The sequence below is a fragment of the Prunus dulcis genome, chromosome 5 (genome assembly GCF_902201215.1).
Source record: "Prunus dulcis chromosome 5, ALMONDv2, whole genome shotgun sequence".
NCBI classification, from domain to species: domain Eukaryota; kingdom Viridiplantae; phylum Streptophyta; class Magnoliopsida; order Rosales; family Rosaceae; genus Prunus; species Prunus dulcis.
The window spans coordinates 1,396,804-1,466,773 of NC_047654.1; the positions used below are offsets into that span (position 1 = coordinate 1,396,804).

A 69,970-nucleotide genomic window follows, 5' to 3' on the forward strand; every position below is an offset into this window, starting at 1 on the left:
TTCTAGCCAAAAGACGATTTTGCCCTCGCATATTTTAATGGGAGAAATTTTGACTTTTTGATCGGAAAAGAATTTGAGAATTCCGTTTACGCCGTTGCGTAGAGCACGGCGAAACGAGTCCGTAGACACGGAGTAGACCCGAATCGGAGTTCTAACGAAGAAAATACGATCAAAATATCACGAAGGGCAGGTAATGGTAAGATTATGCCTTCTCTCTCCTCTCCCCTGTCATTTCTCTCTCCTCTCTCCCGATTGCACAGCCCCACGACCTCCTCCCCTTCCAGCCGCCCTAGCAGCCGCCACCCAGCGAACCGATCTCCGGCACCAGTACCAATCGGACCGCCGCTCGCCCGCCGACCTTTCCCGACCGACCCCAGCCACGGGCACGCCGGATTCTGGCCGGAATCGGCCATTCTTGCCGACTGTCGAGTTCAAACTTCCAGTTTGAATTTCTCTCTCGTTTCGCCACCAAATCTTTCGAGTGATGTATGGATTTTCACCTATTTTTCATGCTCTAACTGATGGTTGGCTGGGCTTTGATCGATTTCATCTCTAGATCACTCGATTTTCAACTTGAAAATTCGGCCGAACTTCGGCCGCCGTGATCGGCCATTTCCAGCCACTTTTTGGGGGTGGTCCAAGAACAAAAGTGACTCCAAATGGGGTGTTTTACCTAGGGTAGGAGTTTGGAGTCTTGGTTCCGAGATTTTTTTGGCCACCCGAAATCGCTTTGGACACCCAAAGCTGCATGCGCGTGCTGGAGCGCGTGGGCGAGGGTAGTGATGTAATTCTGTGCAGTTTTGTGACCCTCATGTCGTCACGAGCGTGTGGGATTTCGCGGATCCCGATTCGGAGTCCGTTTGATCCCCGAACGGATTTTCCATATCGCGCGATCCGTGGGTACAGTGTCGTTAAATAATCGGATCGCGCTGAATTTCAGATATGTCGGTCTACATGATGTCAGGATCGTGTAGGATTCGACGGATTGCGAATCGGAGTCCCGGATACTCCGGAATCGCGAACCCTGGGGCTAGGGTTTGGATTTTAAGCGATAATGCGAGTTTGGCCAATCCGACCGTCCGTTTTGGACCAAACTCGCAGAACATGTTTCCCTCTCTGTAAGGAACCTTCAGGGAAGCCCAGATTGGCCATCGGAGGTCGTGGACCCACGGGGTCCCGGGTCGGCCGATCAGGCAGTTTATCACTTAGTTGAGCGTCGGACCTTCCCAAAACTGGTCCAAGTGTCTGAAAGGGCTAACGAGGGCATAAGAGTAACTTGGAAGAAGATGCACGTATTTCTAAGAGACGGGGGCAGGGGGTTTAGTTGAAATTCTTTTTAGTCAGCAGTCTATTAATTTAATCTTTATGGGTAATCAGGCACCAAGAGCTCGACAGAATTGCAAAAGAGACTTCGAAGGGTCAAAGTAGCTTGGACCATCTGTGAGTGGACTTTCTTTCATGAATTATTTTATATAAATGAGTTATATAGAGGTTTTCCATAAATAAGATTTTATAGGTGATTTTATATTTATTTTATATAAAAGAGTTTTATAAACGAGTTTACTTGACTAAGTTCCTTATTTTGGCCTTGAGTAAGGTTTATTGTGTTTCCGAGCATGATTAATACAGAAATAGTTCTATAAGTCATGTGCTACTTACTTTTACATACTTATGAGTTATAGAAAACAGATTTTGAGGCCTATGACAGAAGAAATAGCAGCACAACTTGAGATTTCAGTTGTTGTTCAGATTTTATTTAACAATTTTTATAGTGGGGGTTATTATGATTGATAAACTGTTTTCAAGAATTCTTATGTTTGGTCCACTCACATCTTCAGACTGTTTTCACCCCCAGGCCGTAGAAGTACGCGGGATCCACCACGTGGCCAATTATAGCTTCCGCACCAAGGTAGAGTTTTGTAGAAAATCCTTGAAACCTTGAAAATTTTAGAGTATGCTCTGATATCTAGTATTTTTTTTTGGAAAAAAAATGGAGCTGAGATCTGTTACTTGAGATGTTCTGGCTGTTGGGATGGTTTTACTGATTGTTTAACAGGTGGAAAATTTTGGGATTGGTCAAAATACAGGGGGGAATCTGCCGAATTTTCGGCAGAAGTCTAAGGGAATTTTAAAGAGAACTTGAAGTAAGAAGGGTAAAAATGTCATTTGTGCCCGACATTCGCCAGGTGTCGGACACGCACAGGACTTGGCTCGAATTCCAAAGTGGAAATTGGGTCGGGTCCTGTCATTAAGTGCTGGAAAACAGATTTGGAGACTAGGGCATTCGATTCACCATAACAATTCAATTCTGGATTTTCAAAGATTGATTCTAGCTAAAGTATGATTAAGCCATAGTGTCTGGTCCTAACCTTGTATTCATAATTCCCTAATTTGATCATTTTTTGTCTAACCTAAAATTAAGCATTAGGAATCCATTAAGCAAAGAAGAACATTTTAAACAACCAAGCATGTATCTAATCCTTGTTGTCGAATGTCCATACATACTCTTCCTGTTCATAGTTCAATTAGAATTAAAGCACGGTGTCTACTCTTAATTCAAACTAAGATACACCAATCTGAATGGTAGCTAGGCATTCCGATTAGCATATAGGCAAGTAGGCGTAATGAATAAGAAAATGATTCTTGAATCAAACTTGAAACTTGAAATTTATAAACTCAGAATATTCATGTTAGGTTACATCGAAGCCATAGTTATGGATTTAGCTGCTCATAATGGGAATAAAACTTAAACCGAAATGAGAAAACATAATGAATGCAATAAGAGGAGAAAAACCTTTTTTCTAAAGTTCTTGTGGTGTCCAAGGCTTCTCCAAGTGCTTCTCCACGTCTAATGCTTCTCCAAGAGCTTCCTCACGTCTACAAGGATGTATGACAGCTAAGGAGGTGATTTGGGATGAGTTTGGGTGAGTGGTGATGGCAGAGAAAGAGGAAATTCGTAGGGAATGGAAGGAAGGTTGCTGGAGCTGTTTTGGTGATTTGAGGCTGTTTAAAGTGTTGGGTTGATTTCTGGGGTGTTTGGGGTTGTGGAAATGTTTGAGGATGATTTCTGAATATGTTTAGGGAATGATGGGAGTGTCGAGGATGGGTGGAATGAATTGTGGGGTTGTGAATCCCAGGATTTTGCACACCTTGAATGTGGAATTGAATTGGTATTTATAGGGAGAGGGAAGTGAGAAATCAGAATTGAATATGGCTAATGCCTACTGCACTTGCAATTGAAAATCAAATTCTTTTCTTGTATGGCTGCTGCAATTCACCAACTAATCCCACCAGAAACCATGGCTCATGCATAGCTCATCATGACCAAGCAACAATTAGGTCATCCTCCTATCAGCATGATGTGTATTTTGATGGGCTCACGGATTGGGCTTGGCTTAATCAATTGATGACCTTGAGCTATCCATCTTGAAGTTCCGAATGTTTTCTTTCCAACCACATGTGATTTGGCCCAATCCAAGCTCGGATGAAAAAGATAAGTCCAAAATGAATTTGTAACTCAGTCTTCAGTTTTTATACATTGTTTTCACCATTTTTATACTTAGAGCTCAATGAACTAAATGACAAACACAAAATAGGTTAAAAGCACAAGTTTAACTAAAAAAACATAACCAAATCATAAGGCAGAAGGGTATAAAATGATATACAATTGTGAACTGAACCGATCAATTTGTTACTTTTAGATTATTACACCCAAATGACTTGGTCATGCCCTATGAAATTGAAAAGTGAAGTGAATTTGTACTTTTAGAAATTTCATAAAGGGGTTACTGTTCAGTTTAAGACTCAGATACAAGTGCTCCACAGTAATAATGAAGGTGAATATGTGAACTCCAAATTGTGCAAATACTTCAATCATCATGGCATCATTCATTAGACTAAGTGCCCATATACCTCGCAACAGAAAGGAGTCACCAATAGGAAAAATTGGCACCGCCTTGAAGTTGTCCGTGCATCTCTACTTGAAGCTAATTTGCCATTATCCTGTTGGGGAGAAGCACTTTGCTCTGCAGCTTATTTGATCAACCGTGTTCCGTCCCAAGCAGTTAACTTCTAGACATCCTTCCATATGTTGAAGGCTCTCACCACCAGCCCTCCCATTCCAAATCTTCCACCTTGCGTGTTTGGGTGTGTTGTTTTTGTCCACCTTCACAAGCATCAGCAAAGTAAGTTTGATCCATGTGCCTTGAAATGTGTTTTTGTGGGTTATGCATCATATCAAAAAATGTATCATTGCTATCATCTACCTACTCAAAAAATGTATGTCACCGTGGATGTTGTGTTTCATGAGAATGATATGTTCTTCTCATCGATGTCCTCATTTCAGGGGGAGCACCAGAAGGAAATGCAAACTCTTGATTATAGCAACAAACAAGTGGTTATTATCATTCACATGAAACTTGTAGATGTGAATGACTTGGATTTAACCGGTGATAATTTGGACATAACAGATGATCTACATTCACAAGAAAATGAAGACAAGATGGACAGTCCTACAACGTCACCGACTATTGCAGAACTTCTGTCCTTGCCACCGCCTATGTCTGATTCTGATATCCATAACTAGAGGTGTCAAACAGGATGGGCGAGCCCAGCACGGCACAAGCCCAATCCATTAAAATTGGGTACAACATGGCACAAGAACAAATATTAGTGAGCACAGCACGAAAGTTTGGGTCTTACCGAGATCAAAAAATTAGGTCCAATGGACCGAGCTGGCCCATAGCCCAACATGGGCCGTGCTTGGCCCGAGCTTGCTTCAAGCTCGGCCCACTTAACCTTCTTTTTCTTTCTTCTTCTTTTTTTTTTTGTTGGTTATTTCAAAACCCATAACTTTTATTAATTACTATATTTAGGAAATGTTTAACACCCATAACTCCAAGTTAAACATATTATGATAACTCCATGCTATATAATACATATTTCCTATTTGCTGTGATATGAGACTTTGGTGTGCATAGAAATATAGCATGGCTTGTGTTTTATATAGTAGTAGAGATGATGTGATTTGATTGGAGGGAAAGAGATTGGAAGGTTCAATTTGCTAGTTGCGCCTAATTAGATACTAAAAGAGATTGGAAGGTTCGATTTAAAGGAAAAACTATATGTAATGCATGCATGTTTTGATGGGTTTGGATATGCCTAGAGACATATATGTTTGGTTGCTGAGGAAACAAGTGGTAGTTTTTTACATTCTAAAGCCTCCTTCTTTCGAATGATTTTTATTCTCTTTTACATTGTTGGTGTGCAGGTTTCTGAATTGATGAGCAGCAAAGGTCTGTACTTATACTTTACATTTGATTTGATTTGATTTTTTTTTTTTTTTTTAAAGAAAAAATATCATCCAATCCATTTCACTGAAGAGAATATATCAAATACAAAAATACAATTTTTGTGCCACGACAACTAACATAAGTTGGAACAAAATCAAGTAAAAAAAAAATTCAAATTAAATGGGCTGGTGCTTGGGCCCGAGTATGGCCTGAGCATGAGAACGGGCACAACCCGAGTTTGACCCGACCCGTTTCAATGTAGACTTGGGTTTTGGGCCATGTTGGGATAAATGGTTTACTAAATAGGCCAGCATGGTACGTTGCAATAAATTAAATGTGTCGGCCCAGCACAGCACGAATACCTTAAAGGCACGAATTAAAATGGGCCAACTGAGCCTGTTTGACACCTCTAACCATAACCATTCGTTCTCTTTCACTTATTCCCGTAACAACGAACCACCCAGGAGTCGATTCCCGAACCGTATTAATAGAGGTATCCAGAAACCCACTTATGAGGGCAACCCAAATTGCAATGTCAAATATCCTATGAATAATTATATGTCTACCCATCGGTTGTATAAATCAAATAAGTCATTTACATATCAATTATCTACTGTATCTATTCCTAACAGTGTCCAGGAAGCATTAGCTTACCCTCGTTGGTAGATAGCGATGAACGAAGAGATGAAGTCCCTGAAGAAGAATGCTACCTGTGAGATAATTGATTTGCCAGCTGGCAAGAAACCTGTGGGTGTAATGGGTTTATACTGTAAAGTACAAGGTAGATGGTACCGTTGATCGGTTCAAGGGGAGGTTGGTAGCAAAAGGGTACACTCATATATAAGGAATTGATTACACGAAGGCTTTCATGCCAGTAGCTAATATCAACATGGTTCTAGTATTGTTTTCCTTAGCTGCAAAGTTGGAATGGCCCCTACAACAATTTGATGTGAAAAATATGTTTTTGCAGGGAGACATGACAGAAGAAGTTTACATTGATCTTCCACCTAGGTGAAACGTTTCAGAAAAATATTGTCGAAAAGTATGTAAATTGAGAGAATCCATGTATGGTTTAAAGCAATCTTCATGAGTATGGTTTGGCAGGTTTGCTTTAATTATTTTATTTTAATTATACAGGTATGGAATGGTACTTTAAGAGAAAGAGTTTAAATCCTCCTTCAAATAATCCAGGTAGTTCAAATCCTCCTTCAAATAATCCAGGTAGTTCACATCCTCCCTTGAATAATTCAGGTAGTCCAAATAATCCAGGTAGTTCACACCATTGCATAACAAAATGAAGAATCAGTAGTTGTGATAGCTTGGTTGTTTACATTGAGAAATATATCGTGTATTAGCAATGAAATTATAATGCGACGTTTTCATGATATGAAACCTCATCGACAACTATTGTAGGTTAATTATAATATTATTTTTTTCAATTAATTATGAATAACATTAGTATTGTTTAAATTATAAGGATATTTAGTTGTCTTTTTTTTTCCCCTGTTGTTGAGCTTTTAGCCTTTAAAAATTGCACCTTTGCTGAAAAATTCTTAGATCCGTCAGTGCCTCTCCCCAACTTGATCTGCCATAAACTCGTGTGTACAACTCCCAGATAAAATTGCTCTTCATCATAATAAGATTGAATTGATAAGAGTTATCAGGGCAGAGTAGAGAGCAACATGTGTGGGTGTGGCAAAACGTTGCATTGCATAGGATAGGAGGAGGACAGAGAGAGAAGAAAAAGGTTATTTGTTTGGGCACAAAAACAAAAGGAAGGGGGCCACGAAAGGCGCCGGTGATTAGGGGCTTTGTCTTGGAGCCTCTTGATCTCTCCTCTCATTCCCATTATTATGGGAATGATTATTGCCTTTGGGGTTCCTTTGGAGCACATTGGCTTTGTTTTTGGTGCATGTTGGGTATTGTCACAAGTGGATGCTTCCATTCCATTTGGTCCCCATTTTGCTTTCTGAACCCCGCGCCCTGCCCTTGTCTTTGCCTTTCGACCTCTGAAAATAATCACATTCTATTCATACCCAACAAAAATAAAGCCTGGAAAAAAGTGCAAAAATCCAATGGCTCCTTCCCTTCCCACCACTACCTCTTTGTTATTATTTTCTTAGCTATGTTGACTTGGGAAGCACAGAATATTGGACTGTGGCACACACAACACAACTTCTTTGTTTTGGTGCGTCTTTGTTGGGATGGAATACAATATTATATATATATATATATATATATATATATTGGAATTAACCTTGTTCAATGTACCCTTTACCAATGGAGTTTGTTTCTTTAAATATTGCTTTGTGCTCTTAGCTTGAGTTAGGAAATTAGGTGACTTGGGTTTTTAAGGTCTAGAGCGGGGGGGAGGGGTTTTATTATTATTTATGTTTCTGCATAATTTTTCGTAAATTCTAACTTTCTTTTTCATATGTATGAGAGCCTTAATATTTGATTGTTTGCATGCAATTTAGTTAGGGCCGCTCCACCCTAAAGGGCAAGGACAAGACAAAAGTAAGTCAAAGTTTGTCATTATTCACGTCAATGACAAAGGCAATAATTCACGTTAATCTATTTTTTAGTTTTTATACTTAAATCACTAATTTTGATAAGTTTTTGGGAGAAGATTTTCGATTAACACGTATCACTATTTATTATAAAATTCTCACCTAAAATTTTAGATAACATTTTCGGATAAAATTTTCTAATTAAATTTTCAGATAAGATTTTCAGTTGCCACGTGTCCATATTTATTATAAAATTCACATCTCACTCATCATACAATTGAAATACCTACACACTCATCATACAATTGAAATACCCTCGGTCCTCATAGTCTAACACAATCGAGTACAAGGACGACTCAATCATTGGCGGAGACGGTTCAACCGGATCATGACATGGAGGAGTATTTTCCTTCGGATGACGTAATAGTCCATTTTTCCGATACGAAACGCATCACTAAAACCAACTGCTGGCATTGTTAACTTGAGAAGCCATGTGTAATGGTTTTCCTCTTTTTTGTTTTGCCTTGAATAATCTGTTAAAAAATGAAATTGAAAATGCCAAAAATATATTATTTTTTTAAAATGACATTAAATTGAATAAAACGGATTTTTTTTTACCTGGTCGCCAAGATTTTGACCTCTTCGAACGTTTGTCCACGACCCTCCGACTTCAATGGAAGAGGTCATTTGTATTTTTGCACAAATGGAATTTTGTAGTAAAAAATTTGGTGTGGAAAGTGAATAATATTGGTAGGTATTTATAGAAAAAAATTTCCATAATTGTTTGATATTTTTTACAAATTCTTTTGATATTTTTTTAAGCTAAAAATTGGATAGTTTTTGGATTGGATGAGATTTTTTAATCAAAGGCTCCAGGAGAAGACACGTGACTTGTAGCCGTTGGTTTCTATGGACGTCAACATTGATGTCAGGGTGACATCACGTAATGGTAGGGTTTAGGCTTGCGCTGGAGGTGGCCTTAATTTACCACCAAATCATTCTTGCAATTTATTAATTATATTTTGCTAATTTCAAATTGCATCGGCAAGTTCATCACATAATGGTAGAAGAAATTTGAAACAGAGTACTTGATAGAAAAAAAAAAAAACACAGAGAATGACCAATGAACTAAACCGGTTACTAGAGCTTCAATCGTGTCTACACTTTACAATACACAAAATAATGGCACAATTGATTCACATAATGCAATTAGAAACTACTTATATAACTTAGATTACACGACTGTAAAACATAACCCAATCAGTAGAAACTCCAAAACTCTCGAGCAACAAGAACAAAATTTGATCAAGGAGGACAAAATGCCACAATCATCGGTTAATATGTAGCAAAAGGTAGACAATAGTTCTTATGGCACAGATCACTATGCATGATCCAGCAGCCTACACAGCTCAAAAGAACCTTTCCCAGTTCAACCATCTTCAATGCTTGCGTTTTTTATGCGTTGTGTCCGCAGTTTTCTTTGACCTGGAAATCAAAAAATATAGAACCAGTCATCTCAACGGATATTCTCAAGTGCACAAGAATAGACAAATTAAACATAAAAATAGTACTTAATTAAACAATGTTCCAGCTGATAGTATTCCAACAGTGAATAAACTAATTACATCCTAATATCTGTAGAAAAACACTTTTTCCTGACCTTCTCAACTAGCAGCTTACATTCCATTCAAATTCCATTGAAAACATTGATTTCTTACATTTATGAAAACGTCAGTAACAGCACTCCAGGAGAATTCAATGACACAAGTTAAACTTCAGCCTGTGTTTTAAGATATTTGCTATTGTGCAGCTGATTTCAGTCTACATTTTGCAAGCAGTACAATACAACACACACGCAAGGAAAACTTTGATTTCCTACTCACCAGGTAAACCAGGAGGAACCCTTTTAAACTGATATTCAAATCTCAACAAAGTACTTTTTTTTAAATAAGTGGCTGTTGGATTTCTACTTTACTGAGAATAAATTTGTTTGTTCATCAATGAGTGACTATGTTTGTGTCTATGAGCCTGCTTGCATGTGTGCATTTAACACTCATCAATGAGTAGGAATATGTGTGCGTGTTTGTATGCAGTTAAATCAAGAAACAAAATCATTTGCTCAAAATGGTTGATCAGAAGATCAACAAACAAAACAGTATTTGTCAAAATGTTAAATCTTATATGCATAATGGAAGCATGATTAGTAACTTTATTAATCTGGATATTAGCAAAGTAAGAAAAGAAAAGATAAAAAATAATAATAATAAAGAAAGGCTAGTCTTGTCAGGTTTTGCCATAGACTTTGAGACACCAGCACACCTCCGACCATGCATTGGCTCTTCAAGCCCAAATATCAAGAGAACACTGCTAAATTTTGAGTACATGCTGACTAGCATTCTTATCCAAAGGCATCACATATGTGTAGTATACTAATCGACTAACCTTGCTTTCGGATCTGAAGACATCAAATCGTTAACAGCATGAACAATCATTTTCTTGACCTGTTTCAAGAGGAGCAGAAGAATAAGTCTTTTGTAATTTGTCTCACATAATACAATTCTTGTGTGCATATCATAATAGCCTATATCTGTACCATCCAGGACTGAAATGATCACCTAATTAGGTCTCTAGATAATACTCAAAGAAGAACCCATCAGTATGCGTGTGTGGTGTGTGTGTGTGTGTGTGTATCAACTAAAACGGAGATAGAATTCAAACAAAACCTTAAATTAACACAAAATCGTTCAACAAAATGATGACAAAAATATAAAATGAAAAAGAAGCTCATTTTAGGCATAAGTTCGAACAATCATACTAACCCACCAAATCAAGAAAAAGACCCAAGCAACTCAAGACATTAGAATAAGCGATATATCAGTTGGTCAGGTTACCCATCTAATGTATTTAACATTTATCAGAACATGCTGATATAACAACATTGACATCCTATTTTAAAGATAAAGAAATCTACATACCTCTAACTTGTCCTCTTTAGCCCTATGATTTTGTGGAAGTTTTCGGAACTCTTCTGTCATGCGGAAGCATTCGCTGACATTTTCAGGTGAAACGAAGTCCATTGCAACTTTGATGCATGACTGAAAAAAATAAACAAATAAATACATTGGACTCTGGAAACCAAAACAAACGAATTTCATATTTCACAAACAGAGCAGGAAAAGTTTTACATTGAAGATTAAAAAATATATATATATATCCTTTTAAATGCATGTTCAGTAAAAGATTAATAAGAGTTACGATAGAAAGCCTATGAAAAAAGATTAGGACATAACAAATTTCAACAGATACGTGGTCTCCCTTTTTCCCCAATTATACATGGAAAAATAAGTCATTACACTTGAAATTGCTAACAAAATCAATTCCAGGAAGGGATCTCTAAATAATTCATCAAAAAAGGCCACGTACTGTATGGTAACTATACATTGATGCTTTTACTTTACATGAAAATTATTCTATAAAAGAATGCACTTAATAGAAGGCAAAGGTATGACAGACAAATTTCAGACACTAAATACCAGCAGATCTGGTTTGATATAAACTTTGAAAAAACAAAACAAAAAGGTAGAGCATCAAGTACATGCAAAAGTAAACCTGAATATCATTTAACAAGTTACCTTCAAGTTTCTTACTTGATGCGGACAACCCGCAGGAATAAAGACAGCATCCCCAAGTTTTTGGACAAACGTCCATGGTTCAATTCCTATTAGAACGCACAAAAGCATAAGATATATAATTTGAATCCAATTACTCATAAGTATTTAATGAACTAACCATATTCTTCCTTGAGCTTCTTTTTATGCTCCAGAGTCAGATAAAAGGTCTGATCATGTATGGGATGAATAACCTACACCATCAAAAAAACCACACTATATGATGAAAAATTAGATAAAAACAAAAAATATATGCATATACATACGTCAATAACTTTCCTATCTGAAACACTAAATCAGATGGGCTACAATTTTGCAAGTGGAAGCAAGATTTCACGCACTACCAAATTGCCAGTGCATCTTTTACTGAATCCCATTAAATAGCCCCATCAAATTTGGTGAGTCAGCCAATTAACCTTATATTTTCATAAGAAGAAACTTTCATTTGAAAGAAAATAATAGTATACAAGTCAGAGGACAATAAATGACCATAAGAAGAAACTTTCATAAAAGAAAAACTGGCTGGAGATGCACTGAAAGATCCAAAAGCCAATGTATAATGACCATAAAAGAAGGAAAACAATCAATAGAAAGCAAAAAATTCCATTTACAGGTGAACGACCTATTATTGAAAACTCTAAGCCACACCAAGATGTCATGGCACACAAGTGCGTAAGTGCACATCATGAAATCCATCAATGACTTGAGTTTATATTCAGTCGTCTATCAAATTATTCATACATTTCTGCAGTAATCCAACCCAAATAAATTTTGCCTAAATCAATACATACTAAGCACAAAAAGAAAATAATTCACTTCCTTGAGCACCAACCAATGAACCTTCCCCAACCAAAAAATGCAGAAATATGGATAATTCAAAACAAATATATTGATTATGTAATAGGCCTAAACCATTACTATTGCAGCAATATCTCCAAGAGATAAAAATTATCTAGCTTTAGAATTGTTACTAAGCAATTTACCTGCTGCAATGGACAACAGTGTGTGTGCCTGAATTCCTTAGAGTGCTTCCTGAGGTATTCTTCCAGCTTAGGAACATCCTGCCTCCGGAAAATGTCCCACAAAGCACCACCTTCTGCTTCATTTGACCCTTCCAACTTATTCCCAGTATTTATTGAATGCTCACTATTTTCACCACTTTCATCATGATCTAATTTTTCCTCTACACTCTTTTCAGACTCGGATCCCTTTGAAACACTCTTTTCAGAGTCAGATCCCTTTGAAAAGTTTCCATCATGCCCAACATTTGATTTATCCAACTCTTGAACCAATGTACCACTTTTTTTATTACCAACTTCAAGACAAAATTCTTTATCATTTGCATCCCTGGAACATGATCCACTGCCAGGATTACCACTATCCATAAAGTCATCTTGAGTCTGACAATCCCCAAAAAATTCTCTTTGGTCTTGCTCCATATGCTTTTTCTTCAACTTTTCTATAGTAGCAAGTTGCTCAGGAGTAAGGGTCACTTCAGTAGTATGTGTCAAAACATTGACCTGAAACAAATTAGTCAGGACAAAATATGCTGAAAGTTAGAATATGAAAAGGAGGGGGGGTGGTAAAGACATGAAGTATAAATGAAACAAATTCAAATGATTCTCCTCTGTCACTTGCATCAATTATGCAGTAATTCTAAACCAAAAGGACAAACATATGAGTATGACATATCGAACACATTCTGCACATGTCACAGTGACATTTAAGGATACAGTCACACATATGAAATGCCTTGCAACTAACTATTTTAAATTTTCTGATATGTCTCAGCGGTTTATAATTTTTGTTTGAATCAAAACAATGACCGAGCATTGACTTTATTTACAATATATATTCAGGTGAAAACTCCAACCAGAAAGGTCAGATGGGTAGTAATTAGCACAACCACTACCAGCATGCACAAGATAAATTCATCTGGTTATTGCTTATTCCATGCATCTCACATCCTAAATGACCACTACATTCTGAAAGAAACCACATGCAGCCCTACAAACACACAACCCCCCTTAATATATATATATATATATATATATATATAACAAGAGAAAAAGAAAGATTACCGCATCAGACATATCACAGTGAAGCTTGGTTACAGAATCTCCACGCCCCAGCTCCTGGGCAAAACCGTAGGCAATATATGTCTTGGGCCCCATGTCTGGCTTTACATAATCCTTAGGCTCCTTAGGCAATTTGGTAGCGAGGTTCAGACAACCACTGCGAGGATGGGTATATTCCTTGAATGGCAAACAACAAATAAACTCAGCACCATGACGAGGAAGGCGCTCCTCAAATAAATTAGACGGCGGCCAATCCTTAAGTTTCAGAATCTGAGGCCAATTTTCCCAATCAAACCGGCCCTTTGAATATCCAGTAAAAAATTGGTGTATATTGATATCCGCCTACATTTCATCACAAGTTAATATAACTTATCAAAATCAAACCATCAATAAACATAGAACAGTTCAAGTTTTGAAGAGAGTGATAACTATAGTGGGAGGACAAAAGTGGAAAGAAATTACGAACAATGCCCCTAAACAATCCATCAAGAAATAAAAACTTCTGACAAATTAAAATGATGTTAGATTATCATAAGAGACTAACAAGCACATAAAAATGATAAATAAACACAATACAGAATATGCTAATCGGATTATCAAATATCTTAAAACGACTGGATTGAGATGATGAAAAAACCAGTGGTAATGACCACCCCCCTTAACATCAATCTAAAGGGAGGTTTGTGATTCTGACAACGTGCAGAAACAAGGTTTTTGCATGTGTAAAATCCCTCATATAAACATGCAATCGAAAAAGAAAACCCACTCAACTCCTTTGTTTGACCACACTTACAAACTCATTACATTAAGTGGTTTCCCATTCGAGCTCAACTTTCCAAGATGGTGATTAGTTCTTTCCTTCTTTTTTGGTCGAAGATGGTGATTAGTTCAGTTGAATCACTTCATGTAGAAAGAAAAGCTCATTTGACAATATTCAAAACCTGATTAGGAAGATCTGAATGGCAATTCTGCTCTAGAATTATTATTAAAGAAACAAATCTAGATCCCTGCCTAATGTTTAGTTGGTTAGCATTCCAAATCAACAAAAAGAAATTTATTGCTTATTTATACATGAATGTTTTTGGGTACATAATTATATACATGAGTTGTTTCACATTAAACACATATCATTTAATTCATATGAGCTGAGACTGAGACAAGTTGAAAACCTTCCATGTAGTTACCCAGAACAAATTTTCTGCAACCATGTTAGACTGGTGTTCATAATTTTTAAACTATCTGAACAGATTCTTTTTTCTCGTCCAACATAGATACTCAACAAAGAATACTTAAAACACATGAGCCATGGGAAAATAAACAATTTATGATTTAGACCAGTGACCAAAAAGATGTTTGTGCTCATTCAGACTGCACAAAGCCGTATTAACAAACCCCCTAAAAAATTTCTACCATCAAAATATCCACCTAAATTGTTGAAAAAATCTGTACAGAATACAGATATTTCTCAAATATTATCACACTACAACTTTAAAAAGTTAACATATTTAAAACATCATTACAGCCAGCAGTGAGCAATTAGAAATATAATTATAAATAGTAGTAAGCAATTCAAAGCCAGAGAATAACTAACCTCACACCAATCCAAGCAGTCAATGGTCTTCACATCCAAAAGTCTATCATGCTTAATATGTTTCATCTGACGACAAGCACGCCACATGACCAATGGTTCCCAGCTTAAACCATTTGTAGTTTCAAGCACATTACTCACAATTACGGGTTCACCCCTGAACCAATGAGACTGGAAATGCTTAAAATCATCACGCTGGATATCTCCAGCCCTTGGACAGTACAAATAGTTATCATCAGAAGCAACTCTAGAAGCTGCTTTCCTTGATTTAGTGCTGCTTGAGCCAACATCATCCACAGAGTTGAGACATGAACACCTTTCTGCCAAAGTTTCACTTAAACGCATAAGATTGTAAGCTTCGTCTATTTCTTCTGCTTTCTTTACCAACTTCCTGATGTGATTTTCGGGAAACATGCATCTCAATTCTAAAATACCATCACCACAACCATTCATGTCCTTTGGAGGGCAAGGAATATTTCCATCTTCATTTGGTTTCCACTCAAATGTTGACCTTCCAGAACACTTAGGGCTAGTTTCTGGAGGCAGTTCCACCTTTTCCTTTCCACCATGCAAATACTGTAGGCCCCGACTGACATATTCCATAATCACTTCCTCCCCACCTCCCTGCAAGCGTCCATCTCGGATCTCCCGACAACAGTTGAGGCAGAGGTCATATGAACAACTAGGACAGGTTCTGTGAAGATCAAAAATCGAAGTTTTGCAGTTGTTGCTGACGAAGACATATATAAACAAAGTTAATATCAAATGATTAATCAGACTGCAGAATAAATGTAATATAGAATATATTCCGGGTAATGGCTCTACCAATACACACGCTCATCAGCTTTTACATCTGACTTTTTTGTCTTTAGCTCCAAAAGTGTTAAACCTGTCCCAAAGAATGTCCAAAATGAAAATTTAAAAGAAGGGTATAAGCACATTAATATTTTGTGTTGTAGGACTCAGATGGCAGTGGTCACATTTTTCATGAAATAAGATATTTTTGCATGTTTTCTCTTCTAATCTCAGATATCAAAATAAACAAACCCCAACAAAGAACCAGCAATAACATCCACTAGCTCAATACTCAATTACACAAATGATTGTAAACTATTGAAAAGCAAAGAGTATAGCTATAAGCCTCTGTGTGTGTGTGTGGCAGCGTCATTTGCAGAATGCTTCTCTTCACCCAGTAAAAAAACAATTTTTTGTATTCGTGTGAATTCATCTTCTAATCAGCACCCCCCTCCCTCCCCCTCTATATATATATATATATATATATATATATATATACACACACACACACACACATGTAGCCACCTGAACACAAACCTACAACCACACTCTTTTAATTATTAGACTAATTATTCCTTGCCTCAGAATCAAAACACAAGGTGGTGAGAAACAAGAGTTAATCCTCTAATGAGTTCCAACACCTGTGTGAAAGGGACAGAAAGAATGTACCTTGTCTCCTAGCCTCCATCTCCATCTCAATAACTTGCTCATCATTAATTCTTTTCAAGAATGGAAGCAAAGTATGAATCAAATATTTGGAGTGCTCAACTTTTTCACCCTCCTCAATTTTAAAATCCAGGATCAAATTCTGCAATATAACCAATAAATCTAATCAAACTTTACTGACATATAACTCAGGAGATTTGCGCACAAGGAGAGAAACTGACCTTCACAGGTACATCTATGCGCAAGCATGCTTTGCAATTGCAATTTCCACGGCATACTGGGCAAGACTCAGCAATGGCATCCTCTGATGTCTGAGGATACCTAGACAGTACAAAACTTGGCAATAAATACTCACAAAAACTATGCAAAGAGAGTTGGTGTGTCAAAATAATTGGAGATTCGCAACCAGACATACACAGAGACCTCTATTAAAGCCACATCCAATCCTAACAGACACCAGGTTTCATCCATTAAAATTTGATTCTAAGGCCTTTAACAAGTATGAGCATCTTACCGAGTAAAAGAACATGTTGCTTGATTTCAGGCTTAGTCAAATGCATATTATTCACAAAGAACCAGATAGCAGAAACAATTAGTACTCAAGGTAAGCAAGTTATATAAGTTTTCAAACCTTGTTCAAAGACCAAATCAGTTGCCATTCCTCAGTAGACTTAGACCCTACAATTTTTCAAGTATTTACTTCTAAGAAAGGTATTTACTTCTAAGAAAGTGCAATACTCACCCCATATTCCATGTGAGTCAGTTGACTTCGATTACCACTAATATCATGCATAAAACCCAAGCACCAAAACTTTTTTTTTTTTTTTTTTTTTTAAAGGAAAAAGGATAAGGCCCTATTCTGCAACTTTCTTATGCAACTATCACCAATTTTTTTATAAAAAAAATTCCATAATCCCCTTCTTTTTCAAAATGAAATACAATATCTTATTTACTGGATTCTACTGAGGCAAACTCACTTCAAAGAAACGTGGCTAGTCCAACAAAACAAACTCAAACAATCCAGCATATTTTACCAGTTGGTAATCAGAAATAAATAAGAAAGATGAAGCAGATAAATGCATACCAGTTCTGTATACAAGGAACGCAATATCGTTTTCTCTTACAACTTTTGCAGCGAACAACCCTGCCCTTGTCATTCCTCTGACATTGATGGCACATTAAGGATTGCTCCTCAACAAACTGTTAAAAACCAAAATCAGCAATTACATAAATCAACAATAGTGACAACAAAAGGCATAAACAGGGAGTAACAGGTTTCTTACTTCTTTAGATTGCTTATTTATTGTTTGCTCTTCTTGCATTGGAGGAATTTTTACAGGCCTAAGCGAATAACCTGCTGACTTTCTCAAACTTTCATCAGAGTTCCCCAAATCTCTGCTTCTCTTCCTTCCTCGGCTCTCCCTCTCAGACAAGGCAACCCCTTTACCTTCCCCTTCCTCTCCATTTTGTTTTTCCAAACTATGCTCCTCCTTCCCCATTATGATTTCCACTCTATCAGCCTCCAAATCTTTCTTACTCTTCCTGCCACGCTTCTTCTTCTTCATAGTCTCAGCAACCCCTTTATCTTCCCCTTCCTCTCCATTTTGTTTTTCCAAACTATGCTCCTCCTTCCCCATTATGATTTCCACTTTATCAGCCTCCAAATCTTTCTTACTCTTCCTGCCACGCTTCTTCTTCTTCATAGTCTCAGCAACCCCTTTTGACCCATCACTTTGATTCCCCAAAGTCTCCTCCTTTTCCAAGCTACCGTTTTCTGAGACACCATTCTCGTGAGTTTCCTGGACTTCTTGGTCTCTGTGGCTTTCTGGGTCTTCTTGCTTTGACCCGTTTCTGCCTCCGCCTCTACCTCTGCCTCTGCCTCTTCCTCTTCCTCTGCCTCTTCCTCTTCCTCTTCCTCTTCCTCTCCTCGCCATCACAACCCAAATTTGACAACTCGCTCAAACCTTTTCGTATTCTTTCCCCTCTGGACAAAAGTGTTATATGGGGCTGTCAGTGAGATTGTGTGCGTGCGGGGGGAAACTCAAATTTATTTAGGAGAAAGAAAGTTAGATAATTTATAGGAAACTAAAGAGAAGATGGAAAGTACAGCAATGTGAAAAACACCCACTGGGGAGAGCCTTTCCGCAAACAGTCCTGGCTCGGAGTTGTTGCACACTTTGCCACCCAAAAAAAAGAGAAGATGGAAAGTACAGGAAACTATGGGGACTTGGCTGGATGGGTTTAATTAATTAATTTTGGAAAGAAACAAAAAAACTGTGGGCAAAAGCGGACTGCGGGGGAATTTTGAAAAAGTGGCGCCACAACAAGTCTTCTTCAATTCAAGGGTTATTTTCACATGTGATTTGACTGCGGTCCCCCTGGGAGGTAAATATTAATTTATATTTTGGATGATGAAGAGAGAATACACCATTGGGAACATAACAAGAAGCCAAACTTCAACCTTTTCTTCTTGGATACGGTATCTCACTGTCCTATACACAGGCTATCTCTAGGCCTGTCTTGGATATGTCAGAAAAGACAGGGGCTTTTTACTTTGCTTGTGTCTTTTTTTTTCCTGTTCATTTATGAGAGCTTGTAGTTGTCGGTTTGGGCCTGTCAAAATTTGGTCGGTGTTGAATTTATTCAACAATGGGCTGATGAGGCTCTGATGATTGAAGAGAATTTCAGTGTTTTATTACCCAAAAAAGTGAAGGTCAGTGTTTTCTGATTTATTAAAGGAGAACCAAAACGAGTAGGAAATATGTTCAAGTGTCAAAGCAAGAAGACCCAGAAAATTTAGTCAAGTTAGGTCAAAGGTCAACATAAAGAATATTCAAAATTAATGCGAGGCGCTCTCTCTCTCTCTCTCTCTCTTTCGACATAATTCTCAAACAGTCAAACTGATTATCCTTTAACAATTAACGTACCATTTCAATTGTGATTTAGACTAGATTTATGCTCTGTAACTAGTTATTCTTACTATTTTCTGTTGCATTCAATTTCATACTAATCAATTCCTTATTTCTTTTGTACTGGATAAATATTGAAGTCACTATTCACTCAAGGCATAAAAAGAAAAAAAATTGTTTAACCAACTAAGAGCCAGCTCCCCACTCAGAGGATAATGGTTTGATTTTTGGAGTCATGTTACTTAAGGCACAAGTTATCTATTTTTTTCAATCTGTTCCGCTTTTTAAAGCGCTAATAATGGTGCACTTGCAATTTATACAATGTGTTGGCATATTTAATATTTAGTAAAGTATCATAATGTGAGTTCCAACGTGTATCACAAGGACGTTTGAGAGTAGTCTCTTGATTTAACTCTCGCCCCGTTTCAAGATCATCAATTTCAAGAGCTTTCATAGTATTTTGTTGTTGTTGCTCTCTTAGTGCATCACAACGCTTACACGATACTCCAATAATATTAACGACACTACAAGCCGTTGTGAAGAAAGTAGCAATGTTTTCATTTCTCTTTGCTACGGGCTACAAAAGCTAGTTGTAGTTGATGTGCAAAACAGTGGACACAATATGCTTGAGGATATTCTCTTAAAATCTGTGTTTTAAGACCATTGAGCTCACCTTTCATATTACTAGCACCATCATACCCCTGTCCTCGTAGCCTGGACATGCTCAAATTTGTTGAAGAAATCAACTGCTCAATTTCCTCTTTCAATTTGCTACTAGTCGTATCAGAGACATATTGGACACCTACAAACCTTTCAATTACTTGTCCTTTTTTGTTCACATAACACAACACCACCGCCATTTGCTCTCTTATTGAAACATCACATGATTCATCTACCAATATAGAAAAGAATGCATTGTCCATATCACTAATAGATGCATCAATGGTTTCAGCGGCACAAGAGTTGACAAGATCTTTTTGAATTTTAGGAGCAATATGCTTGAGATTCCCTAGAGCGTTCTCAAACACATCGGCACAAACTTTCTCATCATGATCCGCAAGAAATTGCAAAAGCTCTACATAATTACCCTTATTGCTAGATGTTTCACTTTCATCATGGCCACGAAAAGGAAGACCTTGTCACAATAAATATCTAGTGCAATCAAGTGCGGCAGTTAATAAAATGCGATAATTAATACGAGATTGGTCTGTTTGCTTGATCATAATGGTTTCGACGTGTTGCTTATGATTCATTAAATATGTACAATGTTGTGTAGCTTTATCGTGAAGACTTCCAACTTGTCCAACATGGTCCCTAAAATTATTGGGTCCCTTCCTCCAATTTTTAAACCCTTTCTCAGTGAAGACATCGCTTCTAGCCTTTCCTTGTTTATCAAAGTCGCATTTAAAAAGATAACAATGAAGACAAAATGCAGCATCTTTCTCTTTACTATACTCCAACCAAACAAATGAATCAAACCATTTCACAAGAAAACGTCGATTACTCTCCCCCCATAAGTGTTTGAGGCATGTCGTTTTGGCTTTTAGGCTGACAAGGACCCCTTTGCAAATAGGCTCTTCAGATTTGTTAAAATTGGGATTATAATAAGTCATTGGAGGTCTAAGTCCAGGGTCTGCAGGAAGATTAGCCAATATTTCATCCAACTCAGTGACCTCCGATCGTTTTGGACTACCCGAATTATTTAAGGGAGGATGTGAAGTAGGCGGATTATTTGAAGGTTGATTTGAACTAGCCGGATTATTTGAAGGAGGGTTGGAACTAGCCGGATTATTTGAAGGAGGGTTGAAACTACCTGGATTATTTGAAGGAGGATTTAAACTCTTTCTCTGAAAGTAACGTTTCATAACTGTACAATTAAAACAAAATAAGGGTTTTATATCTATTACTATGACTAATTGACTATAATTTATCACTTAAATAAATAAATCAATATCAAATTATCAATTAAATAAACAAATAAAAATTAATTATAGCTCGAATAACACTTCATGTAGCTTGGTATTCACTCGAGTTTGCTACTGATCTTACTAACACAGAGAGAGTTGAATAACCACCAAAAAAAAAAAAAGAATAAACAAAAATGGAGTTTGCTCACGAAAAAAAAATGTATCGACTTACTTTGGATTGACGTAGTCAAGAAGGAAAAAAAAACGCAGGATTCTTGTGATGCGCACACACTTTGATGAAATTAGGTGTATTTTATAAAGAGAATTCCCAATCCTACTTAATTAAGGAATTCCGAAAACCCAATTGAATAAAGAGAACCCAATTAAGTAAGGAAATAAAAGCCATTTGAAAATTCCACAAAAAGCCCACGTGTTTACAACATCAGTTTTCATTTTTTTCCTTTAAAAAAAAAAAATTTAAAACCCTGGTCCAAAATGACGTCGTTTTGACCAAGCTTCATTAAAAAAAAAAAAAAAAAACATGTGCATAGCAGCAACGCAGGCAGCGCCCAGTCACTTGCGCATTTCATCGAACACCTTATGTGTGTCACTAGTTTGAAGCAGAGATGCAACTCCAGCAGCTCTAAGGGAGATTTCCGGCCACTGGAGGTGCAGTGCACCTCCTTGCACCTGCACAGGTCTGCCACTGACGCCAAGCGAAAAACCTTTATTTTGGCAGTTGGGGCTTGGGGCTTGGGGCCTAGGGTTTGAGAGGGATTAAACTGTGCTTTTGATTTGGAAATGAGGGTTTGGTTGGGGGTGTCGTGGAGTTGGGTAAAGGGGGGTAGGGGTGCTACCTGGCCCAAAATTAAGTAGTTTTGAGGCCATGTCATTAAAAAAAAAAAATTTGATGAGCTTGGACCAAACAACGTCATTTGGCCAAGTGCTTTGAAAAAAAAAAAAAATTTAACCCCTCGCGCGCAGCAACTGGGAGCTGTGCAGCGAAGGACAAAGGGGAAAGGGACTTTCATCGAGCACTTGGCATGCACCTAAAGGGTCACGTCGGTGGAATCCACAACCAATTTTTCCGCATTCCAAGGCATCGTCCGACCCCTCTTGTCCTGTCGTGTGTCCGCTACCATAGACCATTAATGCAACATTGATACACAAGAATCAGGGGAAGACATGTTTAAGAAACAAATATGAGTGCGATACACGAATACAAGCATTGTTGACTTTTCTTGTTTTGTCGACCACCGGATACGGTGTTGATACATCCTTGATACACAAAGGTTATACGGGCAGTGTACAATAGGGGTTATATTAGAGGTGGGCTCAATTCGATTTTCACCTCACACGGAACCAGAATTGATACTATTTAATCGATGCGGTTCGGTCTAGTTTTGGTATAAAAAAAACTATAAAACTGCCTTGTTCGGTTTAAAATAATTTCGGTTTTTTCAATTTCAAATAAGATATTATATATATATATATATATATATTTTACAATTCCAACTAAAATTTTATCTTTTGGGCTTAAAAATTCACAAATGATCCAATTTCATGAAAAGAGAGATGATTGAGCCTAGAAACGAAAGGTAATTTGAAGTTGGGCTTAGAGAAATATTAGTTATAAAATTAGAAATTTAGCATTGGACTTAAATAATTTAAAAAATAAAAATACGCAGTTAGTTTGGTTTGGTCTGGTCTAGTTTTGTAAGGTGTGAAGCTAGTATTAGAACCAATTTGAACCGATCCAGTCCGATTTGGTGCCGGTTTGTTGACTATTTCATGCCCACCCTTAGGTTATATTGAAATAATTTATAAAATGTTGTGGTCTGTTTGAAGTTATGGAAAATGTAGGGTCAAAAGGTAACTTTTAAAACTTGATTTAATCGCACCCAGCACCCCAGCCTCTTCTTTTCCACTATAAACAAGAAGGAACGCCGGCACCGGAAGGAAGAAGAAAGAAGAGGAAAGAAAAAGAAGAAAGCTCTGCTCCACCAGGTCCAGCCTCTTCTTCTCGACTGCATCTGCTCCCGAAGTATTTTTTTATTATTCATAATTTGTTTTATCTTAACTCACCTTCTTCTCAACTGCATCTGTTTCTTCACTTACTTTGCATCTGCTCCTTGAATTACTTGGTCGTGTCGTTGGTATTTGGTTTTTGTTGATTAGATGTGTTAATTGTTATATCGCTGCCTCCTCCTTTCGCATTTTACATTTTTGTAAGTTTTATTATTGATTTCTTTTTCGTGTTTGAGTGACTAGAGCTCTGTACAAATTTATATTTTCATTTTTTATACCGTTTCACTTTTGTTTCTTTTGCATGAGAAACGGTGAATTTAAGTTGGGTGGGTTTGGTTTTATGCCCAAGGGAATATATTTTTCCTGTTTTCTGTAACCACTAAATGCAGAATGGATGAAAAATTATAACACAAAAGAAAGAAAGATTTTTAAGTTGTATGGGGTGAGAAAAATACAGGTTCTCTAGAAATAGGTTAGGAATTTACAATAGATACATATTATGTCTTCAAAGTTGTGAAGTATTTCGTCTTGTTGGCTTCAACCGAACTCAATCCAAGAGTGAGAACCAAACAGTGCTCAGAAGTCCTTACAATTTCCCAAAAATTTTAAGTTCCATTTGGGGTGAAAAATGGTGAAGTTAATATAGCAAGGGGGAACTATTTGAATTGTTCGAACTGGCCAAATCAAAACAATCAGAATGATTTTGTTTTGTTTTTACACTAAAAATGATTTTGAAGTGTTCATATAAACCGAACTAGTTTGATTTCATTCGGTTTAGTTTGGCCTAATTCCATGTATATACATATTTCCATAATTTGTTGAATCAAGTCAAGTGCTGGTGGCCTTGCCAGAAATAGGCTGAGTACTTGTTTTGGGCAATCTCTGAAAATGATCAACATAAGGAACAATCGACCGAAATAGCCCGATACTCTGCAAAACGTGCCCGAGTTATCCGAAAATCTCGAGGGCAGACCCCTAATTTATTTTCTCTTAGAATTTCATTTTATTTGAGGTCATTTTGGGATTTGAAAACAAAAGTATGTAAATGGACTTTTCAGAACAAGAAAGAAAGTTAAATGGATCTTATGGAAAATAAAAAATACCCAGCAGCCCACGTCTCTTTTTCCCCCTTCTTCTTTGGTTACCTTCAGCCACCCTCTTTGGTACTTTGCTCCTGCTACTGCTATTTCTTCATTTCAAACCCCCTTCTTCTCTTCCTTCAGTTTTTCACTCTTCTTCTAAGCTTCTTGTTTTTCACGGTCCAAGTTTGTGTCTTTGAGTGCTTGTTTTGTTGATTTTCTACTTGTGCTCAAAGGGCCAAAATGTATTTTCCTCTTTCTTATGTATTTGCAGTGGTGATGTTTAGGGATTAACTATTCTATTGAGAGATTCATTGCCATAGCTAATAATTACAGAAGCTTCTATTCTAAGGTAAGCTGACCACCAACCAACTTTGTCCCACTCAGTTCTGTTTGGTTAGTACGAAGTTTTAGAATTAAGTAGCAACATTTTAAGTCATCAGTATTAAGTTGGTTGCTTGCTAAAATGTAGTTTGTCTACAAAAAAATGATTTCTGTACCATGAGAATGAAAGTTTTGCTTTTTTTTTTGTTTTTTTTTTTGTCTTCTTTAATTTTATTTTGTAATTCTGGGCTTGGTTTTACCTGTCTGGCTAACTGTAATCCTAATGCAACTTAAATGTTTTTTTGTTAACCGTTCATCATACTAAATGTTAGTATTCTCCCACCCCGCAACAAAAAGAAAGGGGATTGCAATTTTTTATGTTTTCTAGTTGTTTAGAGCAAAGTTCGCAGTTCTCCTGTTCTTATTGGCCTAATAATAATAGTTAGCATTGTTTTTTTTGTTTTTTTTATTGTATGTCTGTTATCTTCAATTGCTTAAAAACCATGTCTTTTAAGTTTGATTTGTCATTGATTAAACATTTTCTTTCTCACTCAGCGGTTCACCATGAACACCCTCTCATCATTCACAGCTCTCGACTCCAATCCACTCTCCAAGCCTCGCTCTTTGGGGCCCCACCACCACGAGCCCATTCACCTCCAGCGTCCCAGAAATGTTGTGGTATGCTCGGTGAAGCCCTCAGTTGCCCCTCCCTCATCTCTGCGTGTGTCTGGGTCCCCCAACCAGGGGCTAAGTCGAATTGAGTCTCTAACCCAGGTCTCAGGTGTGTTGGGCTGCCAGTGGGGAGATGAAGGTAAAGGCAAACTTGTCAACATCTTGGCCCAACACTTTGACATCGTTGCTCGTTGTCAGGTAACAGAAAACTCTCATTTCTATAGCCAAATTTTGTGGTTTCCTGATTGGTTTTTGTATCTTTTCAGGGTGGAGCTAATGCTGGACACACCATTTCCAATGCAGAGGGAAAGAAGTTTGCACTTCACCTTGTTCCCTCAGGTATCCTTAATGAAGAGACTCTTTGTGTTATTGGGGTTTTGAATAAGACGACCTGGAGTTGTGGTGCATCTACCAGGTCTCTTTAAGGAGATTGATGGCCTTGAATCTAATGGAGTCTCCTGCAAGGGAAGGATATTGGTCTCTGATCGTGCTCACCTCTTATTCGATTTCCACCAAGTAGTGGATGGGCTTCGAGAATATGAGCTTGCTAAATCTTTCATTGGCACTACCAAGAGAGGTTTTGGACCTTGTTACTCTAACAAGGTTATCCGAAATGGCATTCGAGTCAGTGACTTGAGGCACATGGATACTTTCCCTCAGAAGCTAGATATTCTATTATCAGATGCTGCATCGAGATTCCAAGGTTTTGACTATGGTCCTCATGTGCTCAAAGAAGAAGTTGAGAAGTACAAGCGATTTGCTGAGAGATTGGAACCCTTCATTGCTGATACTGTGTTTGTCGTGAATGAAGCCATCTCCGAGAAGAAAAAGATTTTGGTCGAAGGGGGTCAGGCAACAATATTGGATATTGACTTTGGAACTTACCCCTTTGTAACATCCTCTAGTCCTTCAGCCGGTGGAATTTGCACTGGTCTTGGCATTGCTCCCAGAGTTCTAGGCAATCTGGTTGGAGTGGTAAGTAGAAGGTCACTCTTGTAGTCGCATAATTGATTTTCATTTTACTGGTGTCATCATTGTCATCCTCACATTGCCTCAATGAGATGGGGTTAGAAGAATCAATTCCATGAGTAAACAGTATCTCCAACTAAATTTATTTTTTCATGACATGTATTCTTGCAGTTAGTACAAAGGCCAATTGAGATGGTGAAGTAATGTTGCTAACTTGAAGTTCGTCTCTGTAGGTGAAAGCATGCACTACAAGAGTTGGTTCTGGTCCTTTTCCCACAGAAATCTTGGATAAAGGGGGTGATCTCATTAGGTTTGCTGGTCAGGAGTTTGGCACAACTACTGGTCGCCCTCGTCGTTGCGGTTGGCTTGATATAGCAGCACTGAAACTGCTGTCAGATTAATGGCTTTTCTTCTCTCAATCTCACCAAACTTGACGTTTTGTCGGATCTTCCTGAAATTCAGTTGGGTGTTGCCTACAAACAAATTGATGGTACACCAATCAAATCATTCCCTGCAGACCTTCGTGATCTTGAGCAGTTAAAGGCATGCCCTCGCCTCTCCCTTCTATTTGGATATGCTGTTTATCATTTGCTAAATATATACTCTCTTTTTTCGAGTTATCAAACCCCTGCTTATATTTTGATATTTTAAAGATGAAGTTTTTGTTCAACTTTTGTTGATGCCATTGTTTTTCTGAGTTTTTGGGTGGATATTTTTGATATCTTAAAAGACAAACTCTTGTTGATGCTGTTGATTTTCTATGTTTAGGTGGAATATGAAGTATTGCCTGGATGGAAGTCTGATATATCTTCTGTCAGAAACTATTCTGACCTTCCAAAGGCTGCACGCCAGTATGTGGAAAGGATAGAAGAACTTGTTGGCATACCCGTCCACTACATTGGTGTGGGGCCTGGACGCGATGCACTCATTTACAAATAATCATCACAATATTTATTTCCTTTAGATTCCAGATGATGTTCAAACTATCAGAAGTAATACAGAACTTCTGGTGCTGAAGGAATTTATTCCCTTTTATGTCAGAAGCTTTTTTTTGGAATAGAATTAATTGTTCATGGTTATGAACATGATGCAACGCATTCTCCACCCTGTGAGGCCACATGAAGTCTATGTTGTGTTTAGTGGCTGGGATAATATTTTTTTTCAGTAACCTTAGGTTAGGCATGGTAGCAACTTTCCGCAGACTTGCTGTAGCTCGACTGAAGGATCTGTCAAAGATGTACTTGACACTGTATGGATCTTTCTTCTACTCATCTCCTTGATATACTTTCTAACATTGCATCATCACTAGCTATAAGAGACTATATTAGCTTTGCACCTAACATGCCGTCCTTTCCTGAAAAATAATCTTTTGAGTTTTTAAATTATTTTATATTAGAAAATCCAAAAGATTATTGATTTGTTTATTCTCAGTATGATGTTTTACCAATATGGTAGCCTCTATGAGTATGTGTTTTCCCCAGTGTTTTTGAATGGTGTGGTTCCCCTCATTTAGAAAGTTCACTTGTTTTTAACAACATATGTGGCTATGTATGTGCAAAGAAAATTCTAGTGTTTCTTACTTTTCTACTATTTTTCACATTTTGTTAACTTCATTTCCATAGACACCTCTATTTTATTTGTTTAGTGAATGCTGCGTGGTTCAGCTCAATAAGTTTTGATTTTCTTTTGTTTGCTTCAGCAAATCGAGCTGTGGAAGTGAATGAAATGTGGCGACTCTTAAAAGAAAGATGAAGATGAGAGCAGAAATGAGAGAGAGGCCACAGAGACAGTAACTGTCCGAGAAGCAGTAGCAAGGGGCATGCTATGTTGTCGCGGATGACAACCGTCGCTAGTCCTACCTACTTGCTCATCAAGAAAAAGAGAATATGAGAGCTGCCATGCCATTCAAGGGGAGAAGAAAATGGTCTAAGAGATGTAGTTGAAGAATTTTTACACATTTCTTGATATGGCAGGGTCAAGCGTTGGATCAAGGATGGATGAAACAGATCGTTATCTTGTCCATTGTCCAGAGAAGCTTTCACGCAAGTTATGTGATTTTCCCAAAAGGGGCTTGATGATGACAGCGAGAATTTTTTTTATTTTAAAAAAGTTGGTAGCTCCAAGAAGTAGCACTTGAAAAAGCACAAGTCCAAGGATTAAAGGAAGAGAGAAGAAGTAAATACCTTACTCCCCATATTATTATTTTCGATCAATTTGGCTCAAACTATATTAAAATTGGCAAAATAACACCTACCCTTTTGTGTTCATTTCTATCGACACATGGTATCATATCATCGTAGTTCATTTTAGGTAGGAATATATCTCTGCAATTATAATTTGAATCCCACATGTTCACCTCCAACTGATCACATGTAAGGAGAGGTAAGAGCGGTGGCTAGCCATCACATTTTGGACAAAGTAAGCTAACTTGTGGATCCTTTACGAGTTTTTGATACGTTTAATTGTGCAGATTATGAGCTACAAGACACGTGGCATGACTAGATTGATAGCTAAAAAAAACGTACGTATATTTTTTTTTAATACAAGTGATAATATAAGCTACAACGAAAGAGGGGTTTTTCACACACACTATCACGATATGCAAATCAATGTCATTTTTCACTGAGCTAAACCTCGTTCACGCAAAAAAAATTAGCAGATCATAGAAGTGAGATTACGATCTCACAAGGTGACCCATCTCTTTCTCTATCTACTAGAAGGAGCTAGCCATAGGTGGGACCAAAATTATATTGCCAGGTCAAATGAATATAATCAAAACATTGCACCTTTGATATATAATGGGAAGAATTTAATGTGAGCTTTCTGAAAACAAGAAGATTCTTTGGCGTACGAAAATTTAGCCACTAATTCAAATTCCTTTCTCACTACGAAATTGACTGATGCGTCCACATTCAATTGTCTCAAAGTTTCATTTTCGTATTACATGACCCTTAGCCATCAATTGTCTCTAAATTTCATTTTTTTAACAAATTCTTGACTCTTATCCGTTCAATAATTGAAACAATAATCGCCAAACTTTCCTTTTGATTTGTATGCCTGCTCTGTCTATGATTATGATAAGTATAGGTTAAGGTGATGTAGATTAGGCTAGTTAATCAAGGGAATGAGCTCATCCCCTTACACTTAGGTTCGAATTCCCCTTTTCGTAGATTTTATTAATTTAGAATAATCTCTATCGCTTGTGTTAAAAAAAATTATTAATAGGTCAAGAGATCAATCTCTTTACTTTTTTTGCCAAAAAGATATCAATCGCCTTCAATGTAACCAAAACGAAAATAAATGTAGATAATTCTAACACCTGCAATGTTACTAAAATCATCTTGTTCAAGAATAAAAATATAATTTTCTCAATTTTTTTTTACTGTATTTTCGACACAGAGCAATTGTGGCTGTTTTGATCAATGGACGCAGATGACATGGTTTTGAAAATGGAGTGGCTTGCAAGTTGCAACCGACTAACACTGCTCTACACTTTCCAAAACAAAAATAGTGTAATCTTAGTGAAGATTAAACAAGGTAAATTGACAAGTGGAAAAGAGTTTCAATTTACAGATTAATGGTCTCATGTTCAAAAAATTCCCTCTCTTTGACAGTGTATGTGTACGAAAAGCCCCTTTCCCTTCTCAACTTTGGCAAAACCAAGAATGAAAAGTAATTGAAAATGGAGTAAATGTAGTCAGAGACTTGGATAAATAACCACCAAATTTTTTCATCTAGAGTGATTGAAATTCCCTATAGTAAAAAACAGTAAAATGCTAATAAAAGAAATACAGCAAGGAAGATGTGAAGTCCTAGATCTAACATCTTGGATAGGTCAAGATTGTAAGCTATGTACTTATGTGGACGCATAAATTTATCTATTCTTTTTGGAAAAGTGTCCACCAATGGTAGTGGTATGTTGATCCTAGATTCCCAGGCATACTTAATTCTTTTTCTTTTTTTTTTGGTTCGATTATTTTTTTATATAAAAAAATAAGATAATTACAAAATACTTCACAACAGACTCACAATAAAACTACATAATTACTAATTATGTATCGAACTTATGACAAATATATATCATTTTTTCTATTTGAGATTTGAATGTGTGAAACTTGAATCCTACCCGAACCAAATGAAGAAGAATATCATTAAATAAAAACTAGTTTGTTAGTGTATACATACTTAATTCGAATTCTAAATAAACAATTTCATCACCAGACAAAAAGTAAAAATTCACCTCCATTGGAAGTTAGGAAGTAGCACTAGAACTTTGATGTGCTGCTCATGTGCATTTGTGAACACCACAAACGATTTGATTCTGGACCAGCTAATCACCGCCAATCACGTGTTATGTTTTCAAACCCTCATCAACCGACTGGGTCCCACTCCAACAGATCCCTATCCCTAAGTGGGGCCCATTAGAACCAACCATGAACCTCTCATTCTCCATGCACCAACCAACACTATGAAAAGAGTAACAACAAAACTGCTTTTGTAGTCAAATTTTTATCAATATATTTTCTACCTTGATCTGATGGTGTTTTTTTTAATCAATAATTTCCTACTATATTCAAAATTGACTTTAATGGCTGGTTAGCTTTTTCCCGCTAAGTTTTGGAAAATGAATAATTTTAACTCATTTTAAAAAAAAAGAAAATATAGTCAATCATACTCAATTATAATTTCCTGTCTATATGACTATTCTTTTATAATTTAATTAATTATTATTATTATTTATCTCGTTTGCTTAAATTTATTCCGAGAATGAATATCGAGATGAATCGATCAATAACTCATCTTATGGATAGCCTGATCCACAACCCTCAACTAATTTGAGCCACAATTTTAGACAAGTTGCACCTTTGTGAAATATTAGTGAACCTCCACCTTGAAGTGAGCATCCTCGGATATCACATCGCCGCAATGCACCGTAAGGTGCCCATTACCATAGCAAGTTAGATACCACACAAACTTGACCCTTGGATAATATCTCTTCTCCTCAAGCATACTTCAGCTGCAAATATGCAGTCCAAGTCTTCATCAACCCATGCACCAAAACATTTTTGCAGAAGATTTATAAAATTTGTACAAAGTCATATAAGAATCTTGAGCAACTCCTTCGGAACTCATCTTCTCCCTCACTTGGAGAATAGGGCACCCTTGACCTCCCTCGCATCCTTCTTATTGTGCTAATAAGTTTTTTTTTCCTCAACGTCAACGTACTCTTTTGGAGACTCATTTGTTATACTTTCTTGGATTGGAATAATATATATATATATATATATATATATTTTTAAAGAGTAACACAACATAAATTTATCATTTTCCATGCATTAACATTTTAAAGAGTGACACAACAATCATGATTGTGGCTTTTTTATCAATATTTTTCTACCCAATTGTGTTTTATAAAGAAAATAATTTAATGAGTTATTTTTCTTTGGGCACTAATAAAATAAGAATGGTATTTATTAGTCGTGGAAAGATAATTCAAGAATAATTGGTGTGCTGATAGGACTGAAATGAATTATTGTCCAGTTTGACTTCTACTTCTCTTTAATTAGTTTGCATGATCTTTATCTGCTCCATCGGTTTGGAATGGGGACCCCCCCAATATTATCCAGGATGTTATTTTCAGTGATCTTATGTTTGGTTGGCTTGAATGAAGATCGTTTCTTATCAAAAAATAAGAATGCTATTTACCTATATTTGAGGTTAAGTAAATACCCAAAATATCCTAATTATATTTTACGGTCCTACTCCTACACACAGTTATCATGAGAGCTTGAATCCATAACCACTTCAGAGCACACCAAATACCTGGGTTAATCCAACTAACACCCAATGGGTATTATGTTTTTAAATTGAATTGCATAACGATGTTTCAATTTTGCATAAATTTTGGGATTTGTTGGATTAGTTTTTTCCTTTTTTAACAAAATTAGGTAATTTTTTTTTCCTTCTCTCATCAAAACTTGGCGTGGCATATGTTTGGGATATACTCGTTGGTATTGGAGGAATTTATCGCAAATTTGACAATGTGATATTGTTTTAAATTCCACATTGATGTGTCGATTTTTGTTGTTTTATTTCTATTAAATTCTCAAATTTCATAATTGTTGTGCTTTGAAAGTTCAGAAGGCAAGAACACGTTTCTAGACGTGCCACCTATTTTGTTAACTTCTAAAGAAAATCCAAACTTTGGATAGCATGCCATGTAAGATAAAAGTTTTCCTAATTTTATATAGAGTGCCACTATTTTCACCATATGTTCTCTTTTTTCATTTATGTTATTTTTCCATCCACAATATAAATTTTATAAAAAAACACAATTCTATCTTTTCACGCACCATTATTCCTAAAATACCCTTCAATTATTAATTCAAACAAATTTTCTTTGCTAATCATTAGTAGTTGAGATATGAAGAGGATCAAATTGTATTTGACAAACTGGATAAATATTTTAGTCTAATATTTTGATTTTTTGAATTTTTTAGCTTTTTAGTTTAATATGAGGTGTCTAAATTCTAATTTTTTGAATTTTTGAATTTTTTAGCTTTTTAGTTTAATATGAGGAGTCTAAATTTTTTTTTTTTTTTTCCTTTTTTCGTCAAATGATAGAATAGGTGAGTTATGTGACCAATCAAATATATAACAATCTTCACCGACTAGCTTGCTCTATTGGTATTGGTCTCCACCTAATTGGTCTACGTTAGATAACAATTGACCCATCAAATCAAAAAATCTATGCCATTTTGACAAGCCACTTTGAAATTCAAACATCTAATCAATACTTAGAGACAAATTGGTATTGAATTCCACACAAAAAGCAAATAACTACAACGTAACTTAAATTGAATAGGAATATTTCGGGGAGAGAAAAATACAAAATTTGACTCATCAAGTAAATTAAGGAAATTTGTTTGGTTAGAGTCTAATTAACGATTTAAGTCACGAAAAATAAATCTATTCTAATATGACATTTTATACAAAAATCAGAGAGCTATTTTAATACGAAAACAAAACACTACAATTTGCAAGTAAGACATTTCGTATTTTTGTTGAAGAGGAAATCCTTATAAAACAACGCGTGAGCTGATAAGATTCCTTGTAGTTTTTTACCAGTCGGCTTTTACTTTGCAGCTGAGTCGGGTTATTCCAGTCGGGTCAGACACAAACCCGAACTCGTATCCAATGATTAACCCTCTTTCTTTGGAAGGAAGCGAATATAAGTGTCGGCTCTTGGGTTCGCTGCTCAAAACTGGAAAGAACTAATCTTTCGTAAAACGCTCTCACTCTCTGCATACAAAGAACGAAACACAAACGAAAGTTTCTGTCTTTTTCTCTCCACCATTTTCATTTCAATTTAATGCTTTGAGCTCTCTACTCTTATATATCTAGCTGCCATTGCTCCTCAAACCCATCAACGCAAAAGTTTTCTTTTGTTTCGGCATAAGAACTCAATGTACTGAACTGGGTTTCTTCCACATTCTTCTTCCTATCTTTCGTTCAGGTACATACATGATACATAGTGGTGTTTTTGGGTTCTTCATAATAATGGGTTATTGTTTCTGTTGTAAAGGTCAGCTTTTTAATTATTTTAGATCCACTTTTTCTTGTTTGTACGATTAACAACCATCTACATTCTGTGTGTGTATATATATTTATTGCATTCATTGTATTTCATCAGTTCATGCTTTTCTTTTCTCTTCTCCTTTTCTTTTTTGACTGTATTTAAGTGTGGTTGGTAATGTTTCTTGTCAACTTATACATTTACAAGATAATGTTGTTGATTATTGTGCTTTTCAGATAAATTGGTTAACGGGGTGTTTTTTTTTTTTTTTTTTGGGTTGAACTTGGATTTTTCATTGAACGATGGGTGAGTTGTGTTGTGTAGTTTGATGCAATATGAAAGATGGGGTTGTTTTTGGTGACTGGATTGACATGTCTCAGGAAAAAGATTGAATCAAATTGGTTCTTATTCGAAAAATGTATCAATGATTACTTATTTTAGGCCATAGATTCTGGGATGATAAGGAATCACTTTTACCTTCTAGATTTGGACATGTTTGAATGTCCTACATACCTGCAATGTTCCAATCTATTTGGTTATTGTGTGATTATTTTGAATGGTCTGCTGCACTGCTCTGTTTTTGTTTCCTTTATAACTTTACCTTTTGCGTGTGTGTATGATGTATATATATATGAACAAACAAAAGTAATCTTAATCTAAAAGGAGCCGATTTTATAAGGATTAACCAACTTTATGCTAGCGGAACCTTGATACCGTGCAAAGGAGCAAAAGTTGGAAAAGCTCTTTGTTGCTCATCCTTGAGCATTAAGCGATACCAAGGCTGATATTTAGACTGGGTTGCAGGATGGTTTCTAGTTGAATGCGGTGGAATTTTTTGTTTTGATGATAAGCCTTCAAATTAGATTGCCCTGCTTTTGTTGAATCTTCTTTCTCTTTATAAATGAGTTCTGCTGAATTATTTATGTGTGTATATATATATGTTACATATATGATAGATCTATTATCCATAGATTCTTGACAGAATTTTTTTAGATTTTAAAGTTTCAAGCCACAAGCAATATTCAATCTTCAAGAGATTACTTCAAAATGAAATGCTCTGTTTCCTTTGTCTTCTTCGTTTTTTACTTCCTTTAGAATTGTTGGTATATTAATTTTTATGTTTGACAGAGGCAGATGGCTGATGCAAGATTAGGCCAATGGTTATTTCTTCTAGCATGTGCAGTCACACTGCTGAAAGCGGCAGGAGTTCCTGTGGAAATAACTTATGTTCATAGTGCGATCGCAAAAGGAGCTGGTGAGAAACTTAATGCAAATATGCTGATTACAGTCCTTTTCTTTTAAATGTTAAATTTGAAAATAAGATAATTTCTTTTGCTATCCATTTTAGCTCTTGGAATTTGACATACTTTGCAGTTTGTTTGGATGGGAGTCCCCCAGCTTACCACCATGATAAGGGATTTGGCTCAGGAATTAACAATTGGTTGGTTCACATTGAGGTTTGTCCTTTTCTCTTGCTCCCATTACAATATCTTTCACCAGATAAAAGAGAGAAGAAAAGAAGGTATAGTAATAACAATTTTCAGTCAGTTCTGGTGATCCAGAAGGATTTACTGGTAGATTTAACAAGTTCTAATATAAATTTTAATGAAAATCCGAATATTTGATAGTTATATATTTCTATTGTCATATTAATTCTTCTTTTTGTTTGGTTCTCAGGGAGGAGGATGGTGTAACAATGTCACAAATTGCCTTGGCCGTAAAAACACTCGTTTAGGTTCATCTAAGCAAATGCTGAAGGCAATTGCCTTTTCTGGGATTCTGAGCAACAGGAAAATGTTTAATCCAGGTTTGATATCTAATTTTTTTCTTGCAACTTACTAGAAATAATTTATTCAATTAAAGGCTTAGTAGTTTATCAGCATAGCTTTAATTTTCTTTTGTCTGTTGAGCTTCCCTTTCTTTTTAACAGTAAAATAAAAATTATGTTTCCAATGCCAGACTTTTACAATTGGAACAGAATCAAAGTTAGGTACTGCGATGGGGCATCATTCACTGGTGATGTTGCAGCAGTAAACCCAGTAAGTTACTTATTCAAGTAGCAGTCCAAGTTTTACATACACCATAAATTGTGTATATATATACACTGCCTTTCATTTTCTTTTTCTGATGGAGTTATTTTCAATAAAATAACAATTTGAGCAGGCTACTGGTCTTTACTTCAGAGGAGCAAGGATCTTTCGTGCCGTCATTGAAGATCTATTAGCAAAAGGAATGGGGAACGCTCAAAATGTATGATCTCTTAACAATCAACAATTTCACTTCTGTTACCTTTAGTTCTGATGACTTGTTAGGACATTTGACTGCAGGCTATTCTCTCTGGTTGTTCTGCCGGTGGATTGACTTCTATTCTTCATTGTGACAACTTCCATGCTCTCTTGCCTGCGGGAACGAATGTCAAATGTGTTTCAGACGCTGGTTACTTTATTAATGTGTAAGCTCACATTTAGTACCTTCTAGCTTTGTCCTATATTCCAAACTACAATGAGAGTTTGCTTATACATACACCTTATACTGAATAACAGGTTGTTCTGCCGGTGGATTGACTTCTATTCTTCATTGTGACAACTTCCATGCTCTCTTGCCTGCGGGAACGAATGTCAAATGTGTTTCAGACGCTGGTTACTTTATTAATGTGTAAGCTCACATTTAGTACCTTCTAGCTTTGTCCTATATTCCAAACTACAATGAGAGTTTGCTTATACATACACCTTATACTGAATAACAGAAAGGATGTTTCTGGAGCCCAACACATCGAAGAGTTATTTAGTCAAGTGGTTGAAACACATGTATTCTCTCTCTCTCTCTCTCTCTCTCTCTCTCTCTCTCTCTATCTATCTATAATGTGGTGCAAACATCAATACTCATTTGTGATTGTCATCTTTTGTAGGGTTCAGCCAGGAATTTGCCTCCATCCTGCACTTCAAAATTGAGACCAGGTTTGGTAAGTATTGCTATCCTGTTATGATTTTCACTTTTGACTATATCCTTGTGACTTGTAAATTCTGATGATATTCAAAAACACTTTAGTGCTTCTTCCCGCAATATATGGCATCCCAAATCCGGACGCGGATATTCTTTGTAAACGCAGCCTACGATTCATGGCAGGTTAGCTTAACTCCTGACTCTCTTCTCTGTTATGAACTCTGTTAAATTGTTTCCTCAAATTTATGTTCTGTTTAGCAGGATAGTTTTTTCATGATCCATCTTCCTTATTTAAGTTTTATGGATGAATTAACAACTAGACCAATTTTGTTCTCTCAATGACCATTTTTGTTTGGAAGAAAAAAGAGTGCAAAATTTCAGCTGGGATTTCTCTTGTTCTTCATCTCACCGTGTCTCCATCCATCCATGCAGATCAAGAACATTTTGGCACCGGGAGTTGCCGATCCTCATGGCACTTGGCACGAGTGCAAGCTCGATATAAAGAATTGCTCACCCACTCAACTCAAAGCCATGCAAGGTAAATCCTCGAAATTAGAAGATTTCAACTTAAAAAATAAAATAAGAACCTTCATGACCCTTTAGAAAGAAACATGAACAACTCCAAGGAAATTTTCTCCTTTTTTCAGATTTCAGGGTGCAGTTTTTAAGTGCAATTGGTGGCATGACCGGCTGTCCATTAAAAGGAATGTTCATAGACTCTTGCTATGCTCACTGTCAAACTGAAATGCAGGAGACGTGGTTAATGGCTGATTCTCCGGTGCTCAACAAGACGGTAAAAACCAAACTCTGCAATTTCATGCATTGCCTTATATCTTCATCAACTTCTTAAATTTTTTCCTGGCATTTTTTTCCCTTCATGTTTCTATCAGTTCTTTAGCTTTCTATTTTTGACTTGAAATAAAATCTAATTTTAACTGTGTAAAATACCTGTTCTGCAGACAATTGCACAGGCAGTTGGCGACTGGTTCTATGGCAGAACTCCGTTCCAAAAGATAGATTGCCCTTACCCTTGCAACCCCTCTTGCCATAACCGTGTTTTTGATCCGAACCAGCACCTAATAGAACAATAGATTAATATTCATTTGCATGACAAACATATATCATTTTCATTAGCTAGGTTTATTCATAGGTTAAATTATCTCGAACAAGAAGGAAAAAAAAGAAAAAAAAGAAGGTAATTCATCAAGTTATATGAAAATAATGAAAGCCCACCATGGCACAAAAACCTGTGTGCTGGGTGTCTTCCCTCATTGTTTATGTAATCGATCATCAAAATCTCAATTGTATTCGCATTCTTGCATCTTGATTCAAATATGAGCATCTGTTTTTAGAGATATTTAGTTATATATCCATTCTTAGTACTAATAATATAGATAAATCTTATACTATTTAATTTCTATAGACAAACCCAAAAAATGATAGCTGGTCCTATCTAATTTAATTTTGATTATTAAATTACTTTGATGCCTTATTGACTGTTTTGGTTTTTCTAAAAAAAAAAAAAAAGAGGTTTTGAGATTCGGCTCGTTTTAAGAAATTGATGACAGATTGTAATTTATAAGCAATTAAAAACCTCTTTGTTATGTTGTAAATGGGCTTTGGGTGTGTTTCTAAAGTTCATTTTATATAATTTTTTTTATAATAATAATTTATGCCCCTATTTTGAGTATAATAGTGAATCTCCTTTTTTTAATATTTGTTGTACCCGTAATTTTAGGATAGCCGTAGTATCACAATCATACAAGTAGAATGAAGAGATTACGTAGTTCACCCAGGAATTCGGGCTACATCCACTGATTGTTGTATTTGTATATAAGTGTAGAGATTACATTGGGATAGGCTTGAGAGCCTTTACAAATGGGAGATGGGAGAAATCTGGAGGAAAGGGGAGAGAGTTGCCGAAAGCACCCTTCTCTTGGTTAAGTGTCTTTCTTTTTTGGTCCCCATTCGGCAAAAGGAGAGAGTCCCTTTTGTAGGAGAACAACAACCGACTTCTATCCTTGGGCCTGCCGACATGGCAGCCCATTAGAGGCCCACCTAAGTGAGGTCAAACAATGCGTTAACAATACTGAAAAATCAATCCTTTACTTGGAGAATGACATTATTAACAAGGACATGACACAACAAAAGACCTAACAACCCAACATTTTTAATTCTCAACTTTGCATGGCGACCCACATTGGATGTTGCATATTGTTCCTCTCCTTCCCAACATACTTGTCCTGGAATGGTTATCCTTAGACCAATCAGTTGTAAGTTTGAGGATCGCTTTATTATCAAGTGAGCATAATGTGGTCACTAAAACTTCTAAATTTGTGGTAGGTAACTGTAAAAAATGATTTAGTTTTAGAATACCATTAGCTCGACTTTTAGTCTTGAATGTGAAGCCTAAATCCAAAAATTTGAGATTTTGGTCTGTACTATTTCCAATCTTACCACGAAAGAGAGGGAAAACAAAAGAAAGAAGAAAATGTGTTTAGATTTTGAATGTTAGTCGGGGCGGAAAAAATAAAAATCCCAAATTTTGGTAAAGCAAAATATAGTTAAAAATGAACTGACACATAAAAAACTATCATGATTAAAAATTTGATATTTACTTCAGTCGAAGAGTTAGAATAAATATCTAACTTGTCATAAATATATATCATTTTCATCATTTATGTGAGTGGAACTTGAACCTTCTTCAGCAAATAAATACCACTAACCAATGGCTCAGTCCTTGTAATCTTTTGAATTAAAAAAAAATAAAAAAATTGCAACATTATCTTGCGTGCATGAAGTTTCTAGGCATATGCTATCTTGTATTATGCACTGACACTCGTATTCATACACGCGTTCACCGACAAAATTTGTCCTAGTAATTGGTTCTTTGCTTTGCAGCTGTTGCCAATAATGTCGCCTTTTAGCTTTGTCTTCTCCTAATCGCTACAATAAATATAACTCACGGCTCTCGGTAAAGCTAAGCTCTTCGTTCGCGATCACTCACGTTCCAAACTCTCTGTGTATCAAATAGCTTCCCTCACGCTCACCTCACTCATCCCACTTTCCATTTATTTTCCTTCCTGCTATTGCTTTCTCTACCGTTACTCATACCATTAAGAAAGAAACCCAGGTTCACAACTGGGTTTCTCTCTCTTGCATTCTTTCACTCTTTCAGATTTTTGTCTCTCAGCTTCTCTCATTCCAGGTACAGAGTAATAATGCTTTTGGTTTTCATGGTAATCGAAAGAAGCTGTTCTGTTTTACTTTTTTCTTCTTCTTTATTTGGTTTCCAGGGTCGAGCTTTTTATCAAACATTGGTTCAGTTTCTGTTCATTGTGTAATGAAACGTGGTGCTTGAGATTGGATTGGAATGTCTCATACGAGCTGAATGCAGTTTGGGTTTTGGCATAAAAAAACCCATCAAGCTGATTAGACTTAATGGCTAAACAGATATCAATAGTCGCTTTGGCTAGAAAAAGGATTCTGAACTGAAGAACAATAGTTTGCAATTTCAGATCTTTTTTTTTTTTTTTGGGATAGAATTTTCAATCTAAGATTTGGAATTGATGATCTAGTAATGTGCCAGTCTTTTGCTCTGCCTTCTTTTCCTTATGTCTGTATGTTTATATAGTTTCCAAATGGATTTTTTTTCTTCTCTTTCTTTGTGTATATTGATTTTTCAAATTTGGGTTTTCCATCGAATGACTGCATGGATGGTGTTGGTTCAAAATGGAACTGGATTCTGGTTGATTAGCTAACTTTATGCTCTTATTAGTACAGAGTAAAGGTTAAAAAATCCCTCTGTTGCTCTTCCTTTCACATTAAGCAATGTGAAGGGAGAGAAAATTTGTTTGGTGGATTACTTTTTGGCTGGATGTATTGGGGTGCTAGCTATGACAGGAAACTGCTAAGTAAACTAGATTGCCTTGAATTTTAGAAGAAGAAAAAAAAATGATAATACTTGTTTGGTCCTTCAACAATTATATGAATTATGGGGTTATACTTTGTAAGTTAGATACGGATTATTGAATAAAGAGAAGACTTTTTAGTTTTGAGTATTGCATTCTATTAGGAACTTATGGTACTGTTATTTAGGGGAAAACTAAGTCTACCATTAAGCTATGAAACGAATGTTCTGTATACTCTTTTTATTTTATTTTTATATTTATTGCTAAAATTTGTGTGCAGAATGGCCCGTGCAAGATTAGGCCAATGGTTAAGTCTTCTAGTATGTTTACTGATATTGCTGAAAGCAGAAAGCCATCCTGTGGGAATCACTCTTGTTGAGAATGCAGTTGCCAAAGGAGCCGGTGAGAAATATTTGGGGAATTGAATACTTCTCTAAAAAGTTTCCTTGTTCCATTTCACTTTCCTTTCAGTTTTCATTGTTCCAATAACTGTATTTTATTGCTGTTTTTACTTTTCACTCTGTGTTCTAAAATTTGGCATGTTATACAGTTTGTTTGGATGGGAGCGCACCAGCGTACCACTTTGACAAGGGATTTGGTGCAGGAATCAACAATTGGTTGGTTCATGTCGAGGTTTGTCATTTTCCTACCATGTTAAAATGGATTTAAAAGATAGAAAGGATAGCTTTCACCAAAATAAAAAAGATAGAAAGGATAGGGTGGGAATGTTAATCTTAAACCATTTTGTTTTCTCTCAGCTCCACCTTCTAGTCAATGAGAGGGAGCTTAGAATAGATTATTGGAGAAGAGAAATCTGTATATTACATCTGGGCTTATACATTATGGCCTCTGAATGGTATAATATTAGTCAAATATTTTTCTAGAAGGCTGTGAACTTAACCTTTAGTAACTCCCCCTTTTTTGGAGGGCCTATAGAATAGAATAGGCTACAAAATGTGGGGTAGCCCTTTCCCTCCCATATGCCTCTCCTCACTATACTGTTGTCCAGGTCCGGACCTGGGATCTTGAACTAGGGTGTTGGTCATGCCACTAGGGTACCAAGCATTAGCTTAGTAAACTAGTTGTAAAAGACTTTTGCATTAAAGTTTGAGATTTCTTTAATTGATATTTGGTTTTTAGGGAGGAGGATGGTGTAACAGTGTTGAGACTTGCCTTGATCGTAAGAATAATTACCGTGGTTCATCAAACAAAATGGAAAAGTCCATGTCTTTTTCTGGGGTGCTTAGCAACAAGCAAAAGTTTAATCCAGGTTTGGTTTGCCTTCATATCTCAATCTTTGCTTTTTTGAAACTTGAAACAACTCCTAAGAATGACTCAATAGTTGATGAACATACCTATTGTTTTTTAGTTTGAATTTCTTCTTCTTCTTTTGTTTTTTTTTTTTTTGTGGCTAACTATAAAAACTGGACCCTTTTTTATTTTTATGCTAGACTTCTATAACTGGAATAGAATCAAAGTTAGGTACTGTGATGGGTCGTCATTCACTGGTGATGTTGAAGCAGTAAACCCAGTAAGTTAATAAATTTCAATCAGCGACCCATGTTGTACTTTCATAAGAAATTCTGAACCTGGTGTTTATTCTACTAATTTGATCAGGCAACAAATCTTCACTTCAGAGGCGCAAGAGTTTTTCGTGCCATCATTGATGATCTATTAGCAAAAGGAATGAAAAATGCTCAAAGTGTATGTCCCATTCCAGGAACTGTACTTTTGTCATCTTGTCCTCATTTCTGATTGTTTGTTAGTGCTACTTATGATTACAGGCTCTACTCTCTGGTTGTTCAGCTGGTGGATTGGCCTCAATTCTTAATTGTGATAACTTTCGTTCTCTCCTACCTGTGGGTACTAAAGTAAAATGTCTGGCAGATGCTGGTTACTTCATTAATGCGTAAGATGTATTTTATATCGTGTGTCTTGAAGACTTGACCCTATATTATCTTTAATCTATTTCAGAATTCTTAACACCTTGTAATGATTTACAGGAAGACTGTTTCTGGATCTCAACATATTCAAGCCTTTTACAGTGAAGTGGTTGCGCTACATGTATTGCATCTCTGTTCTTTAAGATAATAAAGTGGCCTCTTACTTCTTTCAGGAGAAGAGGGTTCTTCCATTTGTTTGGCCTCCATTCTGTGCAGGTGATAAGTAGTAGCTTCAGATTTTGATTATCTATTGTTTGTGCAGGGTTCGGCAAAGAACTTACCCGCATCCTGCACTTCAAAATTGAGTCCAGGCTTGGTAAGTTTTGATAGTTTTGTATGATTTGCTCCACTCTTTCCTAATTACTTATGATATTTCCTTTTTCATTGTTTTTGTTCAGTGCTTCTTCCCACAAAATGTGGTACCAGTGACCCGGACCCCAATATTTTTGGTAAATGCAGCTTATGATTCATGGCAGGTTAGCTCATTCTTCTAATCCTTGATTTATAGATTAGTACTTTCTAATTTATTGAATCTTGTAGTACTTTTCTTTCTAGTTCTTTCTCTTTTTCTGTTCTGAAAATGATATAGAACATGTGCTGCCATTTCCCTTTTTTTTTTTTTTTTTTTTTTGGTGTGCCTATCAAAAGTATGTGATGCCAACAACTTTTTAATTGTATGCAGGTTGAAATACCTCATATCATCTTTTTGATCAAAATTTTAAATTCCAACAACTTGTTAATGACGTATATGATATATGTCGTCTATCTGTTGCCCGAAATATAAAAACTGAGTAATAGTTTGGTTCATAATAAGTTTTTTCTTTTCGTCCAAATTATATATATTCGTAAGTTATTTTATTTTATCTAGTTTCCTAGAATAAACTCAGATTCTCCCTAACCCAACTTAGCTTTCATCATTCATATTGAGTCTCTTTTTGCTTTCCTTTGTAGGCTCGATAAACAATTTGTCGTTGTTTTGGCTCACTACAGGGGAACTTTGTAAATTGAGCTTAGACCCATAAAATTCATTTTAAATCACATACAACCTTCCTTTAGTTTTCTATTTAAAATACCCAATTTTTTCAAATAATATCTGATGACTAGTAATCTATTTAATGTATTTGTAATTAAAATTCAATATTAAATTTAGGAATTAATGTTGTTTTCCTTTTATGAATTATACGACTAGTAATCTATTTTATTATAGTTTTATGAATAATAGTGTTAATTTTAATTATGTTGAAAAATAATTTGATAATCTATTTATTGTTTGTTTTTTGAAAAACATTTTTTTAAATGAACCTATTTTTTCGCTAAATAATGTACCTATTTTTATTTATTTAAATAATGTACCTTTTTTTTTTTTTCTTTCTCTAAATAAAGCACCTATTACTTGTTTTATGAAAAATAATTTGATCATCTTTTTATTGTTTGTTTTATGAAAACAATTTTTTTAAATGAACTTATTTTCTCTCTCCAAATAATGTACCTATTTTTTTTCTCTAATAATGTACCTAGTAAAACAATTTACCTAGTATAATGAACCTATTTTTTCGCTAAATTTTGTATCTTTTATTTTCTCTAAATAATGTACCTATTTTTTCTCTAATAATATATACCTAGTAAAACAATTTACCTAGTATAATGAAGTTTATTTTTTCTTCTAAATAATGTACCTATTTGTACTTTATAAAAAAATGCGCATAAATTTCAATTACACAACGCACCTATTTTCTATAAATTATTTTGTAACTATTTTTAATTTATGAAAAATGTACGGAAATTTCAATTACAAAGTGACTGACCTTTTTATTTTTTATTTTTTGGGTATATAATATACCTATATTTTTAAGTAAATTTAGGTTTTGCCAATAAAAAAACTTTCCCATATTTTTATACGTATATACTTATATTTATATTTTTCATACGTACATTATTGGATATGTAATTTACATATATATATATATATATATTTTTGGTTTACAATTTTAGGAGGCGATATGTTAGAGGGAATGGCAACCGAAAGAAATGGGGTGATTGATATGCTATTAATAGGGAGTTTTAATTACAATTATGACAGTTAGTGAAATGCTTGGAGTATATCTATATATATAAAGCAAAAAGCAGAGAATGGTGAAACATTCAAAATACCAGAAAATGCCCTTGGTTAATGCAAACATTAAGAATTCAAATTATTAATTAAATGAGGATAATAAGGCAAGGATGGATAAAAACAACTAAATTTAAATTTTTTTAAAAAAAAGCCTCTCGCAGGCGCGGAAGCGCGTGCAGGAAGGCTAGTTATAAATAAAATATGTAGTCTGATGGCAAGGATGTAAAAACATAGGAATATTATGACCTCTTATATCCTACTGGTTATTTAAGTTTGAAATTGGGTTTTACACATAGATTTATAGAATGATGGGTATATGTCTAGGAAATAGAAATTGTAGGGACCTATATTTTCTATCTTATTATTCTAGAATTGTATGAAAATATAAGTAGTTGTAGACTTGTAGTAGGTCACCTGAACTTTGCTATGAGACTCCAAAAGCAACAATTACTAGAAATGTATAAATTTCCAATACAAATGTTGTGTACTCGTTCACATCTTTTCTTTTCCCCCACTTGTACACATTAGGAGAATACGTTAGCGTGCACTTTCTCTGATTCCTTCTTGTATCCATTCAGATAAAGAACATTTTGGCACCGGGTATTGCTGATCCTAAAGGCGCCTGGAAAAAATGCAAGCTTGATATAAAGAACTGCTCACCCAGTCAACTTCAAACCATGCAAGGTGAATATCAAAACCCTCCTTCATACCAGCAAGCAATCCTTCACAGATTGAAGCTGATAGAATCCTTTATAGCCCCCTGTGAAAATTTAAACCAAGATTTGAATTTGGTTAAATCTTTTCTGTCATAGTAAAATTTGATATTTGGAGTTTCTTAGGGTCTCATGCACTGCTGCCTGTTCCCTTTAGTATTTAGATGATAATAAGCAATTTGATGAAAGCATGGAACCAGACAGTTATGTCAACTTATTAGCTAGACATATGAGTTGAAATTGATTGCTATGTTATTGAGTCCTACTTTTTCCAGTGAAGCTTCCTTGTACCTACCAAGGAAAGCTTCTTGTCCAAGAAAGCTTCTTATGTTTTGCATCATTGACATAAACCGGCTGCTGGAAAATTTACTTGGGTTTTTAATATGGAATTTGTTTCAGAATATCGGTTGCAGTTCTTAGGCGCACTTAGTCATGCCAGCAACTCCACAACTCATGGACTGTTCATAGACTCTTGCTATGCCCACTGCCAGATTGGAACACAGGAGACATGGTTGGCAGCCGACTCTCCGGTGTTGAGTAAGACGGTAAGAGTCGTGTAGTCTTCACTTAAATCTCCTCCCTTGTATGATTATTAGAAAATTGACAAAAACTGAGAATAGCTTTCTGTTAATTTTTGTAGTTCTTTGTTTCATTGACTTCTTCTGTTTGAACGAAAATTATTGAGGTGGTTTTAAATTTTATCTACAACCTAAATGTATTCTGCAGACAATTGGGAAGGCAGTTGGAGACTGGTACACCGACCGAACTCCGTTCCAGAAGATAGATTGTGCTTACCCTTGCAATCCTACATGCAAAAACCGCGTGTTTGATTCAGATGAGCAACAAGATTAATTTATCTATGTCAAGGTGCATAATTTGTATGACATATGGACATTTATGTAATGGCCGAGGCCTACTTATTGTTCTAAATAATATTTCACCATCACCTTGTTGCCTTCTCTTAAGAATATTATAACAAGTTGTATCAGGTAAAAATCCAGTGTTTCTCAATTGCTGAAAAACTACTTGTGCAATTCCAACTAAACCATCACCACACAAAGAAACTTAACAATTATATGTATGTTATTACACTTGGCTTACATCCCTCACTCTCCATTTCATCTAAACAACCAAGAAGATCTCTCCACAAGCCTTCTCTACCAAACCCATAAACTAAAGCGGTATAAGAGCACACATTATGTACAATGCCCTTCCTCTTCATATCCCATAATACAATTTTAATCCTTACGACACTATCTTCAATTACAAAGGTCTAAAATCATGATTCCACATCTTCAATTACAGCGTCACGTGTCATTTCTATGATATTTCTATTATTTATTTTAAAAATTTTATAAACAATTAATTAAAAATTAGAAGAATAAGCCGAAAAAAGGTATGCACTTCTTACTACAAAGCCTTCGAATTTTGAGGTGTATAAAATCATAATTCCACACCACATATTTGAGTTTATAGTAATCATTGAATCAAAGAAACAAGAATGTCATATTATAAAACATTCACTAGTGTTTGGGTTCGTTTTGAAATAAATTTGAGTTTTGTTGTCATTTTGAATTTTTCTAGGTCAAAATATGATTTTTGAAATTTTAGGGTGAACAGAATGTCACAAGGAGTCTGTAGGAATTTTCGGTGTATTTTAAAAAAAAATGTATTTATTATGGATTTAAGAAGTTAAATCGTAGAAAATTTCATATTAAATGAAATTACTTGACCCTTAGTATTTTTTATGTGTGTCCATCTATGATGGAGCCACGTGTAATTTCTATTATTTTTTTAAAAAAAAATTCATACAACATTAATGGCATGTTTACTAATTCGTAATTGGATTAGGAGGAATTGAATTGAGGAGGAGTTAGATTGAGGAGAATTAGATTCCGGATTCCTAATGAAGTTGTTTACTAAACCATATGGATTTAAGGGAGTTAGATTCCGGATTCCTATTGAAGTTGTTTACTAAACCATATGGAATTAGGGTAGAAGTGGTGCTAATTACTAAAATGTCATCGTTGTTGAGTTAAGGTAGATGACATATTTGGAATTTTGAAAATTGTGTGAGGATATAATGGGTAAACAACATGAATTCCTAGTGGGTTAATTCTCTAGGAATTAGAATACCACATCCCACTCAAGAATTGAATTCCTCCAAAATTAAGAATTCAATTCCTAATTTTGTGGGGGCCCTACTTACTTTTTAATTCATTGATGTGAAATAAATGCAGGAATCCTCCATAGCTGAATTCAATTCATGATGAGAATTCCAATTGAATTCCTAATTTTGTGGGGGCCTCACTTACTTTTTAATTCCTTGATGTGAAGTAAACGCAGAAATCCTCCATAGCTGAATTCAATTCATGATGAGAATTCCAATTCCTGATTAGTAAACACACCATAATTAAAGAAAGATTTTGGCCCTATAGGAATTGCTACTGTTGATTTTGCTTTCATTACTATGCAGAGAAGGTATATCAATGTTTGAAGCTTCAGCTACAACCCAAGAATCGTAAGAACCAAGCCGGACCGTGTTCAGTGCTAATGGGGTTGTATAATGAGGTATATGTTAAATATACACAATTTGTGATTAGAATCACTTGCAATATGAGGTGTAAACGATTGTAAATTTGCATCACAACCCTAAAATGCAAATTTATATTCCTTACAGGTGGGGCCTATATAAGAAAAAGTGAGAAAATGTGGACAAAAGTGAACAAAATCAATTACACATTTTTAAATTTACATATTTTCTATTGGAACAAAAATCACATTTATAATCCCGATGTGTAAATAAGATGCAAAAGTGACTTCACCCTCGACAATACACCCCCCACTGTGATGCTCTTGTAGAAGCTCCCAACAAAGTATCCGGTCCAGGAAGTAACAAAAAAAGCTGCGAGCTTTCGAAAACAGGAAAATAGAGATGGCGGCTAACTCTACGAGACGAACCCTACAATTTTCTTCATCTTCCGCAAAAACCCTTTTGTGCCGTACACCATCTTCACCTTTCGCCTCCAAAGCTTCTAATCTTATCGAACTTACTGCCGTCAAGCCCACTTCTGCTCCTCGACTCGCTGCTCAGAAGCTCAAGTTATCAAGGTTCGATTTCTTTTTTTGTATCTTTAATTTTGACATACTTTGGAAATTTATCACCCGAGGAATGGAAAAGAGCGCTGTGACTTTGTTTGGCTTCCGAGAAAAGAAAATCTGAATCTTGGGTCTTTTGTGCTTGCTCACGGTTTTTCTTTCTTTCTTTGTAGTTATGTGAAAAATGATAAATGGAACTTGCTCCAACTGATCATAATCCTTGCATTAAGCTGATTGAGTTCAGCCTCTTTGTTTCCTTGAATTCCAAAGCTTGAATTTTGTTCAACATTTCATTTACTTGTGATAATTGCACAAGTTCACAGCTCAGTTCATTATGACAATGCCTCTATCTCAGTTCTATTTTGTTCATATATATATATATATATAGTTTTTTCTGTTTTATTTTATTGATCATATGATTGTGATAGTAGTTCCAAATGCTTGAGAGCATTATTAGGAAGACTGCTGACTGCTGAATTTGTTACTAAACTTACTATGATTTGGCCAAGCATAGATTTCCAGTGGAGTTGGCGGGTGTGCAGTCATTGATCCCATTGCATAGTGCTACTGCTTCTGCCTTGTTCACTTCGCTCCTATCTTTGCACAATAACAGCTGGGGATGCCTATCAGAAGGTACTCTTCAGAGTTTACCTTTGTTTTCATACAGTGGCTATGTCTGTGGCTTATGACATTAAATATTGTTGCACAATATCATTCGAGAATCCATAGCATACCCCTCTTCCATGATCTTTGGTTAATGATATTTTCTGTGGAAACAACGTGAATGGGGTAGTTTATTACCAAGCTGAATGTTTGTCACCAACCATTAGGGCTGTACAGGATCCAAACCAATCTTCCAAAACTGACCAATCCAATCCAATCCAATTTTATTGGTTTCGATAATATTGGCAAATTGGATTGGATCCAAAAAAATGAAAAACTGATTGAATTGGTTTGGTTAGCGGATCAAGAGTTTGAAATCCAATTCAAACCGAACACATTGGATCGGATTGTAAAATCTCCAATCCAATAAAAAATTGGATTGGATTGGATTGGATTGATAAAAATTCATTGGTTTCGAACCGATGTACACCCTTACCAACCATCATGCTATGAATGGAAAGGCTTTTTATTTATTTTATTTTTATTGCAGAAGAGGGTGTACCTATGAGACACTTGTTTCTCTTTTTACATGTTTTTCAAGTGAGATGAGTTGGACCTATAATTTGGAGAGTAATGAGAGAGGTGGGGCCTGTTAATTTCATTGAAGCTACCAAGCTATGACATCATCTTTTACTTAGTATCCATCTACTAAATAGGTAACTTAAGTAATAGAATTTCCTATATCAGATATGGATGGCTAAGATACATTGTGAGTTTGTCAGATTTTTTTTGTTCTTCCTTTTTTTAATGGACCAGTTGCATCTCATTCATATTGGATCTAAAGGAGGTGAGAGATGTTATCACTTATTTATTTTTTTGGGGGTGAAAAAATGGGGCCATGCCCAAAAGAAAACACTAAACTACGGCTCGAGGCCTATAGAGACCACGCAGGTCATCAACAACAAAGGACCTAATACTCTTGGGAGGCATTTGAAAGGTGCAGAGACCCAAATCAAGGCAAGAGCCCAAGTTAGCAAGTCTATCAGGCACCATATTGCATTCACAATAGACATGATAAATAGAGCAGCCCCAACATTTTTTGATGTAGTCCTGGCAGCCCCATAACAAGGTAGCAAGAGGGTGGAGGGCATCTGCAGTTTTATTGAGAAGATGCACTGCAATGGCTGAGTCAGATTCCAACACAACATCACTGCAGCCCATATCCCAAGCAGATTTGAGACCATCGTGGATACGCAATAACTCAGCATCTAATACTTGACCATAATGAATATTAGCAGCAAACCCTTTAATCCACATCCCAGAGCTTGATCTAAGAACAGCACCAGCAGCAATGCAACCAGTCTCCCCATTTTGGCAACCATCAGTATTAATTTTGGTCACTCCTGCAGCAGGGTACTGCCAGGATAGAGTGGCTAGGAAGCGGATGGGTTTATGAGCAAAATCAGTGTTGGCATGTTGCCAATCTGCAGCAGCCAAAAGAATTATGACTGGGATTGGGAGGAAAGACAAACCCAGGATAAAAAATCTTCTTGTTCCTCCATTTCCAAAGGAACCAGCATGTTATCGCTTAATTTAACTACCTAGATGAGACCAGAAGATTAACACCATTTCTCGCACCAGAAAGCATCTGTCATGTGTGTTCAAATTCTTAGATTTCTGTAAATCTCTCTAATAGAGAAGGAAAATTAATTCTTTAGTGCAGTGGGCTCAACCAAATGCCTTATGTTGAAAAATTGCTGCACCAAGAAATATCGAAGAATGCAGTGTTCTTAGAATTCTTCACAGATATTCAGGTGACATGGGGGAGGAAGATAGAGAAATATCCGGAGGTTGTTATGTTATGTTTAGGTAGAAAGACATGCCAATTGATTTAATCCATGTAATTGTTTTTTTCTTCTTCGTATCCACAGTGTTAGAATTTCCTTCATGAAAACTCCTTGCAACTTTTTCTTTTCCAGTGGTTCATTCTCTCATATTGTCCCATTAATAACTGGGTTTGTTACTGATGGGTGATTGCAAACAGAGATCGTTGTCGATAATATTACCTCACTGAGGCTTGTCAAATCACGACTCTATCCTCTAGGTTCCCTTCAATGTCTCACCTTGTACATTGTACCTGTATGCAGGTTTTGCAACTCCTCTATAGCATGGCCAGTGAGCTGCTGTTTCTAGGTGCAAGTGCGATCATGAATAGCGGATTTTGTTTCTTTTGCAGGTTTCTGATTGCATTTGAACTTTATTGTAACCTCAAAAGGTAGATGATCGTTTCATTGTTTCTCAAGGTTTTCCAGACTAGTTATGATAACCGGAAATTCAGCATATCCCTGGTTAGAAATTTTGCACATGAGATCGCGACCATCGTGGTATAAACTCTGGAGTTAGCTCAATAGTGGTTTTGAGACAATTGGGAAATCGGGTTTGATGCTTATTGGTTTCATCGGCAATAAAATTTGCAGTACGTTATTGTATCTTGAGGAACAAAACCTCCAAATTTTTGTACCACATTATTGCATGCTTTATAGGATGCAATTTTCGCAGCAAAAAAGAAGACTAATGCCAAGAAACATAAAAGGATTCTTGATCAACCAGGAAAGGGTTGTTTTGAACACTATTTCAACGCCAAGAAATTTGAATCGCATGACACGAGCAAGTCGTGATGGTTTTCATTTTGGCGCTGACAATTTTTATTATTTTATTTATTGAATTTTTCTTATCCGCCAATAATTCAGGACCATCAACAACTATGACATAATCTTTTACTTAATATTTTTTTGGGCATTATCACTATCCTTATTTGTATATACGATTTTGTGCATCATCAATACGAAAACTTCCAATAAAATGCACAAGTGCACTCATGCTTGGTTTCCTGTTATTAGTGCTTAGCTTTGATTACAAGCATAAGATCAAAATACATAATAACTATAGAATTCAGTTTCTTCATACAAAATTTATCGGGGTGATTTTATTGGCACCCCAAAATTTGCTCTTTGCACCCCACATTCTCTTTACACCCTACCAAATTTTACTAAAATTTAAAATTACTCACTACACCCTATTTTTCTTCCTAAATTGTCCTCATAAACCCCATTCCTTAACTTACATGTGTAAATCCCACCGAAATCGTTATCTTGTTTCAGTGGTAGTCCATCAAATGTGTTTTCATTTTTCAGTGGTAGTCCATCAAATGTGTTTTCGTTTTTCAGTGGTAGTCCACCGAATATGTTTTAGTTTTTTAGTGGTACTTCACCGAATTTGTTTCCGTTTTTCAGTGGTAGTATACTGAATTCGTTTCTTGTTTCAGTGAATTCATTTCTTGTTTCAGTGATCATTTACTGAATTCGTTACTAAGTTTGTACTTAATATTGTTTTTTAGATATGAAGAGGACTCAAAGAAGTACTACTGAGGCTTTATCATCTCGACTTGATAGAAAACGTCTCACAGCCTCAACGAGGAGACATAAAGCAGCGAGGTTATCCCCTCAAGTGGACTAGCCCCAACATGGTCCCCCAGACCACTTTAAGGATACTATAGAGGTTGAAGATGTAGTTGTTACTCATGATAATAATGTTGAGGTAGATGTCGAGCCTACTGAGCCATCTCGAGTAGGTCCCATGGATCCATATTTACTTATGAGTTTTAAAACTCACATAGCAGCTACAATTTGGAATAACTAGGTAAGTCGTTTTACTGTAACAATAGAAAGCAGAATATAAGTCTGGTTCATGGTAATTAATCTAAATACGACACAACTTTGGAAGCGTCACCCATAATAGCAGCATAAACACAACACGAAGCAGATACAACAAACACGGCATAGGCATGGGCACAACGGAAACACAACACGAAGCAGATATGACAAACAAGGCACATGCACGAGCACAAGAGAAAATCCTAAAATAAATTAGGGCACACAGTAGAAAACCAGTGGACACAACACACAGGTCACCAGAAAGTCGGCTCTGATGCCAAGTCAAACAATATGAGTAGAATATTTACAGGTTGTATTTCATTCTCCAAAAGGAGGTATTTATAATACAAGGTTACAAATCCTAGTAGGGTTATACTAGGAAATAAGATAAAGTCCTAATTACATAATATCTATACAAAAAGGAAAGAAATAGAATCATAATATACTAGGAAGTAAATCTCCTAATTACACTAGGATCTCGCTTACAATGTTTCGGTGGCATCCCACCAAATTTGCCTATCGTGTTCGAAACTGGTGTGCTGAACGCAACCAACGACCATCATGAAATCCTAAACTTGAAAAACGCCAAAAAATAAACTCATACCTCATTCGAAGCCTCTCTAACTTCAGTCTCACCCTTCATGAATAAATATAAGATATTTTTTCACTAATATAAGCGTATAAACCTCATTAGGGTTGAAGGAACATGATGGTTTGAGAAAAAAGTATGACTAGGGTTGCATGAACATTTGTAGGGTGTAGTAAACAAATTTAAATTTTATTTAATTTTTTTTATCCTTAACGGTAATTATGTATAAGGGTAAAATAAGTTATTCATGTTTAAAATTTGTATGGGGTGCAAAGAGCAAATAATGGGGTGCCAATAAAATCACCCAAAATGTTATTGGCATGCATTTTTTCATATAACTATTTGCATCCGACTTTATATAAGTTGTCTCACTAGACTTGCAAGACTTATAGTTACCGCTCCTCTCACAAGCAAGTATTAATTGAGGTCTCCTTTTGCCCTCACCTCCATAATCAGACATTTTAATTACAATGACAATATTATTCATTTTTCATTGTGCACGAGCCCATCTAAGTAGTGCATCTCTACCATTGAATATCTACACGTAAAACTCATGTTATTTAAAGATAAAATTTGAAACATTAATGCCACGTTAATGATACTAAAAAGGATTTCAGACAAAAAAGAACTCAAAATAATTACTGAATAATTGTGAATTGATCACTATAATCCATTAGACATTCTGTTTCCACATTGTTGCCTTCAGTAGGGGCGTCACCTTGTTTTTGTTCATTCAATGGGAATAAGATCAAAATAGCTTGCATTAAATTTGTGGTAGACCAGTAAGTTACTAAATATATATATATATATATATTTTGGTTCGTTGCCACTGAAACACAGGTAAAATTTCGATAATAAACAACTGAACAACTTTCCATGTTACGGTGGATCTCCACCACATATTAAGTTCATGACTGGTCAAACACAACTGAAAATGGTGCAATGTTTCGGTGGCATCCCACCGAATTTACCTATCACGTTCGGTACTAATGTGCTGAACGCAACTAGCAACCATCATGAAATACTAAACTTACAAAACGCCAAAAAATAAACTCATACCTCATTCGAAGCCTCTCTAACTTCAATCTCATCCTTCATGAATAAATATAAGATATTTTTTCACCAATATAAACATATAAATCTCGTTAGAGTTGTATGAACATGATGGTTTGAGAAAAAAGTCAAACTAGGGTGTCAGGAACATATATGGGGTGTAGTGAGCAATTTTAATTTTAATTTTAAATTTTTTTTGTCCTAACGGTAATTATGTATAAGGATAAAATAGGTTATTCATGTTTAAAATTAGTACGGGGTGCAAAGAGCAAATAATGGAGTGCCAATAAAATCTCCTAAAATGTTATTAACATGCATTTTTTTCTTTTCGTATAATAAAAAATAAATATATAGACATTTTTCACATGTTTTCATATTTTTCATATTTTTCCATAATATTATATTAATTGAATTAAAGAATCTATTTGAGCAAAAATTATTCAAGTAACAAATAAGGCTTTTCAAATTGCCACTTGAATCAACAAACTTCAATTTGAAGGGTTTTATTTGCTACACTGTTGGAGATGCTCCAACATCCAACAGTGTCATTTCGAGCCAATTGATCTTGGGTCATTCATAACCACAGAGCGGGAGAGCATCAGAGTTTTACGATCATTCCAAGTTGACGAAATGGATTGGGGTTTTGTACATAAAGCTTGGGACAAGTGGGCTTCTCCCAATATCGGCTCTGGTGAGTGCCGCCTGCAGAGCCTCGCCTGTCTGTGCATATGTTCCCGATAAGTCTGTATATTTTGGTTTTCATGCATTGAAATGTTGCAGATAAGCCATTAAAAGCAGCTATATTGATCAACTATGACCCAACTGGTCCGTCTCGCTTGTTGTCTACTATGTAAGTCAGATTCAAATTCAAACTCATGCGCCCCTTTAATATTTTTTGTTTTTGGGTTTTGGCAATGGACCTATGTTCAAGCAAGATTGTAGTATAATGCGTCTTTCTGATGGGTGCAATTTAAAGGTTACAAGTCCAAATTGTTCGTCCAATTCCAGAGATTAATTGATGCTTGTGTACAATTTATTTCAAAATTTGTATTTATAGTTGAATCTTCAGCTTATGAATTATCTTTATAAAATAAAAGTGGAAAGGGGCTGGCTATAGAAGGAGAGGACAATATGATTAACTGAAATGGTTTTATTTGGTTCAAATATTGGACTCTTTATTGGGGGCTAGTTTTAGGATGTGTTTAGTAAAACTTTTGGTAGTGTCATGAGCAGGGGTTGATTATTACCACTGCAACTTTTCTTTACTTTCTTTAATATCATTACACTAATAAAGCCCAGCTTTTGATGACTTTGATAAGTGGGTGACCTATTCTAGAAGGATCAGGTTAAAAGCATCTTGTTTGGTGTTTCTAATATAGATGAATTAACATAAGACGTGATATTTGAGGGAGAATTGGTAATGTTATCATTCTGCAATTTGATTCCATCCTTCTCTCACAATGCGAGTGTCATGCTATATGTGTTAACCTTTCACAAAGTTGGCATTATACTTTCAGGAACCTTTGTCTTCGTAGCTTTCAGGAAAATTGCTTTCTTTCCTCTGTAGTCTAGATTTCAAAGTGGTTTTCGACAACCGTGCTTCATATTCCCTTCAACCCCAATTTAGGTTTTATCTTTGAGATATATGATGTTTGAGCCATAGGCTTGTTTCCGGTCTATACTTTTGGACCACTCAATGGGTACAGACATTATGTCATGTTGTAAAATTTTAGATTGATTTGAGTTGACTTGTTAGCTTGATCATCGTTCCTTCTTCAGCACCAATAACTCAATCTTTTTGTTCTTTTTCCCTTCTTCACCATTAATTCATTTGCTGCACCTGCCCATTTTTTATTTTCAAGGAAAAGCAAAAAGATATGTGAATACACTAGGACAAATTCAGCTTTGCTACTTATATCCATTATTACATTTATAAGTTCAAATGTTATGGATTAATCGAAAAATATATCCCTCATAGAACTTTTCATTGGCCTATTTCCTATATGCATATATATATGGAGAAATTCATTGGGAAATTTTGTTTGATGGTGCCTGTGGTTAGCAGTCAAATTGGAAGTTGATATGTGCAAATAGGTTTTGCTACATGTTACTTTTGTTACATATATATCAAGATGCTACAGTTCTCTTCTCATGGATGTATTTTAGATGCTTCTAGATGTATTTTGGGGTATAAATTTGAATTTTCATAACACAAAGAAGAGTCTTAAGGGAAGTTTTGAGCTTTGAAAGAGGAATTGCAAGGATTAGAAACTTCTCATGACAGGCAGTGATACCAATTGAATATCTGGAAAAGCCTGAGATTGGGGCTGATGATGAGCGAACTATTAAACAAGGGAAAAATAAGGAAGATAAATATCATTTTTCTTAAGTTCATCAACTGCAGATGAAAAATGAATTAAGCAATAGTACTGATCTTCTTGATAGTTGGTATCAAGCTGTGCAGTATAGTTGTCAAACAGTCTACTCCCTAGAAGTTTTCCGAGAGTTGTGAATTTTTATTTTAGATATATACATTGTTAATATTATTATTATCATTATTATTTGGCTATTTAGGTCAAAATTTTCCCCAAAGTGTTTAATAGTGTTTTAAATTCTGATATAAAATCCTAATTTTAAAGTAAAAATGTTGCCTTTTCGTGTTTTATTTGTTTGGGATCCACGTAAACCAGTCTACCAAGAGTTGCATCAATTTGGAGTTCAGACTAAAACTCAATACATATTGTTGAATGCTTAAAAAACTGGGCTTGCATGTCAATATGCTTACATTCAAGTTTGCCTGTCATGTTTTGTATGTGTACCTTCTTTCAGAAATAATGACAGGGAACAGTAACCCTTACGTCTATAGTTGCTTTCTGTTTGATTTGGCCATGGGAAAATTTTACTTAAATGTATGATGCTTATGATTTTGTTCTGTTTGGAAGCACTGTACCTGAAGGTTGATTGTATACATGCAGCGCAGAAGAAGAAGGGATAAAAGTGAATCCCATCGAATTGAGTCAATTCATTGATTTCATCAAATGTGACAAGCTCCAGACTGAGAGCTTCATTATTGGACCAAACCAATGTAAGTTCTTAATGTGGCTGCAATTACCACAATTACTATGTTTAATAAGTAATAACTGTCTGCTTAACTGGAGGATTTGGGGGCATATGGTTTTGTATTCCTTATTACATTTTTTAGGGATTTAAAGTGGCCTTATATGGTACTACTGAATCCTGTAAAGTTGTCTTTCAGTTTAGATCATGAAATTTTACAGCAGGTTTTCAATATCTTGACAATATGTGTTCTTTGACTACAATAAATGAGCTTTTGACGACAACAGAAAACTGCTGCGGAAATGCAAAAAAGGTTGCACATATTATGATAGATGTTGCATCAGTTCATGAGAACTGCTCATATATGCATCTTAGGACTGATTTGCTTCTATACGTGTCTATTTTTTTACGGCTCCTATTTGCACCCTACAGATCCCATCTACAATGTTTATGCTTTGAGATCTAATTGTGGTAAGTTTTACTAGATCTAATATTATGGCAGATATAGTCACATCAATTCATGAGAATTGGTTCTGTGCAAGGTGCATGAACACATCAAAATCTACTGGTGAAGGCGCTATCGTTATGCATACAGCAGCATTTCTCTTGGTTGCATTGTAAGCACTTACCGTCTGTAATTTTTACTTTAAGCACTGAAATGAGGTTTGGGATGTGACTGTAATATGTACAGAATGAGAAACTCAAATAATATATATTTTTCAAGAGATTTGTGATCATTTGTTGTGAATTATAATTCATTCATGCAGGTATGATGGTTCTATTGGCTCAGCATCTCGTGCTATGGTGGCTGTTGATCAGTTTGCGTGGCAATTAACTCGAAAGAATCTGTAACTTTGTCAAAAAGATAGTGTAAGTTTTTAGTGTGATATTCTCTGGCACCTTGAATATGTCTTGATTAATTATTCTGTTTTTTTTTTTTGTTCATCACTTGCCACTATTATGTTGCCACAATAATTATAATAATTTTATCATTATGCTTACTGATGCAGGGCAGTAGTGATAAGCTGCTGTCCAGCGGCTAAAACAGTGCCAAACAACGGTAGAAACGGAATCCCAGCGATAAACAACACAGAAAATAAATGGATAAAGTGAAGTTGGAACTAAGATGATTGAGTTCTGGGCCAAAGACACCCCAGAGGAACTCTATATTCTGTCATTTCTGAATAAAGTTGTTAAAAGACCCTTATTACAACCGTTAACTAGGCTTATATATTAGCCATCAAACCCTAACAAATTGGAAAACCTAATTGACAAAGGAAATTAAACCAAATCCTAACTGGAATAGGAAAACTATAATATCAAAAGTAACCCTAGCCCAATCGACTGTCGGCTACTTAGACCTGGAATGCCCATCAGATGCTCTTGCGTCACTTACTCAAGTCACATCTTTATTAATATGTGATATGTAGATCTAGCATGAAAATTGATGCCTGTTTTGTATAATACCAAATTCTCTTGGGGAAATGTAATCGGACTTGACATTGAGGCAACAAAAGCTAATACTGTTCCTGCTAACAAAATCAGGCTGTTCATGCATCTGTGGTTTCAAACAGCTGATGCTGCAATGAAGCTAAAATATTTTGTGACCGTAAATAATCCGTGTACCGTTCTTATACATGCTCAAACTGCCATGCTCAACCCCAGTAACTCTGGAATGATGCAACATAGGTTAGAAATAATACCAGCATCAATTGATTCAACAAGCCTTTGGACATTCCCTCCCAAAAAAAAGAGTGTCTTAGGACATGATGGCTTTCCCATATACACAACCTCATAAAGCAAAGTAGTGTAGGGAATACCCTTATAATAACCATATTGTCACTGAAATATTCTTGTAAAATCGAAGAATGCATCAATTAGGCAACACTTTTCACTCTGGAACCTTGAAAATTCTTTATGCGTGTTCAAATTGATGATGCTTTTATCACCTTCAAATTGATGATGCTTTTATCACCACCCTTTTTTAAGTTTACCATGCTTGTTTGAAATCCGACTGCTATGTTATAGGACTGGGGAATATAATTTCTGCTTATGTTTTATTCAAGTTATAAACAATGTAAGGTACATGGTATTGGCATAGTATAGTTCAACAAGCCCAGAGATGATAATGATCACACCAGAATTGTCACAAAATCATGAAAGAAATTACTCTTCTAATCATAACGTGCTTTCTTTGCTATTGTAGGTACTAGGTTGCTTAAAAGAAGGCTTATAAGATGCAATGCATCCAATTTGAATGAAAATGGTTCACCCTGGAGTTGCCCTTTTCGTCTTGTTTTATTCTACTAATACGAAGATCCTACCGGCAAAGGTGCTGTAATCGGAAAATTGCAAGCCTTGGATGAAACCAAATTGAATGTTAAATTGATGTGGTGGGATGGGCATAGGATTTATTCTTATTTTGACAGAAACAAAAATTATGAGGATCCTTTGAGATCCCAATATTTCAACTGTCATATAAGATCCTTTTAAGGCTACCAAATGAGTAACATGATTAAACCAAATACAAAGATTTAAAAGTAGATGACCATGATTGGCGAGCGCATCTGCCATTATTTTGCATCTTTTCTTTTTCTTTTTCGTCATTCACTAGGGAGGGGAAGGGGGAGTAATACATTGGGTTGCCTCAAGATTGTCTCTTACGTGAATCGCGAGTGCACTTGTAGGGGTGAGGGAAGAGTTTGGCCCACTTTTCAACTGTGGTGCCACCCATGTGCTCCCCATGTGCTTATATTGCCTTATCTAAAACCTATGTTGAATTTTTGAACCAAAAAAAAAAAGGATTAACTACACTTTAGTCCCTGGAGGTTTAGTGTCAGTATCGAAATGGGCCCCAAGGTTTCATTTTAATCAATTTCATACTCAACATTTTGAAATATTACCAATTTACACCAATCTTTACATTGACCATCAAAGTTAGACGTTAAATGTTGATGTGGCAGGTGTGGGTCCCACCTCATAACCAAACAGTAGTTAGAAAGAGACAAGAAGAAGGGCAGTTTCGGGAAAAAAAAAAAATCAAAAGGTCGCCTTCTCTCTTCAACGCACGCGTTCCAAGGCGTGCTTCGATTACCAGGCTTGGAAAAATCAAAGAAACTCAGTTTTTGTGTTGTGTTCATGTACTGAAACAAACATAGAGGAGAGGGTTTGAGGGATTGAGTTTGGAGTGCAAAAATTTGAAATAGACTGCAAAAATCATACTGAAACGGAGGTTTTCGAAGGATCTGAAGAATATGAGTTAGGGACTTCGTCCAAAAGGATATGGAGAACCTTTCTACAGTAAGTATGGCTTACTGTTCTAAGGTTCTTGGCAGATGATGTTTTCAAGTGAAAGTTTCAAATAGAGTCAGTTTTGAGTTTGGTGTCGACTGGAAGTTTGGCTTTTGTAATGGATTGTGAGTTTCGAGTTAGGTGTCGGTATCACTGTGTATATTTAATTGGTAGATGGAATGGTGTGAATTGTAGGTGGTATCCGGAAGTAAACGTTGGCTTTTGTATGTGGTCCTACAACCACTGGGAATCTTATCTTTTGTTTATATGTGTACTGACATAGAAAGCTGCATTTGTATATGTGTGTTTGTATTTGTAGTTGTATGTGTATTTGTATGTGTGTATTTGTAAACAGGATTACATGTTTTTTTTGTTGTTGGTAAAATTGGTAAAATTCATGTGTGGCTTTCGACCTGTAAGGGATGAGGTATGATTTTCTATTGAAATGTACCACAATGGTGAAATAAGAGGTAATTATTATGTGAATGGGTACATGGATTGGTTTGATTATTGTGATAAGGATAGAATGTCAATGACTGAGATAGATGCCATGGTCAAGGAGTTAGGGCACGAAGGTTTGATTAACTACTGGTACAGTATTCCAGGTGATAGATTTGATGGTGGCCTAATTAAGATGAGTGAGGATACAGATGTCTTAGACATGCTAGTATTTGTGCTAGACACTAGGGTGATAAATATATTCCTAGAACATGTCTTGGCATGCAGTCAAGAGCAGTTTTATAGTCAAGTAGGTTCAAACATATTTATAAATTTGGATGATGAATTTGGGACCAAGACTAGGGTAGTGATTCAAGAGCTTGATGACAATTATGGTGCCATTGTTCTAGTGGGTAGGGGAGTATCCCAGGTGCAAAAGGTGAAAAAAACAAGTGTTGTAATAGAAGAGTTAAATGAAGAAGCTTCTAAACAAGGCAAAGAAACTGCCACTGTGAATAATGAGGAGAATTCTGACAAGGGCCAAGAAAGGCCAACTCAAGGTTGTTCTGATAAAGGCAAAGGCAAAGATAAATACATGTCACATAGGGTGAAGCGTGCTTTTGGTAAAAAAAAGATGCAACAGTTTGAGGAGGACAAAGACTATTCACCATAAAGACCAAGTTGTGGAAGGAAGGGTTGATGGTGTCAGGACCGAGTTTCAAAGGCATTCCATGATTTTGAGAAGTGGAAGAAGATTGGCAAATGCTGCAGACTTTGAAGATGAAGATGATGATGCTTGTGATAGTGAGGACTCAGATTATCTAATTCCCAAGAACTTTAGTGAAGATGAACATGAAGATGATGTTTTTTTTTTTTTTTTTTTTTTTTTTTAATGAATGGGTGGATGACCAAACTGAATGGACAAGGGTTAAAGAAACTGGGAATGAGGCTGCTCCCAGATGTTGAATTGGATTATGAAGATTCTGAGTGCAAGGTTTTTGCCAAGTATAATTTTGACGAGGAAGTTGATAAGAATTGGTCAGAGTTCAATGATGCAACTGACATGGCAGATCCAAAGTTTGAGATTTGTATGTTGTTTACTGATTGTAAGGTGTTTAGGGCAGCTGTCAGAGAACACTCCATCTTGCAGAATATGGATGTAATGTTTATTAGGAATGAGGCTTTGAAGCTGAAGGCAGTTTGTGGGGACCCAGATTGTGGGTGGATGATATATGCTTAAAAAATGCAACATGAAAACACATTGCAAGTGAAGACATATGTAGGTGAGCACACATGTACACAGCTGTGGGAGAACCCTACTATGAAGTCAACATGGATAAGTAAGAAATATGTTGACAATTTGAAGTCCAATCCCTAGTGGCCAGTCAGGTCATTCAAGCACATGGGTTGACAGATGTCCCTATATAAACTTCATCAGACTAATAGATAAAAGCCCGACATTAGACACAAAATACGTACTTTTTGTCTTTCATTTTTCTATCCCTAGACTAGCTTTTATTTTCCAAGCAAGTAGACTATATTAGTTCTTCACTTTTGTCAGTGTAAGTTTAAGTTCTTGCATTTTTCATTACTTTGTTTTTAGATTCAAGTTTATTGCTTTACTTTTGATAGTTATTGAATTTTCTTTAAGTTTAACTTAATTTCAAATTGCTTTATTTTATCGCCTTTATCATTCATACAATTCTTGTTTCATTCTTACTTAAATTTACCTTTATTGTTGCTTCGATCTTATAAACATCTACTTTCTTGTTATTTAGTTTAATCGCCCTTTTAATTAAATTTGCGTCATTATCATTAAATCCCAAAAAATACTACCCATACGAAGCCTAACCATCCTCGACTCCAAGGAAGGGAAAAAACTCAGGTCAAGAGGAGGTTCCTTGCTTGGCCGATCCATCGGCTCGTTAGAAATCAGAAGCGCAAATGCAACAATCCAATTTTTTCCATTCAAGCCAATCAGTGGTTTGGTCGTGGCACGCCTACGCAATCCAAGAGAAGAATGACCAAAAGTTCATTCCGTCGGACACCTCGGCCGAAAAGAGGGAAACAATATTGTACCGTCGTTAGTAGTAAAGTTGTTCTCTCTCTCTCTCTCTCTCTCTCTCTCTCTCTCTCTCTCTCTTGGTATATTGAGTTAAGGTTGAACAGGTTTTAACCGTTGGTGGGAAATGACACAATCTCACATAGGAATGTGGCTATATCGCTATAGTAGTCTTCATTTTTTGTAGCCCAATTTTCTTCTCATTAGGGATGCTACTTTTTATTTTCTATTTATTTAGGATTTCTATTCTTTGCAGCCCAATGGTGGATATATCCACATTTGGGATTACATCTAGTTAGGAGGGAGGGCATGTGGAATTGATGTTGAGTTTATACAAACCAATAGGCACAAATTTGTCTGATTCCTGATGTGGGGCTCTATGTAATAATACAAATCAACAATTGACACAAAGTCATAGTTCAACTTTGAAAAGAACAAAAAAAGGTAACTTGAAAGAAAAGGAAGAAAGGACCCTAACAAACCAAACTTGTTTAACCTCTGCCAATCATGAAGTTTGAGGTATTTAAGAAGGTTTGGATTTGTTACAAGACAATATTGGGATGGTGACATAAACTGAAGATATCATTGCTACCCTGCCATCAATATTCTCAAAGCTCGACTGAAGTGCAAGTTAGTATTCTAAGACATTGAATTTGAGAACTCACAATTTGAAAATATTTGGAATACAAAAGGAGTTTTATGCTTTTATTTCTCCTTAACAAAATGGTGTTGTTGAGAGGAAAAAAGAGAGTTTTTATTAAGATGGCAAGAGTCATGCTCGATAGCAAAAACTAGACAAAATATTTTTGGGTTGCAATTGTCAACACACAATGTTATGTTTCCAACTAAGTCTATGTTAAACCATTAAACCATGTACAAAGAAAACTTATAAAATATTTTGTGAGATATAGAGAGTCTTAGAAAGTTTGATGCCAAAAGTGACCAATGAATCTTATTAGGATACTCAATAAAATTGTTGCTTATGGGTTGTGTCATATTAACACGTCACCCACATTAACCTAAAAGACATATAGGTAAGAAGCAACAAGAAATCTATGAGTTTGAGAGTCCCAAGATGAAGGCCTGTAAATACTATGTTTTTAGTATTTTTTGTAGTGGAACAATGTTTTCAAATTTGTGCATCGAATAATCAACCCCAATTATATGATACTTTATCAAACTCCAAGTGTGTGCTTCTTCTTCCCTTGTGAAAAGGTAAAATCCAAGTTCAAGCCAAGCTCTTGCCTTACTTTTTATTAATTTTACATTTGCTTTAATTTTTACCTATGTTTTTAGTTCTTATTGCATGTTTCATGAAGGAATAATGAAACAATGTTTTTTTGTTTGTTTGTATTTTTTGGGTGAAAAGATGTTTCATTAAGAGCCAAAAGGCAAGGAAAGAGGCAAAAAGCCTAAACAACAAATACGGCCAGAAGGCATTAACTACCCCAAAGACATAGAGGGCAGCCAAACAAACAAATAAAGACCAAACAAACCAAAAAATAGTTGAACAACAAACTAGCCATCCTAGATTCCGCCACCAACCACAGGAGGACAAGGCAAGCCGTCCCGAGACAAAATGAAGACAAGGGAGGAATGAGGTTGGTCAACACAACAATCTGTGTACATCCTCTGCCTAGCAAGCATGGCCACGCAATTAGCAGCATGGTTAGCTTCACAAGGAACCTAGTTCCACAATATACGAGAGAACCGGGATCCAAAGTTCCTGATTTCATTAAGAATGGGAAAAAGTTCCCAAGCATTTCATTTGATCCTACCCTCTACTGCAAGAATAACACTGAGAGTTAGACTCCATTTTTATTGGATGGTCTTAAGTTTCCTTTGGTCAATATTTTTACTTTTAATACAAGTCTAAACTATAATGGATGAGATTGCCTCACAGACACACACACTACTTAAGTGCCATTGTCATAAAGATTCGAATTTGAGACGAATGATACGTAAGTCAAAGACTTTTTCCTTAGGCTAGTGAAAAATTAGAACATCAATATCAACAAGCTTGTAAAAAATTATTATTGAGTATATGGCCCAAAGTTACAGTCTCGGCCTGTTCTGGATTGAAAGAGTCGGAGTTGGCCCAAGCCTAACAAGTAGTATCCATATCCAGTTGCCCAAAAACCAATTTTGAATCGCACAAAAATTAGGCAGAGGGAACGCCACTCTCTCTGCTCTCATGTCGTCCTCTCAAAAAGAGTCCAAGACTCACAGACAAATTTACTTCAACTTTAAACATAAACATAAAACAAGTTGCTTTGGCTTAAAACTTAAAAGCCTGAAAAAGGCCTTCGTCCCATTTCCGCATCTGCGATATCTCTCTCCTCTCTCTGCAACTGCAAGTAAGTTACTTGGTCTCAAAATTATTGCTTTTATTTTCCAAATGTAAATGTGATTGGAAACCAGATATTCCTGCTGCTGCAGCTTCTCCCGCTCCATGTATCCAGATCTCTAATGTGTGGTTCGTACTGTAATTTGAATCACATTTTGAGGGTGAAGCACTAAGGGCATTGGATTTGGAGGGGTGGGTAGAGCCAGGAAGGAGGGAGATGGGATCGGGTGGGAGCAAAGCGACGGCGTCTTCATTTTCTTCTTCAACGTCGTCGTTTGGTGGCAATGGTCGAAGGCGTCGATCCAAATCTAAATTCAGCAGAGTGCTCAAGTCGTCTTGTCTGGGAACCACATCTCGATCCCACGACAGCGACAATGACGACCAGGTCCCTCTCCTTTTGCTTTAATTTCCATTTTATCCGTTCATTTAAAGTTCTTCATTATTTCTCTTTGGTTTTGAGCATCAATGTGGAAAATTTGTTGGTATAATTTCGGGTTAATTTAATTTAATTTTTGAAATGCGGCCAATGGACTTTAGTAACAAAAAGAGAAATTTTTTTTTTTTAATGAATACTTATTTCCTCTTTAATTTATGTTTGTTGTAATGGGTATCAGATTATCAGTTGGTGAAGTAATATTTAAAGAGAATTTGTCGCCGCTGTTTTAATTCAATAATATATTTTCGGGTCCCAAGTCTCTGTTTTGTTTGTTTGGTACTTTGCTCCCTGAGAGTTCTTTTGAAGAGTACAAGTCAACTTTTTTTTCAAATTTTTTGAATTGTATGCTTCTCAATTAAAACATTTAGCGTCGAGGTTGGTATAGGAGTTACAAAGATGGAAAAGAAGATGGGAGAGTTGCATTTTCTTTTTAATAAATATTTTATAATTCTTATTGTCAAAACATTTTTTCTTTTGGTGTGTAGTGAAAAGATAGGAAAGAAAGGAGGATTCTTGTTGTTAAACATTGGTTATATTGCTTCAGTTCCTGTGCAGACCTAATTGAATGAATGTAGCTATCTTGTCGAAGACTGCTTTGTGAAAGGTGGCTACTGGAATGAAATCCAGCTATCTCTTGAATCCTAATATTTATATGTACTAAGGAAAGTTTTCTCACAAAAGATGTATTGCAAATATGGGCCTGCCTTCCGTACACATAGGTTATCTTATACATCACAAAATCACATCGTACTTTTCCAACTTTGATATTTATACAGATCCCATGAATAACTCTTGTGACTGCAGGCTCACAAAAACCGTTAACCCTTTGTCCTGTGTACATTAAGGCTTTTTATCTGGGGAGTTCCCATTGTTTGGACTATAACATTTCTTTATAATAAAAAGTTGATGCATATATGCCTCGTCACTTGGAACTTTCTTTGTCTATGGTTGCTTCTATGTTTCTGATACTAGACTTCACTTCTTCTCCTCTACCAAACGTATGTATATGGTGAATGTTTCTGATAGGTTGTTATTTAAAACTTTTATTTATTTATATTGCTGGTGTGCAGTTAATTGCCAAAAATTATTTAAGGAACTGAAGTGTGTAACTCATGCTTTAGGTATGTGATCATCAGAACAAAGAAACTAGAAATAATGCTCCATGTGCAAGTTTGAATGACACAGAGCCAGATCATGCAAAGGTTGAGTGTTTCAGAAAGGTTAACGTTGAACAACCTGATGAAATTCCGTGTATATCTTCAAATGTTCAGCTCAATGAATGGGGTCAGGCTAGTATCACTGATACTGCCTCCAGAGCTGGTAGCAGCTCTGCTCAAGCTGCTGCTCCATCTTTGAACCCTTCAAGTCGTTTCCTTTCTCGTTTTAGTTTCATTCCAGGTAATGTAAGCTTCAGATTAAGCCGGGCAACCAGTTTAGGGTCATCCAATCCTCTATCTCCAACAAGTCTCACAATACCGAACAACGAAGATGAACTTCATCTGCATTCAAGACCTGCTAGAAGTTTTGTAAATAGAGATGAAAGCCAAGAAGCCAGTGACCTTCCACAGTCACAGATGAATAGGAGCGCAACACATTTTTATGAAGAGACTTCTGACAATATAGGATTAAGTACTCCGGGATGTGGTTTTTCTGGCAACTTGCAAGATAACCAGACAAATTCTTCTAGACACGATGTTGGTAGAGATGCTAATGGAACAATAATGGGGGTTGGTGTAAACTTGTGTTCTCCGAGAAATCATAATGAAACAGGGAGCAACAGAACTAGACCTTCCGAAAGACGCCCAGGTGCTCGGGAACCTGTTGAACGGAATGTTCGTTTCAGTAGAACTTTAAGTGTTGGAAGACTTCGTGACAGGGTACTCCGTCGATCATCGTTATCTGATTTAACGTTTTCTTCTTTGCAACAAGAAGGAGAAGTGAGAGATACAAATCAAGGTGATGATACAAGAACAATGGCACCTGAAGGCAATGCTGTAAATTTCGAAAATGGGTCTGGTTATCCTCCATCCAATATGTCTAGTTCATTGTTTAGCATCCAAGACTATGAGGTGGAAACATCAAGACCAAGAGAAGCTAGATATCATGATCTACTTGAACACAGGTCAAATTTCCTAGAGCGGAGGAGAAGAATACGATCTCAGGTTTGTATCTGTTTCACACTGTTATTTTTTATGTTTTGGGTGAGATTATAGAACAATGAATAGCAGTTGACCGATACATCTTTTTCACACAATCAATTTTTTTATTATTAAATTTGCCACCTTAACGTTATTGCAAATCCAGTTGACCAATACATGAATACTGGTATAGGGTTGCCAACCAGTTGGCTGCCTTTCTATGGACATTACTATGTCCATTGTTCCTGGTGATTAGTTTGGGTATAACTTGTCCAGAACTCTGCTAAAAATGACAGCATAAATTTATTCCTTCTATATAAAACCATCTGTTCTTGAGACGTTTTCTCATCCCTTTTACTTTTCAATATAAATTTTATAATTTACTGAACTTCCTTATGTTACTTATTTGGTTTACTGATGCCCATGCAAATTTTATAGGTTCGTGCACTTCAGAGATTAGGGAGCCGCTTTGAAAACGTGTCTGGACATGAGAGATCTTGTATCTTATCTGGTCAACAGCGAACGGGTCGTTGTTCATGTCGTACGAGTAGCCGAGATGCCCGTCCAAATGATGACAATAGTGCTAGGGCTAGCATATCAAGAATAGTTATGTTAGCTGAGGCTTTGTTTGAGGTAATGTTGATATGCGATTACCTTTTTGTCGGCCAGTTTACTTATTAATTATATAAGTTGAACCGTTTATATGTAATTTAATTAGGTTCTGGATGAAATTCACCAGCAATCTGTGGTTTTATCCTCTCGACCTTCTGTATCGTCAATTGGATCCGTTCCTGCTCCTACTGAAGTTGTGGAATCTTTGCCTGTCAAATTGTTTTCCAAGTTGCAAAAGCATCAGTATGAGGAGGCTGCACAGTAAGTATCCAAGTCTATCTAATGTTCGACATTCAGTTCACTGTTTATCTCTGAAGGAGGTGACTGACCTAATTCAGTATTGTTCCAGAGTACAAGAATTAATCTGCCTTGCGCTTTTATGATGTTCTCAGCAGCCAGTGGCTTTCAAAAGTGTCTATTTTACAAGCAATTTCTTTGCAGATGCAAAAGAATGTCTAGCTTAGGGAAATTCTTCCTTAACTTGCTATACGCACTGGAAAAAATATTAGACTTTCATACATAGATTTTGTTTGTTTGTTTGTTTTAATTAATAAGAGTTTAAAGCTTATTCCTTTTGAAAAAAAAAAAAATATTTTCCCAATTCTGGCCATTTTTAGGTACATACTTTTGGCTTTTCATATCATAGTCATCACTTCATGTTGCCACAACATATTAGAGTATTTAAACATAAATTTTCATATTGGTAGTTAATAAGAGAATAAAGTTTACTCCTTTTGAAAAAAAAAAAAAAAAAAAATATTTTCCCAGTTTGGGCCATTTTAGGTACATGTTTTTGGCTTTTATATGAGTTTATTGTCCTATTACAATGGTTTATACATTTTAGGTCAA

At 36.0% G+C, this 69,970-nt stretch overlaps 7 protein-coding genes and 1 pseudogene across 12 annotated transcripts in view; 6 read left to right on the forward strand and 2 right to left on the reverse strand.

Annotated features, from left to right (window-relative positions):
* Positions 1-8,914: 8,914 nt before the first annotated feature.
* On the reverse strand, positions 8,915-18,764 carry LOC117629215 (lysine-specific demethylase JMJ25-like). Its single transcript, XM_034361731.1, has 13 exons — positions 17,880-18,764; positions 17,681-17,796; positions 16,818-16,917; positions 16,600-16,738; positions 15,961-16,024; positions 15,139-15,865; positions 13,551-13,889; positions 12,453-12,989; positions 11,591-11,663; positions 11,434-11,519; positions 10,777-10,896; positions 10,244-10,302; positions 8,915-9,286 (listed from the first exon to the last, which is right to left on the reverse strand). The coding sequence occupies exons 1-13, from the start codon at positions 18,528-18,530 to the stop codon at positions 9,241-9,243; spliced, it is 3,057 nt and encodes a 1,018-aa protein (XP_034217622.1). The 5' UTR covers positions 18,531-18,764; the 3' UTR covers positions 8,915-9,240.
* A 1,298-nt stretch (positions 18,765-20,062) lies between these two features.
* On the reverse strand, positions 20,063-21,370 carry LOC117627512 (zinc finger MYM-type protein 1-like). The gene is made up of 2 exons (XM_034359633.1): positions 20,770-21,370; positions 20,063-20,640 (listed from the first exon to the last, which is right to left on the reverse strand). Exons 1-2 carry the CDS (start codon positions 21,368-21,370, stop codon positions 20,063-20,065), a joined length of 1,179 nt encoding a protein of 392 aa, XP_034215524.1.
* Positions 21,371-23,337: 1,967 nt separating this feature from the next.
* Positions 23,338-28,757, forward strand: LOC117626906 (annotated as a pseudogene). Its single transcript, XR_004585661.1, has 6 exons — positions 23,338-23,419; positions 25,399-25,713; positions 25,782-26,490; positions 26,718-27,027; positions 27,253-27,733; positions 28,184-28,757. The product of XR_004585661.1 is annotated as an adenylosuccinate synthetase 2, chloroplastic-like (transcript).
* Positions 28,758-33,661: 4,904 nt separating this feature from the next.
* LOC117627837 (pectin acetylesterase 8-like) lies at positions 33,662-38,358 on the forward strand. 3 transcript variants are annotated; one of them, XM_034360098.1, is made up of 14 exons: positions 33,728-34,000; positions 35,189-35,315; positions 35,435-35,517; positions 35,738-35,867; positions 36,020-36,099; positions 36,224-36,310; positions 36,388-36,400; positions 36,604-36,715; positions 36,807-36,867; positions 36,969-37,022; positions 37,109-37,186; positions 37,436-37,541; positions 37,651-37,796; positions 37,963-38,358. In XM_034360098.1, exons 2-14 carry the CDS (start codon positions 35,195-35,197, stop codon positions 38,092-38,094), a joined length of 1,203 nt encoding a protein of 400 aa, XP_034215989.1. In that variant the 5' UTR covers positions 33,728-34,000; positions 35,189-35,194; the 3' UTR covers positions 38,095-38,358. The 3 variants fall into 3 exon arrangements, with proteins under 3 accessions (XP_034215987.1, XP_034215989.1, XP_034215988.1); XM_034360096.1 differs by lacking the exon at positions 36,604-36,715 and having other exon boundaries at positions 33,662-34,000; positions 36,388-36,512; XM_034360097.1 differs by lacking the exon at positions 36,604-36,715 and having other exon boundaries at positions 35,195-35,315; positions 36,388-36,512.
* A 1,486-nt stretch (positions 38,359-39,844) lies between these two features.
* On the forward strand, positions 39,845-46,642 carry LOC117628673 (pectin acetylesterase 8-like). The gene is made up of 13 exons (XM_034361168.1): positions 39,845-40,211; positions 41,195-41,316; positions 41,465-41,547; positions 42,055-42,184; positions 42,366-42,445; positions 42,532-42,618; positions 42,699-42,823; positions 42,918-42,978; positions 43,120-43,173; positions 43,256-43,333; positions 45,549-45,654; positions 46,083-46,228; positions 46,410-46,642. The coding sequence occupies exons 2-13, from the start codon at positions 41,196-41,198 to the stop codon at positions 46,533-46,535; spliced, it is 1,197 nt and encodes a 398-aa protein (XP_034217059.1). The 5' UTR covers positions 39,845-40,211; position 41,195; the 3' UTR covers positions 46,536-46,642.
* Positions 46,643-48,487: 1,845 nt separating this feature from the next.
* Positions 48,488-51,874, forward strand: LOC117628676 (protein NUCLEAR FUSION DEFECTIVE 6, chloroplastic/mitochondrial-like). The gene is made up of 3 exons (XM_034361172.1): positions 48,488-48,794; positions 49,297-49,415; positions 51,533-51,874. Exons 1-3 carry the CDS (start codon positions 48,619-48,621, stop codon positions 51,550-51,552), a joined length of 315 nt encoding a protein of 104 aa, XP_034217063.1. The 5' UTR covers positions 48,488-48,618; the 3' UTR covers positions 51,553-51,874.
* A 3,320-nt stretch (positions 51,875-55,194) lies between these two features.
* On the forward strand, positions 55,195-60,293 carry LOC117628674. Of its 3 annotated transcripts, none has more exons than XM_034361169.1 (6): positions 55,195-55,431; positions 55,521-55,590; positions 57,716-57,825; positions 58,300-58,414; positions 58,565-58,667; positions 60,004-60,293. In XM_034361169.1, exons 1-5 carry the CDS (start codon positions 55,371-55,373, stop codon positions 58,647-58,649), a joined length of 441 nt encoding a protein of 146 aa, XP_034217060.1. In that variant the 5' UTR covers positions 55,195-55,370; the 3' UTR covers positions 58,650-58,667; positions 60,004-60,293. The 3 variants fall into 3 exon arrangements, with proteins under 3 accessions (XP_034217060.1, XP_034217062.1, XP_034217061.1); XM_034361171.1 differs by having other exon boundaries at positions 58,306-58,414; XM_034361170.1 differs by lacking the exon at positions 60,004-60,293 and adding an exon at positions 58,808-59,010.
* A 5,480-nt stretch (positions 60,294-65,773) lies between these two features.
* The window catches only part of LOC117628133 (E3 ubiquitin-protein ligase RLIM), a 7,411-nt gene continuing 3,214 nt past the window's right edge, over positions 65,774-69,970 (forward strand). Inside the window, exons 1-5 of the mRNA XM_034360511.1 lie at positions 65,774-65,945; positions 66,028-66,320; positions 67,493-68,533; positions 68,948-69,142; positions 69,228-69,382. Of these exons, the coding sequence (XP_034216402.1) occupies positions 66,153-66,320; positions 67,493-68,533; positions 68,948-69,142; positions 69,228-69,382 (1,559 nt within the window). The 5' untranslated portion in view covers positions 65,774-65,945; positions 66,028-66,152. The remainder of the gene's footprint in view (positions 65,946-66,027; positions 66,321-67,492; positions 68,534-68,947; positions 69,143-69,227; positions 69,383-69,970) is intronic.

Excerpts from the sequence above, each read along its gene's own strand:
- LOC117628676 (XM_034361172.1), top strand. The coding sequence starts at position 48,619 with ATGGCGGCTAACTCTACGAGACGAACCCTACAATTTTCTTCATCTTCC. Across the intron at positions 48,795-49,296 it reads CAGAAGCTCAAGTTATCAAG|ATTTCCAGTGGAGTTGGCGG; the intron begins GTTCGATTTCTT and ends GGCCAAGCATAG. Across the intron at positions 49,416-51,532 it reads CTGGGGATGCCTATCAGAAG|GTTTTGCAACTCCTCTATAG; the intron begins GTACTCTTCAGA and ends ACCTGTATGCAG.
- LOC117627837 (XM_034360096.1), top strand. The coding sequence starts at position 35,195 with ATGGCTGATGCAAGATTAGGCCAATGGTTATTTCTTCTAGCATGTGCA. Across the intron at positions 35,518-35,737 it reads ATTGGTTGGTTCACATTGAG|GGAGGAGGATGGTGTAACAA; the intron begins GTTTGTCCTTTT and ends TTTGGTTCTCAG. Across the intron at positions 37,797-37,962 it reads CTCCGGTGCTCAACAAGACG|ACAATTGCACAGGCAGTTGG; the intron begins GTAAAAACCAAA and ends CCTGTTCTGCAG.
- LOC117628673 (XM_034361168.1), top strand. The coding sequence starts at position 41,196 with ATGGCCCGTGCAAGATTAGGCCAATGGTTAAGTCTTCTAGTATGTTTA. Across the intron at positions 41,548-42,054 it reads ATTGGTTGGTTCATGTCGAG|GGAGGAGGATGGTGTAACAG; the intron begins GTTTGTCATTTT and ends TTTGGTTTTTAG. Across the intron at positions 42,979-43,119 it reads GTGAAGTGGTTGCGCTACAT|GGTTCGGCAAAGAACTTACC; the intron begins GTATTGCATCTC and ends TTGTTTGTGCAG.
- LOC117629215 (XM_034361731.1), bottom strand. The coding sequence starts at position 18,530 with ATGGCGAGGAGAGGAAGAGGAAGAGGAAGAGGAAGAGGCAGAGGAAGA. Across the intron at positions 16,739-16,817 it reads GCATAGATGTACCTGTGAAG|AATTTGATCCTGGATTTTAA; the intron begins GTCAGTTTCTCT and ends GTTATATTGCAG. Across the intron at positions 9,287-10,243 it reads TCTTCAGATCCGAAAGCAAG|GTCAAAGAAAACTGCGGACA; the intron begins GTTAGTCGATTA and ends TTTGATTTCCAG.
- LOC117628674 (XM_034361169.1), top strand. The coding sequence starts at position 55,371 with ATGGATTGGGGTTTTGTACATAAAGCTTGGGACAAGTGGGCTTCTCCC. Across the intron at positions 55,591-57,715 it reads TCTCGCTTGTTGTCTACTAT|CGCAGAAGAAGAAGGGATAA; the intron begins GTAAGTCAGATT and ends GTATACATGCAG. Across the intron at positions 57,826-58,299 it reads CATTATTGGACCAAACCAAT|ATATAGTCACATCAATTCAT; the intron begins GTAAGTTCTTAA and ends ATATTATGGCAG.
- LOC117627512 (XM_034359633.1), bottom strand. The coding sequence starts at position 21,370 with ATGAAACGTTACTTTCAGAGAAAGAGTTTAAATCCTCCTTCAAATAAT. Across the intron at positions 20,641-20,769 it reads CGATAAAGCTACACAACATT|GTCTTCCTTTTCGTGGCCAT; the intron begins GTACATATTTAA and ends TATTGTGACAAG.